Source organism: Culex pipiens, chromosome 2 (assembly GCF_016801865.2).
Source record: "Culex pipiens pallens isolate TS chromosome 2, TS_CPP_V2, whole genome shotgun sequence".
Lineage (NCBI taxonomy): Eukaryota > Metazoa > Arthropoda > Insecta > Diptera > Culicidae > Culex > Culex pipiens.
Window position 1 is genome coordinate 120,707,299 of NC_068938.1, and position 72,089 is coordinate 120,779,387.

The following is a 72,089-nucleotide window of genomic DNA, read 5'->3' on the forward strand; positions in this document are numbered from 1 at the left end:
CTATTTCCACAGCCGGCTGTCTAATATTGGATCCTAAACAAATATACGCGTCGGGATAAAATTATGAAAAAAAAATACACTAACTAAATGTAAACAGTCTCAACAGCATTGTTGGCTTGAGAATAAATTCTTAATCTGCTAAAATACTGAATTCCGCGAATTCGCTAAACGGGAATTGTCTCAACAACAGCATCCGATTGCTTGCCTTGAGAATAATAGTTTATCCGTTAACCTGATTTATGCCACTGGTCGTATCGCTTGCTTAGGGCGACTCCCAGACCTTTACCTTCCACAACTACCAACTCCACGCGACACTTACGCAGCCCTGTTGTTTAAATTCAATTAAATTTGGTCAAACGGTCAATTTGATCGAGTTCCACAATAGGGTTGGGAAAAAGAGCCTGCGGTTTCGCTACCTTTTTCTAAGTAAGTCAAGCATCAACATTTCCCTTGCTCCTAATCCTTATTCCTGCCCCGGTGAATGGTGGAGATGGGAGCGGCCGGCAATGGATGGCTTTCATGGTGCTGCCTGTCCGGTTCTGGTAGAATTGGTTTTAATTCCCTTTAATCAATTTATAAGCAACCTGGGCTGGACAATAGCCTGTCCCATTTTGAGGTCATGTCGAGGAATTTCAGGTGCTCACTTCTTAAATGATAGATTATGACGTTAGGAACAATGTTTTCTTAGACAAGAAAAAATAATAAAATACTTTCTCGCACCCCCTAGTCGATTTACTGAAAAAAGTCACTATTTTGAACAAATTTTCTAAAATCGCTTGGAATCAATACAAAAACTGTTTCGATCAGGTGTGTATTATCTTCAAACGATAGGTTTTTGTCCATAGATTAAGATGCACTATCAATATTGGACCAAAATTTAAGTTTTTGGACTCTCCCAGGCGGATTTGTGTCGAAAAAATCGCATTTTTTCGAAACTTTTTTCAGAAATGTTCATTTGATTTAGGGTAGCCTATTTTTCCCAGTGAAACCAATACATGCAACTTGTAGGAAATTTCTTGGCGAACATTTTTCCCTCTGAGAAAATGCAATTTCGACACTCCAGAGCCGAGATATTTGAGTTTTAGTGAGGAAAAAAGTGCCAATTTTCAAAATTTCTCAGAATTCAGAAGCAAGGCCTACTAATTACACGATGTAGCAAGCATATGTCTCAAAGGTCAGGGTATGCTTTTTTATAGTAATTTTGGCCGCTGAATCCGAATCTGAAATCAAATTTCGTGTAAACAGTGATGTTTTGGAGCTACACCCTTTTGGAATGTTATTTGCGTGTTTAAGAGGCAGTTTTTGTAAATATTGCTCGGTTTGTTCTAGAGGTCGTATCGAGGTGCTCCGATTTGGATGAAACTTTCAGCGTTTGTTTGTCTATACATGAGATGCCAAATATGAGCCCTCTACGACAAAGGGAGTGGGGTAAAACGGGCATTGAAGTTTGAATTTTCCGAATATTACAAAAGTGAGACTAAAACGTGCCGCTATGGATGCCTACAGGACAATAACTAACGTTGTAAAATGTTTATTATAGAAAAATCGAAAAACTATGAGAAAAACTGCGATTGGCCAAAAAGTTATTACCGTAGGCTTATAGTCCATGAAATTCCCTAACTTTTGAACTAAAAGAGTATGGGTATTGGAGGCTGTTGCAAAAAAAAATATTGAGGTTTAAAAAAAACCATTTTTAACAGTAATTTGCAAAAGCTATGAGAAAAAGTTAAACCAATCCTGGATGTCTATGGCTCATTTTGAAGTGCTTCAAAAGACCTTTCGAATGCATCTAAGAGAGTTGGAATTGATTAAGTTTTACTAAAATGCGAGCAATTTTATTTTTTTTTTTATATTTTTTTGACCTCAAACTTCAATGCCCGTTTTACCCCACTTCCCTTTGTCGTAAAGGGCTCATATTTGGCATGAGTTCATCTCATGTATAGACAAACAAACGCTGAAAGTTTCATCCAAATCGGAGCACCTCGATACGACCTCTAGAACAAACCGAGCAATATTTACAAAAACTGCCTCCTAAACACGCAAATAACATTCCAAAAGGGTGTAGCTCCAAAACATCATTGTTTACACAAAATTTGATTTCAGATTCGGATTCAACGGCCAAAATTACTATAAAAAAGCATACCCTGACCTTTGAGACATATGCTTGCTACATCGTGTAATTAGTAGGCCTTGCTTCTGAATTCTGAGAAATTTTGAAAATTGGCACTTTTTTCCTCACTAAAACTCAAATATCTCTGCTCTGGAGTGTCGAAATTGCATTTTCTCAGAGGGCAAAATGTTCGCCATGAAATTTCCTACAAGCTGCATGTATTGGTTTCACTGGGAAAAATAGGCTACCCTAAATAAAATGAACATTTCTGAAAAAAGTTTCGAAAAAATGCGATTTTTTCGACACAAATCCGCCTGGGAGAGTCCAAAAACTTAAATTTTGGTCCAATATTGATAGTGCATCTTAATCTATGGACAAAAACCTATCGTTTGAAGATAATACACACCTGATCGAAACAGTTTTTGTATTGATTCCAAGCGATTTTAGAAAATTTGTTCAAAATAGTGACTTTTTTCAGTAAATCGACTAGGGGGTGCGAGAAAGTATTTTATTATTTTTTCTTGTCTAAGAAAACATTGTTCCTAACATCATAATCTATCATTTAAGAAGTGAGCACCTGAAATTCCTCGACATGACCTCAAAATGGGACAGGCTACTGGACAATCATCACACATACATGACGAAATCCAGTCTGCAACCCGCTAAGATCACCATCTCCATGCGAATGCGAATGCGAATGCGAATTATTGTCAACTTTTCGATGCTCTCGAGCCCAACCTTTTCGGTAACATAAAATCGCAACAGGGAATCCACCAAATCGATGTGGAGGATTTTGACAAACTTACATTAGATGAAAATGATGAAGAAGAACATGAAATTAACGCGGTTCAAACTTCAAAATCTTACTACAAAAACAATCGTTACTTAATCCACCTTTAGGTGGTTGGTGCCTTCCTCACATTCATAAAGTCAATACATTCAGTAAAAATAGCAACATTCCCCCTTAACATGTTTAACAAAAACTTATTACTTTAACAACTTTATTACTCATTTCTTTTGATAGGGTTCGCAGACCTTCAATATTTCGGGCTGATCGGCAAGGTCTGATAAAAAAACCTATCCAACGATAGTTCGCATGGAAGATTCAGACAATATTTCTATCACAATATCTGAGATCCGGCCTCCAAAAAGTGTTTAAAAAACACTTAAGTGCTAATAACTTTTCATAAGGTTATCAGATCTTCGATGTTTTAGACTCATTTGAAAGGTTTTTCATTTATCTAACTAACGACGTGTTACATAAGGGACCCGGACATCATTTTTATTGAAATATCTGAGATCCGGCCTCCAAAAAGTGTATGAATAACACTTAAGTGCTAATAACTTTTGATAGGGTTGTCAGATCTTCAATGTTTTGAGCTCATTGGAAAATTCTTTTCAATACCTTTCTGAAAATGTGTAACATGATAGGTTTTCTTGCAAAAACCACCCTTTTTACAATCTTCCGGACATACGCCAAAATCGTTGTTTTAGCATAACTTTTGAAGTACTTAACTAAACTTGCTGATTTTAAATAGAGACCTATGGGACCCCAAGAGGGATCGAATGAGACTAATACGGTCAAAATCCGTTCATCCAGTCCGGAGATAATCGAGTGAAAAATTTTGTCCACCCACCTACACACATCCACACAGACATTTGCTCAGAACATGATTCTGAGTCGATATGTATACGTGAAGGTGGGTCTAAGAGGTCAAATTAATAAGTTCATTTTTCGAGTGATTTTATAGCCTTTCCTCAGTAAGGTGAGGAAGGCAAAAATTGTGGCGTATTTTCAGTGAAGGGCGAATCAAATTGGATTATTCAAAAATTGGTTCTTTTTGATTCTGAAAAAAGGATTTTTATTCAGAAAAATATATTTATATTTAAAAAGCTATACAAATTATTTGAATGCTATTTACACATATTTTGGTTGAAAACAAGATCATTTTATTATTGTAATTTGTTGTTTTATTGGTCAAGGAATATTATTAATTTTCATTTAACTGGAATCTATTGCTGGCAAAATTGTTTGCAGATATTGAAGTATGTTTGAAAAGGGCTTGTCACAATAAGGCAAATTGAAAAAAAGAGCTTGAATTAGAGATACACTCAAAATTAGAACTGAAAGTCAAGGAAGGTACTAGCCGGAAATTTACGTTTAATTTTCACATTTACATTTGATTCATCAGTAACGGGACATCGGAACACGATCAACAGCGCCAGTCGGAGGAGACTGAGACAGAGCGTCATCAGGATGGCATCGTCGACGGTCGCCATCAGGCCCAGCTGGACCTGCCTCAACACCGTGCACACCACATTCAGGTGCAGCAGCATACCCTTGATCACGTCGCACGCCCTCAGCATCAAATACTGCAGGTTCAAGACCCACGCCGACAGACAATCGCAGCCAAACTCAACCCGGATGCTGCTCAGGTGCAAAAACAGCAACACCGTTGCCTGCTGAACCGCGCCAAAGACTTCCGCTCAACTGTGCCGCATTTGCCCTTTCAGCCGGACCCAATCGTGGATGTCGTTCAGACTGACGTGCTTAAGCCGCGTGTTGGTCAACTGGCCAGAGTCGATCCGGGTGAGCCGTTCCGCGTGATGCACCGACAAAATCTCCAGCGAGGGCATCCTCCTCTTCCGCTGGTCTAACCGTAACGGTCAGGGACGTCAGATTTCGACCAAATTGGCACAGCTCATTCCGAATACCACGTTGAAACTGCGTCAGCGCATCAAACAGCCCGAGCAGCGAGTCCTGGGTGGCCACCACGGCCTGGTCCATGTCCTAAAATCGTCCGGTTCGAGCTGGTCAAAAAGCTTTAAATTGGGACAGATTGGACCTACCTGGCGATTCGCGAAGCTGGGTCAGCTAAGGTAATACAAAAGTTCTACGATGCGCACTCACGACAATCGAACCCGGGCCAACTCAGGCAGCGCCCAAATTAAGAAAAACTCCGTCGTCGGAACGATTTTTTTACGCGATAAATATAAACAAACTTTGACAAACATTTCAATGGGAAGTGATGCCAGTTCCGCAAACATAAATTGAACAGCGCAAGCACCACAAACACCGTTTCCCCGAAAATGGTGCGGAGAGTAATTATTATTCGTTTACATTTTTACTTTTATTAAGTTATCAACTTAGTTAATAAGTCTAAGTGTTAAGTGTCTTATTAGTTTTTTATTTACTTAAAAGTTCATGTAATCGAGACATGACGACGATTTGTTTCATAATCTATACAGAACTTTTCAAGAAGAGATGCAGACTCTCATTTGAAACAATGTGGCAACCGGGCGATACGCATGCTGCGCGACTCTCGCGCGTAAGAAAAAAGATCCGGCCTTTGAGGTTATGCAAAAATCACCCTTTTTTGTAGCTACAAAAAAACTTTTTCGTGTCATAACTTTAAAAGTACTTCACTAAACAGAATAAAATTTAATAGGGTCTTAGGGGACCCCAAAACGAACAGAATAAGGCGGATCCGGCCAAAATCGGTTCAGCCAGTTCTGAGATAATCGTGTGGAAAAAAATCATGTCTACACACATCCCCACAGACATTTGTAGAGAATTTGATTCTGAGTCGATAGGTATACGTGAAGGTATATCTAGGAGGTGTATTTAAGAAGTTCATTTTTCGAGTGATTTTATAGCCTTGCCTCAGTGAGATGAGGAAGGCAAAACAATCGCAACAAGAACAACTACAAATCCAAAGATCAGAACATGAAACAATACTCAAGGCAACAAAATCAGGGCCCTTCTAATGATGAGGAAAATTCAAGATTAATTTCATGCTGGAACTGCAAAGGTGATGGACATTTTGCTAAAGACTGTACGGAACCCAAATCAGCATACTGCTATGCTTGTGGGGAGCCGAATGTTAATAAGAAAAATTGTCCTAATCAACATATTTGTGAATTGCAGTCAAAAAACGAGAACTAGAAGAAAGTAAAGGAGATCTACTTTCTTCGGTTCAAAATGACTCAGATTCAGCAAATTTTCAATACTTTAATCAAATTTTCACGTTAAATCTCAACTTAGTAACATGCCCACACGTAACGGTCGAAATTTTAGGCACAGAGATCAAAGGCTTACTTGACTCCGGTGCCAGCATATCGGTTATTAGTTCGTTAGAACTAATTAACCGGTTGAATTTAAAAATCGAGAACATAAACTTGAAAATTCAAACCGCCAATGGGGAAAACTTAAGCTGTCTTGGTTTCGTGTACATACCTTTTACTTTCGACAATAAAACCAAAGTCATCCCAACTGTAGTCATTCCCGAGATCTCCAAGGAATTGATTTGTGGGTACGATTTTTGGCAAGCATTCGACATAAGACCAACGACAACAAGCGGGATTAGCATAACGGACGGCGCCTCAGGTGGACCGTCAGGGAGCGTGGCCATGATCAATGAAATCAGCGTCATTTTCAACTTAACATTAGACGAATCCATTCAAGTTCCAAACCATGATCCAGTCCGGGATGAAAGTCTTGAAATACCATCATTAGAGGAACCACTCGACGGGTTGATATCAGCAGAGGAGATTCAAACAGAACACGTGTTAGAACCTGAAGAAAAAGAACGATTATTAGAAATTGTTCATTGTTATCCGAGCATTCGTTGGAGAAGGTTGTCTGATTCAACATGACTCGTCGCGTCCCGGCGCAAAACGCCGGCAATATCGCCCTACCTGCGGCTCAAGCAGGCAAAAAAGTGGGAATTTCCAAAAGGAAGGTTGAGGCCTCAACTGATGGCCAAAAACCGGGGATTTCCAAGAGGAAGGTGCTTTTGGAAGTGACATCGAACAGCAAAAAGACGAAAAAGAGCGACGGTACTGTACCGATGGATGAGGAGGAGGAGAACTCTTCGTCGCACGAGGAGCAGCTTTTGAAGAACAACAAGTTCGCTGGACTGCCTGACGAGGACCAGGTAGCGGAAGCAAAGGAGAATGAAGTGAAACAGCGAAAGGAGAAACTGCCTCCTTTTTATGTGCGGCAATCAGCAGCAACGATCGACTTTCGAGCGGGGCTGGTTGAACTCATCAAGTCTGGGAAAGTCCAAGGCAACATTCGTCTGTGTCAGGACGGATTTAAGGTGCTGGTGCAATCCAGGCAGCACTATCAACTGGTCAAGGAATACTTGACCGAAAACGAGGCGGAGTACTTTACCCATGATGTCGCCATGGATAAGCCGTACAAAATCGTCGTCAGAGGTCTGTACGACATGCCAGTGGAGGAATTAGCTGCCGAGCTAAAAGTTTTGAAACTGGATGTGTTGGCCGTGCACAAAATGAGCCGACGCAACAAAGACATCAAGTACCGTGACCAGCTCTACCTGCTGCATTTGGCTAAGGGATCGACGACGCTTCCTGAGCTGAAGGCAATCCGAGCGGTTTTCAACATTATCGTGTCGTGGGAGCGATACCGACCAGTGCACCGTGACGTCACACAATGCTTCAACTGCCTGGGTTTCGGGCACGGAGGTAAGAACTGCCACCTAAAGCGTCGTTGCGCCAAATGTGGTACCGATGCGCACATCACATCCCAGTGCATCCAAGATTCGCTGGTTAAGTGCCTCAACTGCAACGGTGAGCACTCGTCAACCGACCGAAAGTGCCCCAAGAGAGCTGAGTTCGTGAAAATTCGGCAGCAAGCATCGACGAAGAATCAGCCTCAGCGTCGTAGAACTCCTCCAGCCCTGGTGGAGCAAAACTTTCCACCTCTTCAACCGCGACGCCAGGTCCCGAACTTGGCACCGTTGCCGTTGGATCCCAGGAAGAGAGCTGAGATGAATCAACCGCGGCCGGGTTCCAGCCAGGAGCCGAGACCGTCACCACCGGGCTTCAGCCAGGAGCCAAGACCAACCCAAGAACCAGCAGTTGAGGAAAATGGTAATGATCTTTACACCTCAACCGAACTCCTCAATATTTTCAAACAGATGTCCGCTGCACTGCGTGGATGCAAAACCAAGACCCAGCAGATTGAAGTGCTGACCTCGTTCGTCATCCAGTATGGATCGTAGGTCCCTCAAGCTGCTGAATTGGAACGCTTGCTCCATTAGGAGGAAGAACTTAGAGCTGGTGGATTTTCTTCGCGAGAAGGAGATCGACGTAGCTGCCATCACGGAAACTCATCTGAAGCCCGGTGAAAAAGTTTATCTGCAAAACTACAAGATCGCGACGCAGCTCGACAGGACCACCTCTGGAGGAGGAGGTGTGCTTGTCGCTGTTCATCGTGATCTCAAGCCACGCCGGCTGCCACACTTCAAGCTGGACATCATCGAGGCCGTTGGGGTGGAAATTCCCACTTCGGTTGGCCCAGTACTCTTCATTGCTGCATACTGCCCACGTCAGGTGAATTCCAGAGATGGTTCAGCAGCAAAACTGAAGAGCGATATCCAGAAGCTGACACGGCGGAGCGCAAAGTACATCATCGCTGGTGACCTCAACGCGAAGCATGAAGTTTGGGGCAACAGCAGGAGGAATCGGAACGGAGTGATTCTGCACAACGATCTGCAAAACGGATACTACAACGTTGTGAGTCCAGATCGTCCAACGAGGGTGGCTCGGTCTGGGAATCACTCAATCATCGACTTCTTCATCACCAATATGGCTGAGAACGTGGCTCATCCTGAGGTGTTTGAAGAGTTGAGTTCTGATCACTATCCGGTGGTTGTGGAGGTTGGAGCTTCCGTTACTCCGCAGCGGCAACCAACCCGGAAAGATTACCACAACGTTGACTGGCAGCAGTTTCAGCAAGTGGTCGACAGCAACATCGACTATGATCAACACCCGGAAACTTCTGCCGATATTGATCGTTCGCTGGAGGTGATCCAGCAGGCTATCAACCAAGCAGAGGCTGCCAACGTTCGGGAGGTTCCTGTTAATTTTAAGGTAACTGATATTGACGTAGATACTAAACACTTGATAAGACTAAGGAATGTTTATAGGAGACAATATCAACGGACTGGGGACTATGACAAAAAGATTTCAGTGAACAATTTGAACAAAATCATACAAGACCGACTTGACAATATCAGAAATCAAGAATTTTCAAAACATGTAAGCCAGCTTGGGAATTATTCAAAACCATTTTGGAAACTTTCTAAAGTTCTTAAAAACAAACCAAAGCCTATTCCTCCTCTTATTGTTGAGGATTCTCCCTTGATTACATCCGAGGAAAAGGCAAATGCACTTGGGCTTCATTTTGTTAGTTCTCATAATCTTGGCGCTTCCATGACCAGCCGTAAAGAAACATCAGTTGCCAATAGTATTTCAACAATTAATAACTCTACCTTTGAATTTCCTGCAGATTCCCATGTTTCTGGTGAGGAAGTCAAAGTTGCAGTAAAACAAATGAAAAATATGAAAGCCCCTGGCTTTGATAACATTTTTAATCTAGTGTTGAAAAAACAGAGTGATCAGTTCTTTCAACATCTAGCCAATATTTTCAATAAATGTTTGCAACTTGGTTACTTCCCCACCAATTGGAAACTGGGCAAAGTCATACCAATTTTGAAGCCTCAAAAAGATCCAACATCGCCAACAAGTTATCGTCCCATTAGTCTTTTGAGTAGTCTGTCCAAACTCTTTGAGAAGGTCATCTATTCAAGGCTTTTGGATTTTACCAACGATAATAATATAATTTTGAATGAGCAGTTTGGCTTCCGTAAGGGACATAATACTGCTCATCAGCTTACGAGAGTAACCAAAATCATCAAGCAGAACAAGCTTGAGTCTAAATCAACTGCTATGGCTTTGTTGGATGTTGAGAAGGCTTTTGACAATGTTTGGCATGATGGTTTGATACATAAACTGTATTTGTACGGTTTTCCAATGTATCTTATCAAAATTATCCAGCACTATCTTTCGGAGAGATCGTTCAGGGTTTTTCTGAATGGGATTGCTTCTGGATTATTCAACATTGATGCTGGGGTTCCCCAAGGAAGTATTCTTGGCCCACTTCTGTACAATATTTTTACATCTGATTTGCCTACTCTTCCTGGTAATGGTGTGTTGTCACTTTTTGCTGATGACACTGCCGTTATTTATAAGGGTAAAATAACCAGATATTTAGTTGGCCGTCTTCAGAAGGGTCTTGACGTTCTTTCCGAATACTTTGGCGACTGGAAAATTCGTATAAATGCAGCAAAAACTCAAACCATCATTTTTCCTCTTTCCAAATCGGCCAGATTTGTCCCAAAGGATGATGTTTTGATAAAAATGAATGATGTTTCGATACCCTGGTCAAAGGAAGTTGTCTACTTAGGTCTCATACTTGACTCGAAACTTTTGTTTCGGCAGCATGTAGACAAAATATTGAACAAGTGCAGCATTCTCATCAGGTGCTTGTACCCTTTAATTAACAGAAAATCAAAGCTTTCTTTGAAAAATAAGCTAGCAGTTTACAAACAAATAATTTACCCCGTTATTGAGTATGCAGTACCTGTTTGGGAGTGTTGCGCTAGAACTCATAAATTGAAGCTCCAGCGTGTCCAAAACAAGGTACTCAAAATGGTTTTGAATGTTCCTGGCTGGACAAGATCAAGTGAGGTTCATGAATTAGCAGAAGTAAAAATGTTGGATCAGAAGATTCAAGAAAAATGTTTGAAATTCAGGGAAAAATGTGCTATTTCTGAATACCCCTTGATTCAAGGATTGGTTTAGTTTATTGTAAGTTTAAGTTAGTTTTAGGTTAGGTTATGTTTTCTTAACATTTTTTTTCCTCATTGTACCTAGTGTTACAAAAATGATAAATCATATATTTTTAAAGTTATGGAAATGAACAGTGCTTAAATCACGAAAAGCAAATTAAAGCTGAAGAGCCACAGCTGACCACTTATTATGTAAACCAAATGTAATTATTATAAGAAAGATTCAATAAAGTATATTTAATTCAAAAAAAAAAATTAGAAATTGTGAATACATTTCCAAGATCATACAACGGGAAAATTGGAAGGACACCGTTGCTACAACATACAATTGAACTTATTCCGGGGTCTCAACCCAAGAAAATTGCTTCATACAAATACTCGCCAAAAATAGAACAAGAAGTAGATAAAGAAATCGAACGTTTGCTAAATATGGATGCCATCGAAGAATGTGTAAGCGATTTTGTGAATCCCCTTTTACCAGTTAAGAAACCTAACGGAAAGTGGAGACTTTGTCTCGATGCTAGGAGGCTTAATCAAATTACCAAACGTGACGTTTACCCATTCCCAAATATGGTCAACATTTTGGAGCGATTGGAGAAATCAAAATTCTTTTCTATAATAGACCTCAAGGACGCTTATCACCAGGTCGTCCTCGACCCCAAATGCCGAGATTTCACAGCTTTCCGCACTGGCAAAGGTCTTTTTAGATACAAAACCATGCCGTTTGGGTTGCTCAACAGCGGAGCCACCCTCTGCAGGTTGATGAACCAAGTTTTAAAATTTGATTTACAACCCCGCGTATTCGTTTACCTCGATGACATTATTGTCACTTCAAACTCGTTTGAGGAACATTTACAACTCCTTGAAATTGTAGCACATAGACTCAGAGACGCGAACTTAACGATTAGCATCGAAAAATCTATGTTCTGTAAAAAATCAGTTAAATACTTAGGGTACATACTAAGCGAACACGGTTTGTCAGTTGACAGTGCCAAAATCGAACCAATTCTCAGCTATCCAGCCCCAAAAAGCGTTAGGGAAATAAGAAGAGTTTTAGGACTTGCAGGATTTTATCAGCGATTTATCGCTAATTATAGTGAGATCGCAGCACCAATTTCCGACCTTCTTAAGAAGAATAAAGGAAAATTCAAATGGACAGAAGAGGCAGATAAGGCACTTTTAAAACTAAAATCGGCGCTGACGTCACCTCCCATTCTCGCCAACCCAAATTTTGAACTTCCTTTCTCCATAGAAACAGATAGCTCTGATCTGGCTGTGGGTGCAGTGTTAACACAACAAATTAATGGTCAACGTAGGTGCATAGCATATTTTTCCAAAAAACTTTCGACTACTCAAAGAAAATATTCAGCAACAGAAAGGGAATGTTTAGCCATGTTGATGGCAATTGAGCATTTTAGACATTTTGTCGACGCCACCAAATTCACCATAATCACCGATGCGATGTCGTTAACTTTTCTTAAATCTATGTCAATTAACAGCAAAAGTCCCCGAATTGCAAGATGGGCAATGAAAATCCAGGGTTACGACATTGAATTCGAGTACAAAAAAGGAAAGGACAACATAAGTGCCGATGCACTTTCAAGATCAATATTCGCAATTAAAACAAATTTACCAGATGTTCCTTACGATGAATTCAAACATTTAATTGTCAAATATCCCGAAAAGTATATCGACTTTAAAGTTGTTGATGAAAAGATTTACAAATTCGTTACAAATGCAGCAAAGGCCGAGGACCCAACTTTTAGGTGGAAATATTTCCCCAGAACTGTGGAAAGAACAGAAATAATAAAGAAAATTCATGAATTGGCACATTTAGGTTTTGAAAAAACATACCAAGCGGTAATTGAAAAATATTTTTGTCCTCGTATGAGTGGGGACATTTTACGATTTTGCAAAGCATGCATAATATGCAAACAATCTAAAACTGATAATATAAACCCAAACCCACCTTGCGGGAAACCAAAAATGTGTAATAGACCTTGGGAAATGATTTCCGTAGATTTTCTTGGACCGTATACAAGGTCACGATCAGGAAATACCTACGCGTTTGTCGTAACAGATATTTTTTCTAAATTTACACTGATTCAGGTAATGCGAGACGCCAAAACGTCGGCGGTGACAACCTTTTTAGAAAATAATGTTTTCCTATTGTTTGGAGTGCCAGCAGTGGTCATTTCTGACAATGGACCTCAATTTAGAGCAAAACAATTCATAAATTTTCTGAATAAGTACAACGTTCAACATTGGCCATTAGCTTCTTATCACCCAGCGCCAAATCCAACTGAACGAGCAAACAGAGTAATTGTGGCCGCAATTCGAGCTTCTCTCGCGAATAAATCTCAAAAGGACTGGGACCAAGGAATACAACACATTGCATGTGCAATTAGAAACAGCGTGCACAATTCCACAGGGTATTCACCCTACTTTGTTAATTTTGGGAAGAACATGATTAGTTCAGGTGATGAATATACGAAATTGCGCGAATCAAACTTAAATTTGGACTGTTTTGAACCTCCTAAGCTATCAGAAGACCAAATAAAACTTTACGAAGCTGTTAGAATAAACCTTAACCCACCGGAGGTCGCGTACGTGTACTTTGTACACAGTTTGTAAGGGCACTTGTAAGAAATGCGAAAACACGCGACTTCCCGAAGGTTAAAAGAGCCTACGATAAATATTCTACTAATTACAACCTAAGATCTAATAGGGACATAAGTTTTGATGGGGTGTATCCCATTTGGCATAATGCCATTTGGCATAATGCCGTTTGGCATAACGCCGTTTGGCATAATGCCGTTTGGCATAATGGACGTTTGGCATAACGGTCATTTGGCATAATGGCCATTTGGCATAATGGTCATTTGGCATAATGATGTTAAAATTTCAAAATAAAGTTAATAATGGAATTGCTTTAAGAAGACCATATTAGGTTGTGATAACTGCCGGCGAAAGCTGATTTTTTTCTTTCCTTAAGATTATTTAAAAACTGCTGGCTACACAGCAAAAAAAAAATGAATTTTGGAAGGTTGAAAATTTGGTAGGTTGAATATTCCCGCTTTTTTGAGTAATATTACATAAAAAATGTGTAAAAATGTGAACCTGATGAATATTCATCAAAAACTGATGAATATTCATCAATTCCTGATGTAATATTAGACATTTTTTTCGACACAAAATCTGTCACCATTTCCTGATGAATATTACCATCATTTTTTTCTGTGTATGGGTGCCCAGAACTTGAAACGTTTGTTCAAAACGTTGCTCCACATGCTGAATATTGTTCCCAGGGCTATTTTAAGCCATTGACCCCTAGATTGAGCCAAATATGTTCGACATTTATGAAGGTAAATACTTCCTTTAAAGAAAGGGACACTTTCTAAGCTTGCGACAACTGCACAGAATCAAAGTTGAATTTTGGAAAGTTGAAAATTTGGTTGGTTGAATATCACCTCTTTTTGAGTAATATTACCTAATTTTTTTTTAAACATGTGAACCTGATGAATATTTATCAGAAACTGATGAATATTTACCAATTTCTGATGTAAAATTAATCTTTTTTTTTTACTCAAAATCTGGCACCATTTCCTGATGAATATTACCATCATTTATTTTCTGTGTGCTAAAAAATTTTGAATTTTCCTTCTAAAACTGAATTTTCTTCATTAAACAGGGGAAAATGGGCTTCAATTGTGGTCACAACTCAAGCGAGTTTTCCCTTCTTTTCAAAAAATATTCACCCATATCAGCAGTCAAGAGAGTTTTCCCTTCTTTTAAGAAAGGAAAATTCAACTCATGTTAGTAGTTATCTCAAATCAAAGAAAGTTTTTGCTTCTTTGAAGAAATGTAAATTCAACTTGTGTCAGCAGTTATCACAAGTCAAGAAAATTTTCCCTTCTTTAATGGAGAGAAAATTCAAACATATAGGGATAATTCAACTCGTGTTAGTAGTTATCACAAGTAAAGAGAATTTTCCATTATTTAAAGAAGGAAAAAAAAAACTCACTGACTTGTGATGACTACTGACACAAGTTGAATTTTTCTTCTTTAAGAGCAACCTTACCAGCGTGAGTATTAGGCCGGTTTTAGGGTTTTGTAACGCGTGTTAGTAACTTTGCTCCCACACCGGTCGTTGCTAAATGGGTTGCTAAACTAAAACGTAACGCGTCGGTTGGGAGCGAGTTACCAAATCTAGCAACGCGCTAGCAACGCAACTAAAACTTGGAACTGTCAAAGTTCAAAACAACAATCTGCCGGTTTGCTCGGTTTCATGTGTTTAGAATGTTGTGCGGAAATTCAATTTCTTGATAAATGTTATCAGGACCGAAAAAGTGGAATACGAGGGCCTTCTTGAGAAGGAACCGATACTGTTCGAAGCTTTAGCCATATTCTTCAGCTAGTGTCGTCGGTTTTGACTACTGCATAGGCAGCGGAATCGGGAAGATGAGAACGGTGCGATGGAGGTGCTGGTGCTGTGTGGCAAAAAGTGGGTAGGAAGTGGCCGGTGAATCGGAATAGTGGCCAGTTGAGCACGGATTAGGGGGTGTGTTTGAACGTTGTTGGTAAAGGAGAGGTGTTGCTGGAAAAAATGCCACGAAGGAGGAGTTCAGTGGCGAGATCGGAGGTTTGCCAGGTTCAAAATCTTTACCAATTCCAAATGCTTCGGACGGGGAAGTAAATGTTGGCCCCGGTCTAACCTAGAGGTTAGGTCGTTAGCTCATTCCAGGTGTAGGAGTCGTCTTCCTGGGTCCTGTCTCGGTGGAGTCGCTGGTAATGCAGTTGGACTCACAATCCAAAGGTCGTCATTTCGGATCCCGGGGTGGATGAAAGCTAGAGGTTTGCAACAATCAAGCCTTCGGACACGGGACTATCCATAAACCACGTGGACACTTTTTTGGGAATCTCAACCTGTTAACTGATTACATTTATTTTATTTACTTCAAATTGTTTTACATTATTGCATTGAATAGAAAACATTTGAGCTAGTTTTGAAAGACTTTTGGGTTAAGGCCAAAATTCTAACTGTTCTTTAATTTTCCCTTGGTATTAAAAAAAATCACACATAATGTATTGTGGTCCTTTTCGACCCAAAACTTTAAAAAATCGCCAAAATCCAGTTTTTGACGAAATCCGGTTCTCTTAGTCTCAAATGAAAACTTAGGATGTCCCCTTTCCGAAACCACTGTGGCCACGTGGAATCTACTAGAGACCCTAAATTGGGAGACTGGTCTAAGCTTGCTAAATCGATCTGGCAACGTATGTTTTGAGCTTGGCAACACTGATAAGTTTTGCTGGGCGTAAAGGCAAATGCTCGTTTGGATACGTCAAACTCGCGTCTGTTTGGGTACGTCAAATTCACTTCGTCCAGTCTCCCTATTCAGGATCTCTAGAATCTACTACACTCAACTCCCGGTGATTGGTCACTTTTTCGTTTGACACTTTTTTAGTTTGTACCCCGTTGGTTGGTCAAAGTAACGGCGCTCACGCACACTATCAAAACAAACGTTTGGTAGTGTGTGTGAACTCCGTGTAAAAGGGGTGTCAAACTAAAAAGTGACTCCATTCGTTTGACAACAGTTGGACCTTTTTGAGACCCCAACTTTGACGACCTCTATCTCCGGCAAATTTCAACCAATCAGGATGCTCCGGGTTGCATTCGCCAGTTATTTACCTGTACTTTGATCACAAATTAAATATCAGGGTCAGGTGACCTACCGGCTCCGGAAATCCGGAACATCCAAAAAGTTCATGTTTTAACGATTTTCACGAATATGCGATACCATTACACTCATGATAGTTCAAATTTATCCATAAAACTTACTAAAAACACAATACACGATTGCCAGCACCACTGTGGAGTGTTACTGGCCAGTTACAGGTAACCTGGAACCGGTTACCAGAGACCCGATAAACGGCCAACTTGACTTTTCTATGAAACCCCATCGCGTTGCATATCAAACTTCATGGAATTGAATGATATGAGAATCTTTGGTTGTGCCGCTGTTCGTTGCTTCATTCTGGCCACTCTGGAACCGGTTATCAGTGGCCACTTGGGGACACTCCCGGAATATGAGAGAAACCTATCACCCGACATTTCAAGCTTCATGAAATTGAAAGATATGACAATCTATGGTCATGCCGTTGTTCGCTGACCAATTCTGGCCACTCTGGAACCGGTTACCGATGACCCCTTGGGGACACTTCCGGAATATGAGAGAAACCTTTCATCGGACATTTCAAACTTCTTGAAATTGAAAGATGGTCATGCCGATGTTCTCTGATCCATTCTGGCCAATCTGGAACCGGTTGCCAGTGGCCCCTTGGGGACACTTCCTGCACCCAAAATTCAGAGTCGAGATAATCGTTCTCTCAAAATTTATAGAGCTATCTAAGCCCGCTCTCACGCACACTAGCACACCATTTGATTTGCTGGTCGGTACAAAATTTAACCTCACTTTTTTCGTGTACGTACACGCAATACATGCGCACGTAGATAACTCTATTGAGGGCTCAGTGTCAAAATCGATAGAATAATGGTACCAACTCACACCATCATAACAAATGAGTTCATTCGTTAGTTGAATCAATAAATCTCCAACAAGTGTCATACAACGACTTCTGACTTCTCCTTGGTCACCAAGCTGTGGTGGCCGAGGCAGCTAAGTCATTGGATTGGTTTGTCAAAGGTCTCTGGTTCGATTCCCGTTGTCGACACTTTTGGTTTTTTGTTTAACTTTTTTGCAAATGAACCTCGAGAGAATAGTTCTATCGCCCATCTCGAGCTGTGTTCTCTGCGTCCGTTAATGGTACCACTATTCTCTCGACTCGAAACAATCATTATCTCGGACTAGCGCTGCCAGTTTTGGGTGTGAATATGAGAGAAACCTATCATTCGACATTTCAAACTTCATGAAATTGTAAGATATGTCAATCTATGCTCATGCCGTTGAACCTGACCCATTCTGGCCACTCTGGTTTCGATTACAGGCGGCCATTTGGGACACTTCCGGAATATGAAAATTTGATAAATGCCAGATGATAGGGTTTTTTTTTTGCATATTCCGGTAGTGTCCCCAAGGGACCACCGATAATCGGTTCAAGAGTGACCAGACTGGTTCAATGGCATGACCGTAGATTGTCATATAATTGAATTTTATGAAGTTTAATATGTCGGATGTTAGGATTTCTATCATATTCCGGAATTGTTCCCAAGGGGCCATCGGTAACCGGTTCCAGAGTGGCCAGAATGAGTTAGAGAACATCGGCATGAGCGCAGATTGACATATCTTTCAATTTCATGAAGTTTGAAATGTCGGATGATAGGTTTCTCTCATATTCCGAAAGTGTCCCCAAAGGGCCACCGGTAACCGGTTCCAGATTGGCCAGCATGGATCAGCAAACAACGGAATGACCATAGATTGTCATATCTTTTAATTTCATGAAGTTTGATGTGCAACATAACATGATGGGGTTTCATAAAAAGTCAAATTGGCCGTTCATCGGGTCTCTGGTAACCGATTCCAGGTTACGTGGAACTGGCCAGTATTATGGGCAGGTTACAGCGCAGTGGACCAAACTACCCGGCGGACAACGGAATATCCGGACGAATTAAAAGAACGTGAGCTACTTGTTAAACGTGTTTTATTCTTTGCTAGTTCTCGCACGAATGATGGTCGGAAGTGACTGCTGTCACTGCTGCAAGGATGAATTCGCGAACGACGTTACGGACGTAACATCTCGAAAAGTCCAACAAGTAACACTCCCTAGTGGTGCTGGTAATCGTGTATTGTGTTTTTAGTAAGTTTTATGGATCACTTTCAACTATCACATATACGTGAAAAACAGTAAAACATGAACTTTTCGGATGTTCCGGATTTCCGGAACCGGTAGATCATCTGGCCCTGATATTAGTATTGGTGGTTAAATACCTGGTGAATGCAACCCGGAACATCCTTTGAAGGGGGGGGGGACATAAACATTGAAAAATATTTGGAATGGCCTTATTGAAAAAAATATATATATTAAAAAAACACTTTCATCAAAGTGCCGCACAGAATAGTTCAGCAACCACCGGTAAGGTTGCCGGGTTGTAAATTGCTAACCCAATTTGGCAACGACCGGTGTGGGACTGGGTGACTAAACTAAAATAGAAGCGTTACGGGTTAATAGAATAGCAACAATTTCCGCAACGCACCGGTAATGATGCTCTAAATAATGGAAAATTATCTGTACTTGTGATAACTACTAACACGAGTTGAATTATCCCTATATGTTTGAATTTTCTCTCCAGTCAAGAAGGGAAAATTTTCTTGACTGCTGACACAAGTTGAATTTACCTTTCTTTGAGAAGTGAAAACTTTCTTTGATTTGAGATAACTACTAACATGAGTTGAACTTTCCCTTCTTTAAAGAAGGGAAAAATCTCTTGACTGCTGATACAAGTTGAATTTTCCCTTCTTTAAAGAAGGGAAAACTCCTTGACTGCTGATATAGGTGAATATTTTTAAAGGAAGGGAAAACTCGCTTGAGTTGTGACCACCGCTGAAGCGCATTATTCCCTTTTTAATGAAGAAAATTCAACTTTTATCAGCAGTTGTCACAAGTCTACAAAGTGTCCCCTTCTTTAAAGGAAATATAAACCTTGAGTCAGCAGTTGAAAGTTCAGAAAAAAATGACCCGCAGCTTTTTTGGGTTAGATCCAAAGCTGAAGACGGTGAATATGTTTCTACGTATATGACAAAGTGGAATGCTTTACATTCGTGTTTACATTTCAAATAAAAATCTCAGTTTTGTGTATATTTGAATGGAAGTAGCGCCACTTGCTGATAAAATATTCAATTAATATTTACCCTGTAATATGAATGAGTATATATTGGTAGGATGTAACAAAATGAGCGAATTTTGCGTTCATTTCAGGTCATGATTCCCTAGATGCACAAAGCCCGAATCCCAAATATGAGCTTGATTGATTGTGACAGGACCTGGCGCTTTGACTTTGAAATTTAAATGGGATTTAAACCCGTATAATCGGTGCGTTTTGGTTTTGAGTTTTTAGTCCCTTATTGATTATTGAATTTGACCTCATAGTTCGTGTTCCAGGGAGCAACCCAGGAACAACCAAGGAACCGAAGAGTGTGCCAAGATCCGTCAAATATTAAGAATGTTACAGATTTTATAACACCACCGCTGAAAACTTCAACTTTTTCTTTAAGCTCTTCGGCCAGCACTTGCTGCTACTGCAGAAAATATTGAGGCAGCCTACTCTCATGTAACCACCCACTGAGAATTTTGCTTGAGCCTCGACTCGATTCGGGCTCGATCTCGAACCAGATCGACTCATGGCTCGAGCCAAAATTCTCAGTGGGCAAGCAAGCTGCCTGAAGAACTGAAGAAGTGTTATAAATTCTATAACATTCAAAAAAGTGCATCGTTTTCTAAATGTTAAGCTTTTAAAATGTACTAAAAACTGCTGTCCTCATTCAAACTGTAGTGCCGATTGATCCCAGTCTATGGAATTGACATAATTTTGAAAATTTAATATCATTATGCCAAATGACCATTATGCCAAATGGCCATTATGCCAAATGACCGTTATGCCAAACGTCCATTATGCCAAACGGCATTATGCCAAACGGCGTTATGCCAAACGGCATTATGCCAAATGGCTTTATGCCAAATGGGATACACCCGTTTTGATGAGGGTGAAACTCTTTTAAAAAGAAATTTCTTCTTATCGGATAAAAGCAAGGAATTCACAGCAAAATTAGCTCCACGCTACAGCCCAGCAGTAGTACATAAAAAAGTGGGAACATGTTGTTACGAACTTAAAGATCCGAAAAGTGGGAAAATATTGGGCGTTTATCATTCCTCCAAGCTCAAAAAGATGTGAACATTTGAAAATTTTCCAAGCTATGTTAGTTCCACTTACAATAACGTGAACTAAACAACTAATTTTAAACAAAATACCTCCTCAAAAAAAAAAATCGAGTCGTAGGGTCAAAAACAAACAAAACCAGAACAAAGAAAGATCGATTAAGCATCTATCTCTTTCTTACTTAGGCAAACAAAACACAAAGCGAATAAAAATTGTCGTATCGTCTATATAGAACAATAGAGTAGTATCGTATCATATCGTAACGCAAAATCTGGAGCAGGCACAAACACAAAAACAAAAACAAATTCAATAGTTCGAACAACTGCAGTAAATTAAATCTCCACCAGCCACAACAAAGGCTTTCAATTTCAACAAACAATCCACATAAGAATCAAAAACTAAACGTCTGAAACCAAAACAAATGAGACAATAGCCAGATTCTCGCCAATTTTCTGAGTCGCCATATTACAATTTTCAATTCCAAAAAGGAAAACATACCAAGTTTCGATTAATTCCACATAAAATTTTATTAATCTGATAATTCCATAGATAACACCACACACTTAATATTCAAACAACGTTTAGACAGCCGAAAATCAGTAACTACCGAACAAATTCGCGTCGGAAGACCGTTGCACGTCCGCCGCAACGCCTTCGTTTCTCTCAACTATTCAATTTACACATTATTGCAGTTCAAATCACATAAGACGTTACAGAAGCAACCCTCAAAATATCATTTGCAAATTTCTTTGCTTAGCAAAACATATAACATTTCCTCTAAAGTCATAGCAATGATGAAGGAAGATTAGTTTTAAATTAGGCAAAACATGTTTGCTGGCGAATAACTTAGTATCGTATCGAATAAATAAATTAAAATATTGCATATTTTCGTGCTAATCACTGAATATTTGGTATCGTTAGAATAGTTAATCAAACCCTGTCAGGAATTTAGAGCAGACATATCTGCTAATTACAAGAATATCGTACGTTAAACTACCATTATATAAATCAAAGCAATTTTTTTGCGTGCAGAACTGGGTGTTCATTAAATTATCGTTAGAATACTGCTAAATAAGCAAACATTGGAATAATGTCAGTATTATTAAGGAAAATTATCGTCACAAATAAAATAAGAGATCAAGGTATCAAAAAAAAATTAAATAAATACATAAGCAGTCCAAACATACTGAATTAGAAGAATAAAAAAAAACAAATTAACAAATCATCGAGGTGCATAATAACACACGCATCATACTGTAATTATTGCAGTTCGCGAAAACTAGTACACATACCCAAACAAAATTCCACGTAAAGAAGTATAAGTACAGGGATCACTATGGTGCGCTGAAAATTAGACAAAGAAATCAGTTTCAAAAGAAAATCGACGCGTTCGGTCCGCGAAAATGAATTTCAAGCCGCGTGCAAAATTAGGGTTCGGAAAAATTTTGTTCCGATTGACTAAGTTCAGAAAAAAAAAGAAAAAAAATACCAATTCGCGGTGGTCGACGTAAAAAAAAAGGTTAATTGGTAAAAAAGAGGAAAAAAAATAAAAGTTCATTCGAGGAATTAGAAGTGTTATCATTAGCCCCAAGGAAAAGAATCGTTAAAGAGCTAAAGAGTGCGTGGTTTTGACCAAAGTAAAAATTTTAATTGAATTTATAAAAAGTGCCCGCATTTTGTAAAATTCTATCAAATTTTTTACCCTAACGGAGGGGGTATATGTAACATTTAATTCCGCGAGAAGAAAAACTCCGCCCAGACCCTAGCGGAGACGCAGAACACGCGAGTTCCCAACTGCTCGAATTCGCTTGATCTGGGCGGGTCGCACTGGTTTGCCTCCCAAAGATGAGACGATGATGATTAGGATGAGATAATATTTCATCAGTTCGGTGACGCAAACAGTGATTTCCGCTGATGAGCCTTCTATCCCTTTGTCCACCCACCTTTCCTCCTAGCACCCCAAACCTTAAATAGCCATAAGTCGTTCATATACGCAGCAAGCAAGTCGCAAGTTTAGTTTTACCCCCGATCACCGTCGTCGCGAGTAAGGAGTGTACGAGAAAGTACGAAGAGAAGTGTAAAGTGTTCTAATCGACAGAGGAAGACCTGGACGATTAATAATCCAAACGTAAGTTTGTACTCGCTAGGTGTTCGCGATCTAATCCGCTTCCCCACCTCAGGCCCCGAATCGTCCCTGGTTCGCCGCGTGCTACGGCACGGTCAAAAGCGTGATTAAGCCAAAACCATTGTAAGTTATGAAGCGCTAGAAAAGTCAAACCGTTGTTAAAGTTGAATTAAACCATTAAACAGGTGCGGACGTCACCATCGCACTGAACCAGAAAGTCGCCGTCGGCGACTTCGCCACTGTTAGGGCATATCCAAGCAGTAAGTTCACTTAAATGGTAGAATTGATTCTAAATTAACAGTAGCCACGACTTTAAAGGTTTCATTATTAGACGGTGATCGAAAGTGAGAAAGAGTGTGAACAGTTCTCCCCAGAATCCAACTAAGAAGAAGGTAACTTGCGACCAGGTAGAATTGCGGTTAAGTAAGTGCTAAGATAACCCTCTCATTCAAAGGTTGACGTGCGGGGCTCAAAGAGCGCGGCGCGCACGCGCACGTGGCAACGCGACAATTTCGCACCTGGGCTGACTAAGCCCGCGCACAGCACGTGCCGGCAAGTACGACTCGTGCCATCTAGCCTTCAGCTTCCAGCAACCTGACCACGTGTAGCGCCACTAACACCATCGATTAAGCCCCCCGCGAGGTCAAGGCAATAACGCGTCGTTCACGCGTGCAGCGCCGGTTCCCGTAGGAGTCCACATTGCCGACTCTGAGCCAAAGGGCTACGGCGCACGTGAGTTTTGCTCTCCGTAGGAGGCCGAGCCAAACCCTCTGAGCAAAAGGAAGCAACAACTCGCACGAACGGCAACAGCGTTACCCTTAACCACCTCGCCAAGCGACGTCAACGCGCACGATCGAGACGGCCAGACAGCCGCCGGCCAAGGCCCGCGATACGTGATCGCTTCGTGAAGGAATCGTTTCTCTGCCAACCGTACGTGAAGCACCATTGGGTCCAGCGCGTCGTCACACGTGCCTGGCGTCAGACCTGTAGGAGTCCACGCCACCGGCTCTGAGCAAAAGGGTCTCGACGCAATCGAGCACATCTCTCCGTAGGGGCCCCTGTCAACCGCCCTGAGCAACTGGAATTTGTAGCTCGCACGACGACAGCAGCGCTCGACACAATCACTTCACCCCGAGCGCAACCTTCGGTCCAGTGCCACCCTTTCGTTCCCCAAGTGTCCTGCGTTGAATCCCGTAGGAGTGCACCATTCGCACCTCCGAGCAATTGGGAGCAGCGCGCCAAGATTCTGCCACCTGTAGAGCCCACCCGCAACCGGGCCCGAGTCAGTGGGTAGCAGCGATCGACACGAACGAAGTACGTGGGTGTACAAAACGATCGACGGTTCGACTAGGCAGCAGCACAAACAACACCGCGCTCGATGAGCGCGCCAAACCAGCCCGCCACTCAGGCGTGGGCGTATCAACTAAGCCACGAACGATTCCACGAGCAGCAAACCGTCCACGCGACGGCATTCCGGACCTGCCGGCCAAGCCGGCGAAGGCAGCCCTGCAGAATACGAGGAGCAGAAGCACCGCGCAGCAGAGCGAGAATCAACGCGCGAGCAGCAGCAACCGCCGCAGACCAGCCAGGACACCGACGTAACCTAGGTTACCACCACAAGGTCAGATCTTTCCTTTATGTGTACACATAACTAACCCATTCATGCGCATTAGTATTAAGGCCTCTTGTATTTAATAAATAAGCCAGAAGAAAAGTAAGCTCTAAGTCAAGGTGTCCAATTTGTAAGCGTGGACTGAGCTGACTTATGACTATTTCCCTACCCTAATCTCTTATCCTTTCATGGCAATAAATTAGTATGGACTTAACCACTTGTTTTCGTCAGATCTGAGTTAAATTGAGTTGGATCGCTTCCAGTCAGACCCGCCCTGAGCGAGCTAGTCCGGGCAGGCTTCATCTCGCGACTTCGTACGCGTTCCTGCTAGGGTCGCGTTGGCGCTTAAGCGAAGTGCGTTTCATTCTTACAGTTCGATAAGGGTCGCGGTCAAGCCGACCTTGTAGCATAATTGTTCCATTCAGTTTCGTATCGTTGGTTTCGTTAGTTTCGATTATCTGGGACAAATCTTGTTACAACCTGAACTCAAAAAATCGTATGAAAAGTGGGATATTGAACTCAGAAAATCATTATTTTTGGTAAATGTGTAAGCCCAATGCACTGTTTACAAAAAATAGCCAGAAGAAGTTTTTTTTTATGTCAAAACTGTCATCTGAAAACATGAAAGAACTATGAAAACAAGTGATATATTGGTGTTAGTTGAAAATGGTTATATTTAGAAAAATGTAGTTGAATTTAGGTAAATGTAGTAGAATACAGGTAAATGTAAGTACATTTATTAAAATGTTATTACATTTGGTAGAATTCAGTTGAATTTAATGTAATTTGGTAGAATTTAGTTAAATTTAAAGTTATTTGGTAAAATTCAGTTAAATTGAAATTAATTAAGTAAAGTTAACTTTAATTAAGTTAAAATAAGTTTAATTGAGTTAAATTAGGTTAAACTAAGTTAAATTGAGTTAAAATGGGTATATTTCTCCTATGTTTAGTTTCAAGATAAACAAAAATATTATTAAGTAGACACAACAGAGAAAAAAAACTATTCGGTAAAAACTATCGTTTGTCTGGTTAAAAGATCGCGTAAGTGAATATTAATAGAACGTTCAAAATTTTTAATATAAAAGTTGAAAAATGTTGATACTACCATGCATTTACAGAACAAAATCGTTAAATCGGTAATTTTTTTTAAGAAAGCTTTTGTGGCAAGAATAAACAACATTTGATTTTATTTTTTTTATAAAAAAATGTATTTTGTGCAGCAAAGCACATTTTGAGCATTAATTGAATCATTTATATTATTTTTGCAATTTGCTTCATTTATTGAGACTGCTTTTCAAGAAATCATTTTAAACTGAAATATGGACTATTTTTTATTTTATAAAAGTGTACCGGTACTGATGAAAACAAATTCTTCGAAAATATTACGGATTTTGCATTTTAGTAATTTTTGCCATGATTTATTAACAGTTATTAACTGTCACGCCCGTGTGGATCAATCGGACCGCGCACTGGACTCACAATCCAGAGGTCACCGGTTCGAATCCCGCGGCGGGCGCTCTAAAATTCTTTGTGTAAATATGGGTATTCGGCGCCGTCGCTCCGTGCCATACTTTCATACACTTAGGAGCCCAGGGCGGCGAAGTCCTTGTAGATAAAAAGGAAGACACTAGTGGTTGGTACTAGCAATGGTGGCCGACAGCTATAAAGTCAACTTCGTTTTTATTAACAGTTTCAAAATTAGTTAAAATGCGGTAATTTTTGATACAATGTTAAGCGGTATACGCACTTCGGAAGGAATCGGTCAAGAAAAAAATCAAATGGGCAGCAGCGGCAGCGCAAGCAAGTCAGAGAGGGTGAAGAAAAGCCCCAAGAAATCGCTCCCTCTCCTTTGTTCTGCTGTTCGTAAAGCTGTTTCTTGACCCCTTTCCTTCCAATCAGCATACTAGCCTTTAAGCGGTGTATGCACATCGGAAGGAACCGGTCAAGAAAAAATTCAAATGAGCAGCAGTAGAAGCGAAAGCAAGCCAGATAGGGTGAAGAAAAGCCCTAAGAGAACGCTCCCTCTCCTTTGTTCTGCTGTTCGTGAAGCTGTTTCTTGACCCCTTTCCTTCCGATCTCCATACTAGCCTTTATTTAAAAAAAAATGTTTGTTTTAGCTGTACAGCTTGGTCTGGAATAAATTACAGAAAAGTACAGATAAAATATTGAAAATGAGGAAGGAATAAGCTTGCTTGTAGATCCATTTTGGGTGTTTTGGGTATTAATTACAAACATATACTTTTCGTCACGTCTGCATTTAATATTAAAATCAGTTTATGTTTACCTTCAAGTCCCGTCTGGTGGATCAATCGGACGTGGCACTGGGCTTGGGCTCATAATCCATAGATCGGTTTGAACTCTGTGGCGGGCGCACATAAATTCAAAGTGTAAATTTGAGTAAAAACAATATTTGTGCCTGTCATAGTTTTTGTTTCAGATTTTTTTTAAATAAGTTAAATAAATTACCACATTGTATATATTTTAAGAAATGTTTTTTTTTTTTTTTTTTTTTTTTATGGTACACATAAATTTAAAACTTCAAAAACGCCAGGATTATGCTTCATTTGTTATTTAAGTCAGCAACATGTTAGATATTCAAAATGATAATAAATAAAAATAATTTGATTCCATTTAATTCGAAATGTTTAAAAAAATAAAAATTGCTTTTGAATTTGAATATTTTTTTTTAAATCGTGTTGTGTTGTTTCAGCAATGTTTGTAAAATTTGCTTTTTAATTTTAAATTACATAAAATTTAAAGAAAATCAGGTAAACAATCACTAATCTCGTATTGCATAAAACAATGATAAACCTGCGTTTATTTGAGAAATATTTGCGGTTTTTGTTTTTCTCCTCGTTTTTTCTTTTTCTTATATTTTCAGGTGTTTTAAATTTTCAACCTCATCAGCGCATTACATTTTCTACAACTCCTGCGATCGGATGTCAGTCTCTTGGACAACTTAGATGAAACATGTAACATTTCATGTGTCACATACTGTAAAACGATATAAAAATAATGCGCCTGCAAGTAGACTGCAAACAACTGAACCCTTTTGATTTGATTGTGTGCACATACACATGTAGTATACCACTGCTTTGATCTACTTTTGATATCACGACGAGATTGAAATGATATCTACAATTGAAATTAAAACCGTGTTCGTGTGTTTTAATTTCCTGCGTCGCAAAAGATTCTGATTGGTTGATTCAAGGTCAACTAGGTACAATTATCACGGCTCGAGGAACTCTATAAAGCTGAGTCGAAAAACCGACGCTTCACTTTAGTTGGAGTGCTTTTACGAAACGGTTTTGCTTTTTTTCGAACAGTATAATTTCGGTGAAAAGTTTAAAGTGGAATTAGTTCTGGTGATTGTGATACTCTTTCTGGAAAAGCAGTAAGTGCACAGGGCAACGATTTTGTAAAGCTTCGCAAATTACAAAAGCACTTACTTTCTAGCAATCAAAGCTTTGAAGAATAGTTTCCCCCAGAACAAGCAAAGGTTATGCGAACCCTTTGCACGTGTCAGGTAAGATCTAACTACAGATCGTGAGATTAGGCAGAAATGCAACTTTTGGCCACGTTATAGGTTGCCCATTAACGTGGGTGCAAGTCTCGGGGCAGAAAAGCCGTACATTTCGTCGTTCGACGCTGGGAAAGCTTCGTTGGTCAGACTGGTGGATGAAAACCACGACGGGGTCGTGACGAACCGTTTCAACCGCCTTAGTCAACTCCAACGACTCGGAGACGCATCTACTCCGCCCACCCAGTTGACCCCACACGTCCTTTTCGAAGCAATCCCAGAGCTTGGAGGAAGTTCCGAGCTTTCGAGCACGCCAAAAGCTCGCCGGCTGCCCAGCCGATTCTAACCTCGCTTGCCCGACCGAAGGAAGTGCGAGGAACGAGACAAAAGCCTGACAGTAGCAGTACCATCCGTCTCCACGGATTCAAAACAACGTTGGACCGAGCGTCCCCATCAAGAACGTCGCCGTGCGACGGCCACGTGTAAACGTTGGTTCCGCTAGACGCCGCTTGGGGGCTGGAAGCCCAAAGCGCGGCGAAGAACGTGTCGACGCCGATCGCTGTGCCACGTGTCCACGGCGGAGTACTGCTAGCCGCCGCTAGAGTGCGGTAGGGTTGCGCGAACGCACCGGAGCTGTTTGATCGCTGATCGTCGCAGTAGGTCCGGACCTAGGAGAATCTTCACGCCGTTCAAGAACACCTGCAAGCAGTTGCTGGTACCAGATTAGTAGGGTAAAGTACAGTGCACGACAATAGGGAATAGTTTTTGCTAGATTTAAGATCTAAACCCCCCTTAGTATTAATTTGAGCTCATTTACAACCACAAATAAAAAACCCAGGGTCTTTTTCGGATTTTGCGTTGCAAAAACGAGGATTAATTCTGCACGCGTTTAACTTAAATATACCTTCTTTCGTTTCGTAATGAACTTTGTTTTTCTTAATAAATTTTGGATTAGAATGCACTCTAACTAATGCGTTCGTTTGTTTTAAAGACTGAGATGAAAGAGTTCGTAAATGTTGTTGACCTTGAGTAAATTTTTGGGATCTTTTGGTTCGACTTTTCGGTTTAGATTACACTAAAACTCGCCTTGAGATCAAGAGCTTCAGGTCGGGCTTCCCTGATTAAAATCCACAAACAACCTCCAACTTTTGGAGTGGCGCTAAAGTTGTTTGCAGGCTAAGCATAAAAAGGTGTTTCAAATCAATTGGATCGTCCAGGGATTGCGCAATGTAACGCTCCTGGTACGTTGTGAAAAGGTTACGCGTTACATTTTGGCGCCCAACGTCTTGGGTCACTTAAGTTAGTATTTTATCTCAGTTGTGCGTACGTAAGATCGAAAATAAGTTTGTGTAGGTGCGAAAGAGTGAATGAATGAGTGAGTTCGATATTAGTACGAAAAATCCGTTAAGTTAAGTTCGTTCGAAAAATTACATTAGAAAATAAGGAAAGAGTGAATGAGGATTGAGTGAATGAGACATTTTTTGTGGTGAACATTTTAGAATAATCAGTAAAAATGAGTACGATAATTAAGTTCAAGATTGATGATCTGGATGAAGATGAGATCGACTACGAACTCAGAATCAGAGACGCAGGAGGTGAAGGTTCAATCGAGACCAAGAAGAGGGAACTTAGGGCTTTAATGCGAAATGAAAACACACAAAATTACGAAATACAAAGCAATTTAACGTTGAAGCAAGAGTACAGCTTGATCGCACCAAAACTGAAGATGATTGAAACCAATCTCGAAGGAAATTTACAACCAATGTATGAGTCAAAGTTGTACCACTACATGCGAAGAATTTTCAATGCAGTAGTAGAAGATCAGGTAGACGAAACTAACAAGACAACGCTTTTATCATTGATTGCTCAAATTGTTGAGGAAAACTTCGGTCGAAAAATTAACATCGAAAACCTAACATTCGTAACAACCACGGAATCTAACCCTGACCCTCTCGTACCAAGTACTTCTGCATCAGGAACAAATACTAAACAAAAAGAAGAGGAAGCCGCGACCAGTCATAACATACTGGTGAAAAAGCTAACAGAACTAGTTGAACAAAGAAAGGCAAAACAACAAACAGTACCTCCTCAAGGTTACGTTCACATATCAGAGATCGAGAATGTGGTAAAAGCTTGCTTACAAAGTCTGGATGAACAAAACTTGAACCAGCCAGGACCGTCAGGACAAGGTAGAAGTTTTCTGAATCGGCCAAGTGATACATTTCAAAGCCAATATCAGTCGCCAGAGCACACCACATCCAGATCGGTGATTCCAAACATAATCAAAGTTCCTCAATCAGTTAGGAGAGGTTGTTGCGTTTAGAATTTTTGTATCCAAATTTGAGTCAAACTAAATCTAAGCAAAGACGAGCGCGCTCCAAGCAATCATTGTTTTGGCCAAAACGCCGAAGTGCGTCCAAACGTGCAAAAGAAACTCACCACTTCGCTCTTGCTCGCGCTGTCAAGCTGCCCGCCAAGCGCGTCGCTTGTGAAGAGAGGGAGAGAGAGAAAAAGGAAAAATCTATTCCGCTCGGGGGTCGAGGCATCGTGCACAACCACGGCTCGGCCATTGCTCTCTCGCCTGGTCCGGCGGACGGATCGTCCCGTGACGGCCGGCAGGAAAAGTCCGTAACCTTGAAATCAAAACCGCGTGTGTGACCAGCGGCTGTCGCGGAACAACTCGGCGTCTACGATCCGCAGCCAAGCCCGCGGGGCAACGAAACCGGCAGCCAACAACACCGGATTGGACGTCGCGCAAAATAACGGGACTGCGGACCGGAGGAGGAAACACCCCCAGCACGAACGGGGTAAGCTGCAAGATCTTTAATCCGTGGAATCGAAAATCACAACGCCATTCCACAGGGTGTTTTTGACGAGGGCGAACTCATCCCAGTCGGTTTGGATATCGGGCCGCTTGCGGAAGCCCGACAATGGTCCGACATCGGGTCGTCACGTGGAGTTTGGAGGCGGAAAGTTCGGGGAACGATTCGGGCTGGCCCGTGCGGACCGGTCAGAGACAGCGAAAGCTGCTGGAGTCGGCGTGTGGCCGCGCGGCACGATCGGGGACCACGGAAACCTGGTGGTCGCCGGCGGAGAATGCGGAAGAGGACGCGGAAGCAGCCACAGAGCGGCGCACGTGGAGGATGCTGTAGCGGGCGAGCGTGAGTAGCGAGGGTGAGAGGAGGAGGAGCGCGAAGAGGAGCGCGAAGAGGAGCGCTAAGGAGGAGCGCGAAGAAGAGCGCTAAGAAGAGCGTGAAGAAGAGCGCAAAAAGAAGAAGAAGAGTTGTGGGTAGAAATTTTGGGTTGAATAGATGTTCTTGCTCAAAATAACGCATTTTTTATTCGCCTTCAGCGATCTAAGTTGGAAAGAAAGACTTCTTTTGTTACAAGGAATTACCGAAGATCATCTAACAGAAGCAATTCGAAGACTGAGCATTGATCAGAATCAAACGACAAACACAGGACGAAGTGCGAATGCGAATAATTTTAGTCATTTTTTCGATGCTCTGTTGAACCCAACACCAGATCCTCAACCATGTTTACCTTCAAGTCCCGTCTGGTGGATCAATCGGACGTGGCACTGGGCTTGGGCTCATAATCCATAGATCGGTTTGAACTCTGTGGCGGGCGCACATAAATTCAAAGTGTAAATTTGAGTAAAAACAATATTTGTGCCTGTCATAGTTTTTGTTTCAGATTTTTTTTTAAATAAGTTAAATAAATTACCACATTGTATATATTTTAAGAAATGTTTTTTTTTTTTTTTTTTTTTTTTTATGGTACACATAAATTTAAAACTTCAAAAACGCCAGGATTATGCTTCATTTGTTATTTAAGTCAGCAACATGTTAGATATTCAAAATGATAATAAATAAAAATAATTTGATTCCATTTAATTCGAAATGTTTAAAAAAATAAAAATTGCTTTTGAATTTGAATAATTTTTTTTTAAATCGTGTTGTGTTGTTTCAGCAATGTTTGTAAAATTTGCTTTTTAATTTTAAATTACTTAAAATTTAAAGAAAATCAGGTAAACAATCACTAATCTCGTATTGCATAAAACAATGATAAACCTGCGTTTATTTGAGAAATATTTGCGGTTTTTGTTTTTCTCCTCGTTTTTTCTTTTTCTTATATTTTCAGGTGTTTTAAATTTTCAACCTCATCAGCGCATTACATTTTCTACAACTCCTGCGATCGGATGGACAACTTAGATGAAACATGTAACATTTCATGTGTCACATACTGTAAAACGATATAAAAATAATGCGCCTGCAAGTAGACTGCAAACAACTGAACCCTTTTGATTTGATTGTGTGCACATACACATGTAGTATACCACTGCTTTGATCTACTTTTGATATCACGACGAGATTGAAATGATATCTACAATTGAAATTAAAACCGTGTTCGTGTGTTTTAATTTCCTGCGTCGCAAAAGATTCTGATTGGTTGATTCAAGGTCAACTAGGTACAATTATCACGGCTCGAGGAACTCTATAAAGCTGAGTCGAAAAACCGACGCTTCACTTTAGTTGGAGTGCTTTTACGAAACGGTTTTGCTTTTTTTCGAACAGTATAATTTCGGTGAAAAGTTTAAAGTGGAATTAGTTCTGGTGATTGTGATACTCTTTCTGGAAAAGCAGTAAGTGCACAGGGCAACGATTTTGTAAAGCTTCGCAAATTACAAAAGCACTTACTTTCTAGCAATCAAAGCTTTGAAGAATAGTTTCCCCCAGAACAAGCAAAGGTTATGCGAACCCTTTGCACGTGTCAGGTAAGATCTAACTACAGATCGTGAGATTAGGCAGAAATGCAACTTTTGGCCACGTTATAGGTTGCCCATTAACGTGGGTGCAAGTCTCGGGGCAGAAAAGCCGTACATTTCGTCGTTCGACGCTGGGAAAGCTTCGTTGGTCACACTGGTGGATGAAAACCACGACGGGGTCGTGACGAACCGTTTCAACCGCCTTAGTCAACTCCAACTACTCGGAGACGCATCTACTCCGCCCACCCAGTTGACCCCACACGTCCTTTTCGAAGCAATCCCAGAGCTTGGAGGAAGTTCCGAGCTTTCGAGCACGCCAAAAGCTCGCCGGCTGCCCAGCCGATTCTAACCTCGCTTGCCCGACCGAAGGAAGTGCGAGGAACGAGACAAAAGCCTGACAGTAGCAGTACCATCCGTCTCCACGGATTCGAAACAACGTTGGACCGAGCGTCCCCATCAAGAACGTCGCCGTGCGACGGCCACGTGTAAACGTTGGTTCCGCTAGACGCCGCTTGGGGGCTGGAAGCCCAAAGCGCGGCGAAGAACGTGTCGACGCCGATCGCTGTGCCACGTGTCCACGGCGGAGTACTGCTAGCCGCCGCTAGAGTGCGGTAGGGTTGCGCGAACGCACCGGAGCTGTTTGATCGCTGATCGTCGCAGTAGGTCCGGACCTAGGAGAATCTTCACGCCGTTCAAGAACACCTGCAAGCAGTTGCTGGTACCAGATTAGTAGGGTAAAGTACAGTGCACGACAATAGGGAATAGTTTTTGCTAGATTTAAGATCTAAACCCCCCTTAGTATTAATTTGAGCTCATTTACAACCACAAATAAAAAACCCCGGGTCTTTTTCGGATTTTGCGTTGCAAAAACGAGGATTAATTCTGCACGCGTTTAACTTAAATATACCTTCTTTCGTTTCGTAATGAACTTTGTTTTTCTTAATAAATTTTGGATTAGAATGCACTCTAACTAATGCGTTCGTTTGTTTTAAAGACTGAGATGAAAGAGTTCGTAAATGTTGTTGACCTTGAGTAAATTTTTGGGATCTTTTGGTTCGACTTTTCGGTTTAGATTACACTAAAACTCGCCTTGAGATCAAGAGCTTCAGGTCGGGCTTCCCTGATTAAAATCCACAAACAACCTCCAACTTTTGGAGTGGCGCTAAAGTTGTTTGCAGGCTAAGCATAAAAAGGTGTTTCAAATCAATTGGATCGTCCAGGGATTGCGCAATGTAACGCTCCTGGTACGTTGTGAAAAGGCAACACCAGATCCTCAACCACCCCCTCGTCCTACACCCACACCACCACCCACTCCTCAAATAGAACATAACAGTCAATCTAATCGACAAAACTCCTACTATCCCCGAAGACTCCCGCATCATGTGTGCAACATCATGGAAAAATGGCAAAAATTTCACGGGGACAATAATGCAGTACCATTATCTGAATTTTTGAGAAACGTGGCAGTAATGAGCGACTCTTACAGTATCGGGCCAGAAGAACTGATCATGCATGCCCATTTGTTATTCGCAGGGGAGGCAAATAGGTGGTACATGACTTACGTAGAAAAACTTGTTGACTGGGAAGCATTAGTATACTATTTGACACTTCGATATGATAATCCAAACAGGGATCGATCCATCAAAGACGAAATGAAGGCCAGGAAACAAAGACAAAATGAATTATTCTGCGCGTTCGTACAAGATATACAATCAATGGCACAAAGACTCATTCACAAAATGACGGAAATGGAAAAACTTGAAATTATCATTGAGAACATGAAAATGTCTTACAAGAGAAGATTAGTAGGAAGCGGATTTAAGTCGATTGCTGAGCTCGAGAACATATGTTATCAATTTGATGCGCTCGAAAACTCGCTACACACACCCAAAACTAGATCAGCAGAAATGCATATGATTGAAGAAAACGAAGAGGAAGACTCAGAGTCAGAAGAAGTGTGTGCGATAGGACGACAAAGACAGGAAAAACCACAACACAAATCTGGAGTAAACTAAAGCGGAGATGTTCAAGGAAAACAATCGGAACTATTTTGTTGGAATTGTCGCGAAGGGGGCCATTTTTGGAAGCAGTGTAATCAAAGATTAACTATTTTTTGCCACGTGTGTGGAGAAATAGGAAAAACTAACACAACCTGCCCCAAAAAGCACCCACCGTACAAACCAAAAATGGATGAATCAAAAAACAGGCAGAGGGACGGAGTTTAAGGAATCGCCCTCCAGTACCTAACGATAGTCAGATTCCAAAGCAAGATTCTTTTTCGTATTTCAACCGTATATTTAACATTAACATTATTCCATCCCGTTGCCCTCATTTACAAATTAAAATATTAGATTCAGAAATAGAAGCATTAGTAGACACAGGAGCCGAACTTTCGGTTATTAGTTCAGTATTGTACGATCAGTACCTAGCTGGACTCGGTCACTGGAAACGACCGGCGACTCAGTGACCGACGAAATAGGCGGCGGGTAAGATGCGGGCATAAAAATGTCAAAATCTCTTCCCCCCTCACTTCGTCTCACCATCCAGCTGCAGCTTTGTTGACAAACAAACGGAGCACGCGGTCGCATGATGGCGGCATCGAGCCAGAATTAGGGGTGATCATGTGATTAAAAGTGAAAGTTTTTTCAAGAAAAATAATATTTTTCCGACCGAATAAAAAATTGCGAGCATGTTCAAACATTTTTTCCTGATGTCGGAGAAGTGATAAAAAAGCAAAATTTTAATCCATAATTTTCTATAAATTGAATTTTTTCACTCCAACTGGGAACCCCTAGGTCTATCCACGACCGTTTCCAATGACCGTGAGAAGAAGCCAGAAAATCCAGCTACGAGCTAAATCCACAATATCACTGATTGAAAAACTTTCATTGAAAATTCAACCAATTAATCTTAAGATAGCAACAGCTGACAAAACTTTTTATAAATGCCTAGGTTATGTAAATATTCCTTATACAATAGATTCAACCACTAAAGTGATACCTACAGTAGTAGTGCCAGAAATTTCAAAACCTTTAATCTTAGGGGTAGATTTTCTTCACGCTTTTGGATATAAATTATCTAGAGGTGAAATAACCCAAAAGGATGGTTCTGTGAAAGTATCAGAATTTCAAATCAATAGCATAGACTTTTGTTTCATTGATACCTATTTTGACGATAAAAACTTATTTTCAGTCACAATTTCTCCTAAACAAAATACACACCAGGAAGAAATACAGATAATCGAAGAAGATGAAAGCTTGAACATCCCTACTTTAGAAATACCTGACAAGAGATTAGAAACTCCAGAAGATTTAATTACCGAACATGACTTAACATTAGAACAAAGACACCTACTGTTTAATACGATAATGTTGTTCCCAATTACAGAAGATAATAAACTTGGTAGAACACACGTGTTAGAGCATAAAATTGAATTACTACCTGACTCGCGTCCAAAAAAAAGTTCCAATCTATCGTCAATCTTTGAAAAAAGAAGAAGGAATTGAGCAGGACATTCAACGTATGCTTAAGTTAGGTGTAATTGAAGAATGCGTAGGACCAGCTGATTTTTTGAATCCAATTCTGGCCATCAAGAAACCGAATAATAAGTGGAGAATTTGTCTAGATAGCAGAAGGCTTAATGCGTGTACAAAAAAAGACGATTTTCCATTTCCAGATATGGTAGGAATTTTACAAAGAATCCAAAAATCAAGATATTTTTCAATTATTGATCTTTCAGAATCGTATTATCAAGTGCCACTAGAAGAAGAATCTAAAAATAAAACAGCTTTTAGAACGAGTCGTGGTTTATATAGATTTACGGTAATGCCCTTCGGGTTATCAAACGCACCGGCCACTATGACTCGGTTAATGACTAAGGTATTAGGACATGATCTTGAACCATTCGTTCATGTATATTTAGATGATATAGTTATCGTTTCTAACTCTTTTGATGAACACCTACGATTAATTTCAATAGTTGCAAACAGATTAAGAAATGCAAATCTTACTATAAATATTCTTAAGTCAAAGTTTTGTCAAAAACGCATAAAATATTTAGGATACATCTTATCAGAAGACGGTTTGTCTGTAGATAGTTCTAAAATACAACCAGTATTAGATTATCCTGAACCGAAGAACATTAAAGCAACCCTCTGGCACCACTGTAAATGGCTAGAACGTTTGACAGTCACCAAAACCTCGAAGAGCCCACATAGTAGTATTAGTGAAGAGCCCACGTTGTTTATCGTGGGCTCTTCACTAATACTACTGCGTGGGCTCTGTGAGTATAGCAGTATTGGTGTTGTCTGTTTGTTTACACCAAATCTTCAAGAAACATCACTTTTTGTGTGTGCAAATCTGTTACGAAAAAAGGTGATAACTGTTGCTTCCGATTGACCGGGAAGATTTGCCGGGAAGTACTGGGCCGGGGACTGGCCAAGTCCCGCTGTTGATCCTTCCAAACAACTCGCTGCAATCTCCGGTAGGGAGTAACCGACCAAGTGCAGAAACATCCGTAATTCCGGTGATTGTGGCGGAGCTGGTCTTTCCGAGCATCCTTCGATAACCTTCTCCGAGGACTGGCCCACTACCGCTGTCGACTCGCTTGTGTTTGGAAATCCGTCCCGTGTCGTTATTTTTTCATGGAAATCATTTCAACATTATGAAATTATGCTTTTTTTAACACGCGGTTTGTTTATTTTCAAATTTTGACAGCAAATGCGTTCTTCATCTTCTTTGTTGTCTTCATGTTCGCGTCGAACATTTAGGTTTCAGAAACATGGCCGTCGTGACAGAGGGCTGCATTAAAGACATTAGACGACTACTCGGACTAGCAGGATTTTATAGAAGATTTATTCCTAATTATTCAGATAAAACAGCAAAAATTTCAGACCTATTGAAAAAAGGTAAACAAAATCTCAAATGGACTAAAGAAGCTAATGACTCATTTTTAGAATTAAAATCTGCATTAGTATCAGCCCCTATCTTAGCCAATCCCGATTTTTCTCTTCCATTCACAATCGAAACTGACAGTTCAGATCAAGCCATAGGCGCGGTGTTAATTCAGAATCAAAATAATGAACGAAAAGTGATAGCTTATTACTCAAAGAAACTTTCTAGTACACAACGCAAATATAGTGCAACAGAACGTGAGTGTTTAGGCGTATTGCTTAGCATAGAAAATTTTAGACATTTTGTTGAAGGCACACAATTTGTCATTATGACAGATGCCATGAGCATAACATTTCTTAAAACTATGTCAATCGAATCTAAATCACCTAGAATTGCCAGATGGGCGCTGAAGTTAGCACAATATGAAATTGATTTACAATATAAAAAAGGTTCTGAAAACATAACGGCAGATGCGCTCTCTAGGACAATTAATTCAATTAAAACGCAGTTAGTAGACGAATATACAGACAGCTTGAGAGAACAAGTGACTAAGTACCCCGAAAAGTACAAAGACTTTCGATTAGTAGACGGAAAATTATTTAAATTTATATCAAACACGTCGTCTTTCGAAGATCCATCATTTAAATGGAAATATGTTGTTCCATTGATAGAAAGAATTCCGATTATCAAACAAATTCATAATGAAGCTCACTTAGGATTTATAAAAACGTTGGCAAAAATTAGAGAGAAGAATTATTGGCCAAAAATGTCTACAGATATCAAAAGTTTTTGCAATTCGTGTCAAGTATGTAAAGAATCAAAAGTAGATAATGTCAATCCAACTCCTCTCTGCGGAAAACCTAAAGAATGTTCAAGACCATGGGAAATGATTTCAATTGATTTTCTTGGGCCTTACCCTCGGTCGAAAAACGGAAACATTTGGGCCTTGGTAGTTTCAGATTTTTTCTCTAAATTTGTTATGATTCAGTGCATGCGTAGTGCCACAGCAGGGCCGGTCTGTTCTTTCTTAGAAAATAACATTTTTTTACTTTTTGGAGCACCTCATATTTGCATTAGTGATAACGCAACTGTATTTAAGTCACGCGAATTCAAAAAGTTGTTAGACAAATATGAAATTTGCCATTGGAATCTCGCGGTGTATCACCCTGGACCAAATCCAACAGAAAGAGTTAATCGAATCATTGTCACATCTATTCGTTGCGCGTTGAATGAAGCTACTTCACATCGTGAATGGGATAGGGATATTCAAATAATTGCAAAAGCTATTCGAACCGCAGTACACGATAGTACAGGTTTTAGTCCGTATTTCATGAATTTCGGCAAAAACATGATAAGTTTAGGCAGTGAATACGATCAATTGCGTGAATTCTCTAACGAAGACGAATACACACCACCCAAACTAGACGAAAGAACTACAAAATTGTGCGAAATTGCTAGAAAGAACATGAAGAAAGCGTACGAAAGGTACTCGAAGAATTACAACTTGAGAGCTAATTCCAAACGAGATTTTGCAGAAGGTCAAACGGTGTTCAAAAAGAACATTAATCTCTCATCAAAGGATAAAAACTGGGTAGGAAAGTTCGCTAGCAAGTACACACAGGTCAGGATTAAGAAAAAAGTCGGATCGAACACGTACGTTCTAGAGGATATGAATGGAAAACTCATTCCCGGGACGTATCACGGTTCATTCTTGAAAAAGGCTTAAACAATTTAATAGCTATGATTACAATCTACACCGAAGATGTAAAGACTAGTACGTAAACCTAACAAAAACACTCAGTTCGAGGTGCTACGGTTTCGCCGCGTCGATTCATGTCGAGTCAGTCCATTGATCGTCGTTGGTCTCGGTCCAAGTTGACCTTAAACAGGCAGGAATTAGTCATTGATAAATTTCGTCTCCAATTCTCTTACAATGTCGCGATGTCACCTCGAGTGTTCCCCTTCATTGATAAGCAGTCTAGAATGAAAACAGTGATTCAGTTCTTGCGGTTTGTTGAGCTATGTAAGTTAGAAAACAAATGTTCTGAGATGATTTTCCTCAGCAAAACAAGATAAACACCTCTCGCGGGTTCAAGGCGAAAGAAATTTCTTAGAAATTTCTCAATCTAGGAACATTTGAACAAATTTTAGGCCATTTGAATCAATTTTAGGAACATTTGAACAAATTTAGGATATATAAATTGAAGATTCATTTTTTTTGAGGTTCGGTTAACAATGCGATTAAACACACCTTCGACTTGGTCCATAATTTGACAATAAATTCACATAAAACAATTAGATTACATCCTTCACGTGCAATAGTATCAATTTACAATAGTTTCAGGAACAATAAATACGTAAAAACAGGCCAATTTCATTAATTTTTAAAGTTAAAGTGCTGAACAGCCATCAGCATTCACTTGAAAAACATAAACAACATTCAGACAGTGACAGTTCTCGAGAAGATCCGTCAAACAGAAGAACCCTGTCGGAAAGTGTGTGATCGTCAGAATTGTTTAGAAAAAGCTCGTAGTAGGAAAAAGCTCGTAGTAGGAAAAAGCTTATCGTTCGCCCAAATTATGTTGTACGTATGCGTGTGAATGTGTGTATGCATGATGAATGAATGTAAGTTAAGTAGGATAAAATCAGTTACGAAAAGTACTGAATGATTCTTTTTCAGATGTATCTGAAGTAATGGTATACGTTCGTTCGTAAAACAAAACTCTTTTCCGTAAGTTTACGGAGTAATCACAGAACATTGAGTCTGTATTCGTTAGGGAATGAAAGGCTTCCATTGAGAAGCATAAGTTAGTGTATGTTCGTTGAGTTGATGCGTATGTAAACAAATACAACGCTAGGTATGAATGAGAAAAAACATAAGCTGATCTTACTGCGTCACGGTTACGAAGAAGTGGAGTTAGAAGATTGATAAAGTTTTTTAATTTTTCGAATACATTTTTGATTAATATTTAGTGAATAACAACAATGAATTGTGTTTATGAATTGGAAAGGTGTCGTATCTGACCCTAATAAAAATTTTGAAATTTTATTTCAAAATTTTTATTAAATTAGCATAGTCGAATGTAACATTTCATGTGTCACATCCCTGTTTGAAAAATGTCGCACGTCGTACGAGTTGTCGCACGGTTTTGATTTTACCGTTTCGATATCGATTGGTCGAAAGGACGACAAACGTACGACAAACACTCGACCTGCCCGACATTGTTTTTTCCATCGATTTACCTTCAATTCGACGTCGATTATCGTCGACGCAAACAGTTTGACAGTTCTCTTCAGTTGATCTTGTTCGGATTTGATTGCAACCGAGTCGAACCGAGTTGTTGGTTTTAGGCTTTGGGAGGATTTTGGACAGTTTAAAGGTAAGTTGTGTTCTAGGTTGAATTACTTTTTCTGCCGGAAAGTTCCGGCCGGAGTGGGCGACCGACCGAATCAAATTGTCTTGTATTCCAGATTTCGGTCTTCGTAGCGGAGGGCGGGCCATTCCAGAAGACGGGACGGGAAGGAACCAGTTTGCGACCGAGGAAGCGGTTGGTGAGTCATGTTTTAGAAACGATGGAGGAGGTGTGCTGGAAGTGCGATTGGACGATCGAAATTAAAAATAGGATGAATGGAACATCACAAATTCTTAACTTTTCAATTCAATAATTTCAAACAGAAAAATCAAAAAATCTAAAATACTTAAGCTTAAAAAAAACTTCAACGCTGATTTGATTTGATAATTGTAAAATTAAATTAGAAACTTTTTCTTCCTTATTTAAAATTCTAGCATTCCAGAACATAAGAATCCAAGAATTTTAAAATTCTAAATTTATTAAATTTCTTGATATTGTTCAAATTGTTAATATTTTTATTTTTTTTGAATTTATTAATTCTTAAATCATCGTTTTTTCGATTTTTTTTCGCCGTAGTTTACCGTGATTAGCCGCGAGTTTGCTCCACCAGCATGCCAAGGGCCGGCCGTGGCCGTGGCAGTTCGAGTGCGGCCTCGAAAAACCCGCGAAGTTCGTCTACCGGCCGTGTGCAAAAAGGTAAACAAACCAACGCCGTGTCGACCGCCATCGCGCAGGGGAGAGTGAGCGCAGAAGGAATCGACAAAAAGTTACTACATCCCGGATATGTTCCAAGATCACCAGTGCGAACCCGTTCCGGTACTTCCGGTGCCACAACCAGTGGCACATCAACATCCGCCAACATCCCCATCAGGAACGAGTTCCAGATGCTGAGCGATGACGAAGAAAATAACAACAACAACACCGACGGTAGCAGCACTACCGACGACGACGAATACGATGGACGTGCACGGAAGAAAGTGTCGACGTCAAAAAAGAACAATTCTCCAACGGAACGAAGACCACCTCCAATTTTTGTTTTGGACACGTTGGCGGACGATGTTGACGAGGTGCTGGAAGGCCTCGGATATTGTCTGAAAATCGGTAAGTCGGCAGTGCAAGTGATCACACTGAACAGAAAAGATTTCGACCTGGTGCTTGAAGAACTGAAGCGTAGCAACTTCAACTTCTACACATACGACCCAGAGAAGCCCCCTGTTAAGGTCGTCTTGCAGGGTTATCAAGACCGTCCGATCGCCGACCTGAAGCGACACCTCTCGAACGCCGGAATAAAGCCACGGGAGATAAAAGTGCTCTCGCGAAAGACAACAGTTACGGGTACGCATACCTTGTACCTGTTGTACTTCGACCGCGGCACCGTCAAGATCCAAGATCTGCGGCGGACTAAGACGTTGGACGGTTTTTGGGTAAACTGGCGGTTTTACACCAAGAACCCGACGGACGTAGCGCAATGCCACCGTTGCCAGAAATTTGGCCACGGCTCGCGGAACTGCAACCTCCGGCCCCGCTGCGTGAAGTGCGGTGAGTCACACCTCTCGGAGGCGTGCGCACTGCCACGAAAGGCGGACTTGGGGGAAAACGCAGAACAAACCAAGCCGCGCGTAAAGTGCGCGAACTGTGACGGCAACCATACCGGCAATTACCGCGGATGCGTCGCGCGCAAGGCCTACCTCGAGGAGCAGGAAAAGAGGAAGAAGAAAGCAACAGCATCTCACTCTCCTCAGCGAAGTACGAACGCAGCCGTTCCTGCAGCTGGACAGCGTACGGTTCCAGCGGACAACCCAGCGATCCCTCCTGGATGGGGGCGTTCGTTTGCCAGCGTGGTCGCTGCCGGTAGCGGCGATGCGGCCCAGCAAGGAGTCACCGGGGAAGATCTCTTTTCCCTGCCGGAGTTCTTTGCTCTCGCGGGGGAGATGATGACGCGGTTTCGGAGCTGCCGTAACAAGGCGGAGCAATTTCTGGCCCTCGGGGAGCTGATGATCAAGCACATCTATAATTGATTATTTTTGTCTGTGATCTAGTTTTAAGCTTTCTCTCTATCTATCCTTTTCCCATTGCACTTTCTGTAAGTTTTTTGAAAACTTTTTCTTACTCTTGTCTATTCCATAGTTATAAGTAATAATTTTTCGATTGAATAACGATTTAAACACAGCTGAAAGGAACACCAAAACTCTGTTATGCACCTAAATGAACTCATTGTAACTTGATTATTCACAAATAAAACCGAATTGAATTGAATTGAATTAATTCTTAAAATTCTCAAAGTCTTCAAATATTTAAAAAACAAATTAAAATTCTAAAATATGAAATTTTAAAATTGACAAAAAAATTAAATAAATTCTCTAATTCTTAAAGGCTAGTATGGAGATCGGAAGGAAAGGGGTCAAGAAACAGCTTTACGAACAGCAGAAAAAAGGAGAGGGAGCGTTTTCTTGGGGCTTTTCTTCACCCTCTCTGGCTTGCTTTCGCTGCCGCTGCTGCCCATTTGAAATTTTTCTTGACCGATTCCTTCCGAAGTGCATACACCGCTTAGGGGCAGGGGGGGGCAGAATGGCCCGCCTAAGGGAAATGCACCAAAAACCATAGAAAAACATAAAAATTTATGAATCCAGTGTAGTAGGCTTATGCTTTGGAATGTTCCCTTCAATGTTGTATACTTGGTTGATGAAATTTTTTTACTTAAAACAATTTTTGAGCCACTTAAAAAAAAAGTTTTTTCGGCTAACTTTCCAGGGTGCAGGGCAGAATGGACCACCCTGCGGGGCAAAATGGGCCACCTTAGAAAACAAGCCATTTCTTCTAATACAACGTTGAAGGGTGATAAGAAATTACTTGAGGGACCTTTCCATTATAGTTTCCATGAAATTTGATCACTTTTATAAAAATAGTAACTTAAAAAAACAAAGATTTCTGAAAATAGTGTAAATATGTCGAAAAAAGACACTATTTTTACAACTAAGCTTGGAAACAACTAAAAAATCAACTTTTGTTGCATTAAACGTGATTTGTGAAGCTACCAGGAGTGAAATAATCTATTTAGCTCAAATTTTTTAACTTTTGATTGTTTTTATAAGGCAGGAAAAGGGTGGTCCATTCTGCCCCCAAGTGGATTTTAATTTAACACTTCCACCACCAAGCCTCTAAATGATTTTAAGGTTCCGTTGTTGTTTGTATACCTTGGTAGTAGCATCTAGTAACGTTATAAGCATTGAGCAAACTTTTTCAAACAATCCAACTTTTCAGAAAGCTTATTTAAGAACCTCGAAATAAACAAAATTTGCGTGGTTTTTCAATAAATTTACATTTTTGCTCATAATTCGAAAAATACAATGAATTCAAACGTCGTTTTCGGTATGGTGATGCTATTTGACGTCCTTTATAAGACCCTTGCCTTCCAGTTGGTCTAAATCCATTCTAAAGCTCAAAACCAAGGGTGGCCCGTTCTGCCCCCATGGTCCATTCTGCCCCCCCTGCCCCTAAATACTAAAATTCTTCAATTCATAAATACGCACGAATTCGAAAATTCTAAAAATTATCAGTTATATAATTCCAAAATTGTAAATTCTAAAAATGCTAAAATTCAAATTATTCATATTTTTAAATAAAAAAATATAAATTCTAAAAATTACAAAAAATTGAAAAATGAAAAAAGTACAAAGTACAAAAATTATACAAAATTAAAAAAAATACATAATATTTTTTTTAAGTTTTAAAAATGTTAAAGTTTTTAATTTCTTTTAAATATTTTAAACTTTTAGAAATTCTTTAAAAAAAATCTAAAAATTCTTAAATTTTAAATTTTAAATTGGAAAAAATCTACAATCTATCATTTTTGAAAATTTTCAAGGATTTTACAAAGTAAAAATTAAAAAAAAATGGTCTAATAAAAAACAGAAGTTATAAAAATATCACGAATTGAATTAAAGATTTTGGTATTAAGGTACTCTAAAATTTTAAAATTAGCATTTTAAAATTTTGGAATTTAAGAATTTTAGGATTTAAAAAATTTATAATTTTAGAATTTTAGAATTTTAGAATTTTAGAATTTTAGAATTTTAGAATTTTAGAATTTTAGAATTTTAGAATTTTAGAATTTTATAATTTTAGAATTTTAGAATTTTATAATTTTAGAATTTTAGAATTTTAGAATTTTAGAATTTTAGAATTTTAGAATTTTAGAATTTTAGAATTTTAGAATTTTAGAATTTTAGAATTTGATGATGAGATGATGATTTGATTGATGAGATTGAGTCTTACAAAAATGCTGATATTTGTAAACGTTTGATCATTAATTGTTTTATCCATTCTCAAATTTGGTACATTTTTTGAATAACTATACTGCCCATGTTCGCATAAATGTCCCATATGCAAAAACAGCAAGCTGAGAAAAACGCAAGGTAAGTTTGTCCCACACATAAGGCTACGTGTTAAGTTTTCACGAAAAAAATGAATTTCCTCCTGATTTCTAGAACAAAATACTGGATGTTATAGGCTCTTTTGAAAGAGCACACGATTTTGAACCAAACTGCATCACTAACTCAAAAGTGACGAAAATGCATATGGGACATTTATGCGATCATGGGCAGTATAATAGTTTCAGATTTTAAAACTATTTGCAATGATTTGAGATTCATACGTTTTTAAATTAAATTATTTTAGATGTCTTCATTTATAATTGTTTTAAAATGATTAAATTTTGATAATTCTAGATTACTTTTTCAAAACAATCAATGCGCCATGGGTTTCCTATGTACATAGGACCTTTTGTAAAAGTAAGCAAGAATTCAAAGATTTAGTTTTTCTTTTACAGTTCAAAAATACATATTTGAAATTTTATTGTCTTGAAATTTTATTATTAAAATTATTGAAATCAGAATTTAATTTAGAAATTCTTGCCAATTGTTGACTGATGATATATTTTTTCAGGCAACTAACTTATTCCAATCTGATCCTGCCGGAAACCATGCGTCCCCGTGTGGTCCCGCGTGGCTTTCGTAGAACCCACGGAAGCAGCCACGTTTTCTCGTACTCCGGTAAACATCAATCCGTCGGAGATCCAATATTGGCGTCGCATCCGGGTTTCGATCAGCTCGTCGAGGAGAAAAAGTCCAACACGACCAGGATGCTGACACGGCCGCCTCAGAAGAATACCAATATCCAAGCCGGAAGCTGCGGTCAAGGCAAATCTCGAAGGAAGCCAAGTTGGAGAAGAATCGGTGATCCGCAAGTGAAATTAGGTGAACAAGTGAATATTTTTGTAAAATTTTGACAGATTGAATAAAAAAAAACAATAAAAATAAAACAACGGTTTTTTCAACTGCAACATAACCTAAAAATCCAAAATGACAGCACACGACAATAGCACGACATTCTAAATAACAAAACCGTGCGACGTCGGTCGAATGTCGTACGACAATGTCGTACAATTTCGATCATCGATCGCACGACAAATACGACATTTTGGTGCAAAAACGTATGACATTCGTGCGAAAGTCGCACGACATTGTCGTGCGACGTCGTACAATTGCACGGACGACAAACGACGGACGTCTGACGGACTTTTCAGTCAGGGATACTGTAAAACGATATAAAAATAATGCGCCTGCAAGTAGACTGCAAACAACTGAACCCTTTTGATTTGATTGTGTGCACATACACATGTAGTATACCACTGCTTTGATCTACTTTTGATATCACGACGAGATTGAAATGATATCTACAATTGAAATTAAAACCGTGTTCGTGTGTTTTAATTTCCTGCGTCGCAAAAGATTCTGATTGGTTGATTCAAGGTCAACTAGGTACAATTATCACGGCTCGAGGAACTCTATAAAGCTGAGTCGAAAAACCGACGCTTCACTTTAGTTGGAGTGCTTTTACGAAACGGTTTTGCTTTTTTTCGAACAGTATAATTTCGGTGAAAAGTTTAAAGTGGAATTAGTTCTGGTGATTGTGATACTCTTTCTGGAAAAGCAGTAAGTGCACAGGGCAACGATTTTGTAAAGCTTCGCAAATTACAAAAGCACTTACTTTCTAGCAATCAAAGCTTTGAAGAATAGTTTCCCCCAGAACAAGCAAAGGTTATGCGAACCCTTTGCACGTGTCAGGTAAGATCTAACTACAGATCGTGAGATTAGGCAGAAATGCAACTTTTGGCCACGTTATAGGTTGCCCATTAACGTGGGTGCAAGTCTCGGGGCAGAAAAGCCGTACATTTCGTCGTTCGACGCTGGGAAAGCTTCGTTGGTCAGACTGGTGGATGAAAACCACGACGGGGTCGTGACGAACCGTTTCAACCGCCTTAGTCAACTCCAACGACTCGGAGACGCATCTACTCCGCCCACCCAGTTGACCCCACACGTCCTTTTCGAAGCAATCCCAGAGCTTGGAGGAAGTTCCGAGCTTTCGAGCACGCCAAAAGCTCGCCGGCTGCCCAGCCGATTCTAACCTCGCTTGCCCGACCGAAGGAAGTGCGAGGAACGAGACAAAAGCCTGACAGTAGCAGTACCATCCGTCTTCCACGGATTCGAAACAACGTTGGACCGAGCGTCCCCATCAAGAACGTCGCCGTGCGACGGCCACGTGTAAACGTTGGTTCCGCTAGACGCCGCTTGGGGGCTGGAAGCCCAAAGCGCGGCGAAGAACGTGTCGACGCCGATCGCTGTGCCACGTGTCCACGGCGGAGTACTGCTAGCCGCCGCTAGAGTGCGGTAGGGTTGCGCGAACGCACCGGAGCTGTTTGATCGCTGATCGTCGCAGTAGGTCCGGACCTAGGAGAATCTTCACGCCGTTCAAGAACACCTGCAAGCAGTTGCTGGTACCAGATTAGTAGGGTAAAGTACAGTGCACGACAATAGGGAATAGTTTTTGCTAGATTTAAGATCTAAACCCCCCTTAGTATTAATTTGAGCTCATTTACAACCACAAATAAAAAACCCCGGGTCTTTTTCGGATTTTGCGTTGCAAAAACGAGGATTAATTCTGCACGCGTTTAACTTAAATATACCTTCTTTCGTTTCGTAATGAACTTTGTTTTTCTTAATAAATTTTGGATTAGAATGCACTCTAACTAATGCGTTCGTTTGTTTTAAAGACTGAGATGAAAGAGTTCGTAAATGTTGTTGACCTTGAGTAAATTTTTGGGATCTTTTGGTTCGACTTTTCGGTTTAGATTACACTAAAACTCGCCTTGAGATCAAGAGCTTCAGGTCGGGCTTCCCTGATTAAAATCCCCAAACAACCTCCAACTTTTGGAGTGGCGCTAAAGTTGTTTGCAGGCTAAGCATAAAAAGGTGTTTCAAATCAATTGGATCGTCCAGGGATTGCGCAATGTAACGCTCCTGGTACGTTGTGAAAAGGTTACGCGTTACAAACATTTCGAAGACTGCGCTTTCGTATTTAGATCAGCATGAAAACAAAGTCGAGGAACCCGACGAAAATCTTTTAGGAAATTAAAAAAAAACATTGATTGATTTAGCATTCATGCAATTTTTCTGTTAGGAATTATGATTGATATTCGTCATCTTGAGAGTAGAAAAGAGGGAGAATGTAGGGATGATGGGTTGCAGGATTGAATATGTAATAAATTATTAAATGAGTATTTATTATAAGATTGATATAATTCATAAATAAGAGTTAAGAGCGCAACAAAAAGTGCGCACCTTCATGAATATTGCCTTGTTAGCTAATTGTGGATTGAGTGCAAGAGCGCGAGAACAACGAGCGAGAAAACAACGAGATGCGCGCGGCCGGCGAAAGAGAGAATGAAGATTGTCAAATCAGTTTTGTGGTTAATTTCTGTGGAATAAGACGGGTTTGTTTGTTAATTGCATAATATCTGTGTTTTTATTATAAAAGAAAGTCCCCGATCACGACATTAATATAGAGGGGATTTAAAATTTCCTTATACAGTCCCGCGGTTACTTGGGTAATACTCAAACAGAAAAAAGACCCGTGGAAGTGGATGGGAATTTTAGTCCGATACTTGAGTGATGAAGACCACTAAATCGGCTGCGTCTTCGACAAAGTATCACGTGTGATTTGAGGGGTTAGTAAGATGGGTGTGAAGCCAGGATTCACCGGGGAATTGATGTGGCCGGTCAAAGTTATTTTAGTCCATATGTTCTTAGATTCATCTTGAAAGCTTGGAATGGTTCGGTTCACCAAGCTTTTTGTGGTGAGTTCTGTTCGTGTTGAAAGTTCAATATTCGCCTAACGAGTATGTAACCGAGTAAGTTCTTGAATTCAATTTTGCATTCAATATTGCATTGTCCTGTTCTTAGGTTCTCAGATTCCAATCAAGTTTTTTGGATTCTTATAGCATTCTTAATCCTTCTAGTCAACTAAGCCTCGAGCTGACCCAAAGGACGGGGGATCGAACCCCGCCGCGAGCTATTGAATTTTTCGTTCATATTCAAGTGTTTAGAATTCCTTCTTTCCATAATTTCTCGATATGAGCAGATGGGAATCGAACCCGGAACCTTCCGCTTACAAAGCGAACAGCGTAACCATTAAGCCACGCCTACCCCTTAGAGAACATTTATCTTTTTATTATTGAAAAACAAAGCCAAATCTGCATTTAATGTGAGATTAATTTAGAAAATATTAGCTTGTTTGGGCATATCTGTTCTAGAAGAGAACAGGATGTTTACCCCCTTAAGGGAAACAAACTGGCTTAACTATAATCTCTTCGAGTTTAAGGCGCAATGAATAAAAGTGGTACAATTCAAGATTTTGAGTTCGTAGAAAATAGTTGAAAATTATTTCTGCTAAGTCACTATAAGCTTTAGGTTGCATTGTGTCTAAGTACAGTGTAAATATTAAATGTAGTTGATCAGGGCAGTGTAACACAATAAAAATGCACTGTTTTTTCATTAGCATATTTCTGATTAATGTCGCTTATGTGCTATGTGCTCTATCAGGTTTTTATGTCGACGATGGTGTTGGTCAAACTGTGATTGAAAGATTGATGACAAATGATGATCAACAGGTTATTGAACATGAAATATTGGATCTTCTAGGTCTGTCTAAAAGACCTCGGAAACGTCATTCACATTCATCGATGAGGTAAACTTTGTAGTATTACGCGAATCGAAGCAAAGTGAGGTTTTAACTTGTACCGTCCGGAAAATCTAATGACGCTTAGATCGGGCATAAATAACACGAAAACAGCATGATTCGAAAAAAGTTCTCCGATCGGGTTCAAAAATTTTCTGGGGGTTCCTTGGCCAAAATAATTAGTCCCGTTTTTTTTGTTTGGCTGTTAGGGTGGCCTACGCCGTGTTAGGGTGGTCCGAAAAATGGCAATTTTCGTCGATTTTCGCAAAAACCACTTTTTTCAAAAAATCATATTTCCGCGCCATTCAATCCAATTTTTGCTGTCTTAGACGCAAAAGAAAGGTGATTAGTTTGGCTATTTGGGAAAAATAGTAAGAAGTTTCAAAAATCTAGCTTAACATTTGAAAAGGTCGTATGAAAACTTAAAAGCTGTTTTGAAGGCCTCGGGACCATGTCTGCCTATGTCTGAAAATATGTTTTCATCCTCGGGAAATTTTACACGAGATATCAAAAAATGGTGAAGTTATGTTTTCAATACTCTCAGAAACGATTTTTTGAAAATAAAAACTGAGGTTTTCGAAGCGCAACGCAAAAAAATGGGAAAATGACGTAAACGGGAAAAATCGACTTTTATCACTTAAACTGCGATAACTTGAACATTTTAGCGATGACCTGTACATGTTAGGGTACCAAAAGTCAAACACGGTCACGCTCGCTCTGAACCGTTCCCTGTTATATCCGGTGTTCCACAGGGAAGCCATCTTGGCCCATTGCTTTTCAACCTGTTCATCAACGATATCTGCGAAATCATCAGGTCTGAAAAGGTGATGTTCACAGACGACCTCAAGTTTTACCGTGTTATCCACAACACTGTAATGTCCGAGCATACTCTGAAAAGTCAGTCTCCTCCAACTGGCTACGATGGATGTCATCTATGTAGAATAGGGTGGTCCAAATCCGGACTTTTTTGGGGCTACCCCCTGAAATCAAAGATTGTCCCATCACTAGGCTAAATTCCAAATTTGAGCTCATTCTGACCACGGGAACCCCTCCCTCCAATCGCTTAAAGTTTGTATGGGAAAAATCGTCAAAATGTATGGAGAAAAGCAACTGTTTTACTTTTTGACCTGTGGAAAGCGCAAACTCGTGAGAGAGTTTGAACCTGAGAGAGAGCACGTGCGTGTACGAATTGGAAATAAACATCGTTGTTAGGTAGCCCCTTACAGCTGGCCGCGCAAAAATGGTCAGTTTTGGGCGCTAATAACTTCGCAGGAAAAAATCTTAAAAATATGGTGTCTTCGGAAAACTTGTTCTAAATTTAATGAAGGTTCTACATTTGAGATATGGTAAGAATCGGATAATTATGGCGCTTTTCACAGGTCAAAAAGTAAAACAGTTGCTTTTCTCCATACATTTTGACGATTTTTCCCATACAAACTTTAAGCGATTGGAGGGAGGGGTTCCCGTGGTCAGAATGAGCTCAAATTTGGAATTTAGCCTAGTGATGGGACAATCTTTGATTTCAGGGGGTAGCCCCAAAAAAGTCCGGATTTGGACCACCCTAATGTAGAACATTAAGCATACTCTGGCGAACTCCGGTTTAAGACTAAAACTTTATTTTCTACTCAAGTAGACGCAGGCCCTCACAGCCGAGGGCCTACGTGACCTAAAATACTTGGTCAGCAGAATGGGTGCGATCCGATCGTCGGTCATTGGATCGCAGCATTCTGCTGACGCGTTCTCAGAACGAACAGTTGCAACATTGTAGCAACTGTCGTTCTTACTAGGGCGGTATCCACCACACGTTTAAAAAAAATATATCTTAAGTTTATATTTTTTGTTTTGTTCAATGTTTTGATTTTTTCCTTCTGGTTGAATATAATTTCTTCTCTTTTTATTTTAATTTTTTTTTACATATTTGGGTTCTTCTCCTTCTCTCTCCCTTTTTTAAATTTTTTTTTTAGAAGTATTTTCTTACTCTGTCCTTATGGACAGTATCTATTTTATTCTTGATCTGCACTTTCAAATTGGAACCCAGATCTTCGAGGACTTGGTATGGTCCCTCGAATTTTGGTTCCAGTTTGGAAGTGCTTTCGTTTTTGATTAAAATTAAATCGTTTATTTTATAAAGATTCGTGTCAATGTTGTTTTTAATCCGTTTTTGTTTGGATTTTAACAAACTGTCGCGCGCTTGGGATTGTGACGTTTGTAATTTAAATTTCAGAATAGCGGAATAGTCGTCTATGTTATAGACCGGACTTATTTCCGTTTCTCCTTGCAACTCAGATGGAATGTTGCATAATTTCCCATACATTAACTCGTACGGTGTTTTATTGGTTGCACTGTGCACAGTTGTATTATAAGCGAACTTATAATACGGCACCCATGCAGACCAATAACCATATGAATTATTGGTTTGGATGCGTAGAAAATTTCCCAGAGCTTTATGGGAATTCTCTAGCGCTCCAATTGTCTCGTGATGATATGCTGTTGAATTGAGTTTATCAATTTTCAGTATATCACACAATTTTGTAAATACGGAGGACATGAATTCTGTGCATCTCACAGCAAAAAATAATGTAAAAATGGAAGGTTGAAAACATAATGTTGAAAAAAAAAATGATGAATTTTACCTCTATAATTGTTGAATAACGAAATTATTTTTTGTCAAACAGGTTTTACACAAAAAAATGTGTAATATTACCTAATTTTTGATGAATATTCACCATTATTTTTGTTACTCGTATACTTGAGTAATATTCATCAAATTTAGGTACAATATTCAATCATCTTTTGACCCAGGGACTTTGACAACTGTCAAACGCAACGTTTTGAAAAGTGGTTGACAGAAGCCTGTCGGATCGTGATTCAACCGTCGCGTGTCCGGGAGTTTTGGTCGCTCGTGTGTCAAACAATCGTTGCAGATTCTGTGCCGTCGTCGTTGTGTGTTTTGGTGAGTTTGTGTTGGTGCTTCTTCCGGATCGGTCTGGAGGAAGGTGCCGGGTGTTTACGTCCAGGAATCGTCGCCGATTCCGTGCCACCGTCGTCGTTTGTTTTGGTGAGTTTGTGTTGGTGCTTCTTCCGGATCGGTCTGGAGGAAGGTGCCGGGTGTTTACGTCCAGGAATCGTCGCCGAAAAAACATCAGTTTGTTCCTAAAATAATGTCCCTATCTAAACGTCTTCATTGAAATTTTGAAATTCGAAAGTCGGTTTTTAATAATTATTGATATACCCCCTACAAAAATCGTTCCGGCACTTAGAAAATTTACGGGATCCGTATCACGACAAGATTTTTGGTAGAATTTATTAGATTTTTTGGACTTAGCAAAATTGTGGCTTTCGACAAGTAAAATATTTTTAACACTTAAAATTTTTCGAGAACAGGAAACTGAAAAAAAAAATGGGACTTAGAAATTTTTTGGGAGTTTAGAAACATGATAAATTATGTTGATGTTTATTTTTGCTTTGAATCAAAATTTCGGAAAAATCGTCGAAGTTACAGGAAATTTTCGTCCGATTTTTACAAAAACATCAGTTTGTTCCTAAAATAATGTCCCTAACAAAACGTCTTCATTGAAATTTTGAAATTCGAAAGTTGGTTTTTAATAATTATTGATATACCCCCTACAAAAATCGTTCCGGCACTTAGAAAATTTACGGGATCCGTATCACGACAAGATTTTTGGTAGAATTTATTAGATTTTCAGGACTTTGCTCTCAGCCAGTTGAATATTTTTCAACATTTTGATAAGAAACATTACCAGGCTTTTTGAAATTTTACTGTGGATTTTTAGACTTATGCAATTTTAGGAATATTTTCATAAACTTTTTATTTTTAATTTAAAAAAAAATGGAATATAGAGACTTTGGATTTTTCGTGATTTGGAAAATTATTGAGACATTTTGGCAATTCAACGCTTTCTCCACAATAATGAGTTTTTAAAGTAAAATAATTTTTCAACTTTGAAAAATCTTGTTTTGATGTGAGTGCGTATATTCCTGCAATATTACTCATATTTGTGAAGAGGAAGAAGGGGGGGGGGGGGTCTGAATTGTGGCGGGGTGCATTAAAAACCAATAAAATTATTTTTGGGATCAAAATCTACTTTATGAACTTGATATGATTTTTGGAAGATTTCAGTTGTTTGCTACTATAAACTCAACTTGATGTGGCATTGTTGGTCAAATAAACTCAACAAGATTTTTCGCAGATACGCCTCGAACAACTTATGTTCGTGGCCATGTTCGGTTACCCGGGCGGAAAGTGAGTTGGTGGATATAACTTCGAACTATCTTGGCTTGTTTATTCGCATCTTGCTGTAAACTCCTCGAGTTATGACGACTTTTGAAACCGACTGCGTATCATGGAAAGTATATTCCATGATCATACTGCATTATCTACAGTTGATATTGAGGTTTTAGTGGTAGTTTTTTTAGACTTAGCAAAAATTTCGAAAATTTTATTTTTTGAGGGAAGATTCTACCGGGGATACATTTATCGAACCATACGACTTAAGGCAATATGGGTATCAAAATTCATGGTTTTGCCTTTCTTACTAAAGAAAGGTATCGAGAAATTAAAAGTGAGAATGTGTGCGTGCAACATGGAGTTAAACTTTTCAAAGTGTCATGGTAACCTTCACAGCAACTTCATAGAAAGTTTAACTCCATGTTGCACACACTCTCACTTTTAATTTCTCGATAGGTTTTACTTTAAGCCAGGACGTCATTTCCAGCTTCGTAAATATGTCGATTCAGCATGAATTTTAATCCGAAAAATCGCGAAAAAATCACACTGCATCGATTTTCGACGCTCTATCGATCCACCTTGACAGAACTCGTCTATCTCCAACCCTCGAATTTTGAGAAAATAAATTCCGTGGAGGTCGAGTGATGTTCGTATGTGGTAAAATTTTGCTAAATTTTGTGTCGCGCCGTTCTCAGCTCCCATATGTCCGATTTCGATTCTTCTAAATGCAGATGAAAGCTAGTGTGCTGAACCTGGGCGAGTTGCCGCGCAAATTTCGAAATATCCATCTGTTTTTGATACTGGTGATGAAAATGGCCATTTTGACAGGATTGGCCACACCCGGAGTGGCCATGGCCCTGAGGGAAGGTTCTACCGGGGGACATTTATCGAACCATACGACTTTGGGCAATATGGGTATCAAAATTCATGGTTTTTGATACTGGTGATGAAAATGGCCATTTTGACAGGATTGGCCACACTCGGACTGGCCATGGCCCTGAGGGAAGGTTCTTCCGGGGGGACATTTATCGAACCATACGACTTAAGGCAATATGGGTATCAAAATTCATGGTTTTTGATACTGGTGATTTAAATGGCCATTTTGACAGGATAGGCCACACCCGGAGTGGCCATGGCCCTGAGGGAAGGTTTTACCGGGGGGACATTTATCGAACCATACGACATGGGGCAATATGGGTATCAAAATTCATGGTTTTTGATACTGGTGATGAAAATGGCCATTTTGACAGGATTGGCCACACTCGGACTGGCCATGGCCCTGAGGGAAGGTTCTTCCGGGGGGACATTTATCGAACCATACGACTTAAGGCAATATGGGTATCAAAATTCATGGTTTTTGATACTGGTGATGAAAATGGTCATTTTGACAGGATTGGCCACACCCGGAGTGGCCATGGCCCTGAGGGAAGGTTCTACCGGGGGACATTTATCGAACCATACGACTTTGGGCAATATGGGTATCAAAATTCATGGTTTTTGATACTGGTGATGAAAATGGCAATTTTGACAGGATTAGCCACACCCGGAGTGGCCATGGCCCTGAGGGAAGATTCTACCGGGGATACATTTATCGAACCATACGACTTAAGGCAATATGGGTATCAAAATTCATGGTTTTTGATACTGGTGATGAAAATGGCCATTTTGACAGGATTGGCCACACCCGGAGTGGCCATGGCCCTGAGGGAAGGTTCTACCGGGGGACATTTATCGAACCATACGACTTTGGGCAATATGGGTATCAAAATTCATGGTTTTTGATACTGGTGATGAAAATGGCCATTTTGACAGGATTGGCCACACTCGGACTGGCCATGGCCCTGAGGGAAGGTTCTTCCGGGGGGACATTTATCGAACCATACGACTTAAGGCAATATGGGTATCAAAATTCATGGTTTTTGATACTGGTGATTAAAATGGCCATTTTGACAGGATAGGCCACACCCGGAGTGGCCATGGCCCTGAGGGAAGGTTTTACCGGGGGGACATTTATCGAACCATACGACATGGGGCAATATGGGTATCAAAATTCATGGTTTTTGATACTGGTGATGAAAATAGCCATTTTGACAGGATTGGCCACACCCGGAGTGGCCATGGCCCTGAGGGAAGGTTCTACCGGGGGGACATTTATCGAACCATACGACTTAAGGCAATATGGGTATCAAAATTCATGGTTTTTGATACTGGTGATGAAAATGGCCATTTTGACAGGATTGGCCACACCCGGAGTGGCCATTGCCTTGAGGGGAGGTTCTACCGGTGCCATTGATTGAATAAATTTAATTAGAATTAATTATTCAGGATTAAATAAATAGGCAAAGAATTAAAAAATATAAATAAAAATAGCATGATTTTTAGAGTTTTGTACAAAGTTCTTTGTCATATTGGTCATGTAGAACATAACCACCTGCACCTTTTTTCATATGGTAATTGAACTTTAAACTATATTGTTACTACCATTTCCAAAAATGTTTGACTACTATTTTAAAAATGGTATTTATATGGTTGGCATAAATTTTTACTATCTCACAAATGGTTTAACCATCTGGCATAAGGGTGGTTAGCAATGGTAACTTTAAAAAACTCAGTACTATTTTCGTCAAAAAACTGTTTGTTGTATGGTAAATAAATGGTTTAAGTACTATTTGGCAAAAAGTAACCATAAATCAAACAGTTCACAAATAGTTTAATATAGTTAAATTTTAATTTTGGGAAATTGAAAAACGATTTCACAAATAGTTACCATTTCTCAAAGTGTCATTGTATGATCCAATATGGTAATCAAATGGTAATTTTTTATCCGGGTACACAGTAGGGTGGTACCCCCTGAAATCAAAGATTGAACCATCCTTAGGCTAAATTCCAAATTAGAGCTCATTCTGACCACGGGAACCCCTCCCTCCAATCGCTTAAAGATGGGAAAAATCGTGTATGGAGAAAAGCAACTGTTTACTTTTTACCTGTAGAAAGCGCCATAGTTATCCGATTCTTACCATTTCTCAAATGTAGAACCTTCATTAAATTTAGAGCAACTTTCCCGAAGACACCATATTTTTAGGATTTTTTTCCCGCGAAGTTATTAGCGCCCAAAACTGACCATTTTTGCGCAGCCAGCTGTAAGGGGCTACCTAACAACGATGTTTAATTCCAATTCGTACACGCACCTGCTCTCTCAGGTTCAAACTCTCTCACTAGCTTGCTCGCCTGCCTGCCTGCCTGTTTAGCTACAAGCGCGCGCTGTTCCTCTGCTTGGACTTTTGTCGTCGTCGTCGTTTTCGTTTGCTATCCGCTGCGCTGTGGGCCTGGCATGTTTATTATAATTTTCAAGATATATTTCGATATTTATTTCGAGATATAAAATTAAATGTAATATGTGATATCATATTATCAGAGCGTGTGTAAGAGAATACAAATTTCGATAAATTAGTTCCATCATCTGTTATTATTGAGTAAATTTTTAAATAGGGATATTGTAATTGATATTGTAATTGGTTAGCGAATGACTGGACATGGCGTACCATAGGTACTCCGAGTACCGCAGGAATAAAATATACCCACCAAGCGGTCCATTAGCCTCTTGTCCAGTAACTCCGATACCCTGGCCTCCCCACATCATTACGATTTTCCGGCAGAACGAGACGCGAAAGTTCTACGAGAAGGTTAACCGGTCCCGCAGAGGCTATGCGCCGCAAGCCAACACTTGTCGGGACGCCGAGAAAAACCTTCTTATGGACAAAGGCGAGGTGTTGAACAGGTGGCAGCAGTTCTTCAACGAGCACCTCAACGGCGATGTAGCGCATGGAGACTGACCAACAGTTCCCGGCACCTGATCTGGAGACGGTGAAGAAGGAGATCAGGCAGCTGAAGAACAACAGGGCCGCCGGTAAAGATCGGTTACCCGGTGAGCTCTTCAAATATGGAGGAGAGCAGTTGGTGAGGGCGATCCACTTGGTGATTTCTAAGATCTGGAGGGAGGAGAAACTACCAGAAGAATGGATGGATGGTGTCGTGTGTCCCATCTACAAAAAGGGCGATAAGCTGGACTGCGGCAACTACCGCGGCATCACGCTTATCAACGCGGCCTATAAAATCCTCTCCCAGATCCTCTGCCGTCTGCTTACACCGTACGCACGGAGGTTCGTGGGCCCTTATCAAGTGGGCCACCACGGACCAAATTTTCTCGCTCCAGCAGATCCTCGAGAAATGCCGTGAGTACAACGTGCCCACACATCACATCTTCATCGATTTCAAGGCAGCGTACGATACAGTCGACCGCGAACAGCTATGGCAGATCATGCACGAGAACGGATTTCCGGACAAACTGACTCGGCTGATCAAGGCTACCTTGGATCGTGTGATGTGTCACGTGCGAGTGGCAGGGGAGCTAGCGGACCCCTTCCAATCGCACTAAGGGTTACGACACGGTGACGGCTTATCCAATGCGCTGTTTAACATCGGACTTGAGGGAGTTGTGCGAAGAGCGGGTATAGACACGAGAGGCACGATTTGCAACATGACAGTTCAACTTCTTGCTTATGCGGACGACATTGACATTATAGCGAGGGACCTAGAGACGGTGAAAAGGGTTTACACCGCCTTAAAGACGCAAGCAAGACGAATTGAATTGGCCATGATACGACGAAAACAAAGTACATGAAAGGGAGGGGCTCAAAGGACGTTGACCCCCCAAGACTCAACCCTTTAGCTGTGGATGGTGATGTGTTGGAGGAGGTGAGCGAATTCGTGTACTTGGGATCGCTGGTAACGGCCGACAACGACACCAGCTTAGAGATCCGGACTCGTATCCACTCCGCGAATCGCGCCTACTTTGGATTACGGAAAACCTTGACATCTGATCGAGTGCAACGCGCCACGAAGCTGACCCTGTACAAGACACTGATAAGACCGGTTGCCCTCTATAGCCATGAGACCTGGACGCTGCGGCAAGAGGACGAACGAGCCCTTGGAGTTTTCGAACGGAAGGTGCTGCGAACGATCTACGGTGGAGTACGTACAGCTCAGAACGAGTGGCGAAGGCGCATGAACCACGAACTGCACGCGCTGCTGGGAGAACCGACAATCGTCACCCTGGCGAGAATCGGGAGGCTCAGGTGGGCCGGCCATGTCGCGAGGATGGACGAAGACCATCCTGTCAGGATGCTCTTTGACCGCGCGCGACCGGATGGCGGCACAGGCCGACGAGCAGGAGCACAGCGCACGATGGGGAAGTCTGATCGAGGCTGACCTAAGTAAGATCTGCAACCTAGGAGACTGGCGAGCTGCAGCCCAGAACCGAGCAACATGGAAAAACCTTCTTGATACAGCACGGGCACCGCGTATGGTGTTCTAAGCTGATTGGTATGGTATGTATGTATTGTAATTGAAAATTATTTATAGTTTTTTTTAAATGGTATCATACCAAACTCAAGACTGGGATTTTAACTATTCAAAAAAAATATAACACTTTTTGCCTTTCTTACTAAAGAAAGTTTGCTTTTGGCTCCGACTCCAAATCAAGCTTAGTTCTCAAATCGTTTTTTTAACTTAGTCAAGTATAGATTTCAGGAAGAACAATACACTTAGACAATTCATCGATTATGGGAACTGCTTTTTCCACTTTTGTATATTATCAAACAAGCTTAAAAAGAAATCATTTGAATTTTTTTTAGCCCTATGATCACGATTATTTTTTATTCCATACAAAATATTTTAATCTGCCGAAAATATAACAAACTTCCTTACAACAAATTGCGGTATATTTTGCCTTTAACGAATATTAGAAGTTTTTGTCAGATTCCGACCCGCATAAACGAGAACCTTAAAAAAACTTTGTGTTAAATGGTTTTCTCACCATTTCAGAGATCGTAACCACTATTTGAAGAATGGTAGGAAAACCTCTAAAATACCATATCGGAAATGGTACCCTACCATTTTTCATAAAGTTCGACTATCTGAGATGAGGGTGGTTAGCAACGGTAACCTTAAAAATCCCCGAACAACGTTTCGTCAGATTACCATTTGTTTAATGGTAAAAATAAAGTAAATTTTCGCGAAATAGCGACCTTTTTCTCTTGGTTTTACTGTTTAAGAAATGGGTTTTAAATAGTATTTTAAGGTTTTTCTTACAATTTTTAACCTTGCGTCTACTATTTTAGAAAGGGTTTGTTAATGGTATTTTAGGGTTTTTCTTGCTATTTTTACCTAGCGCTACTATTTTAGAAATAGTTTTTATATGGTTATTTAAGGTTAATTCTTTTTGATAAATGGTAAATTAAAGTAAACTTACAAATTTACTACTGTTTGATAAATAGTTTTGAAATGGTTTTTGAAGGTTTTTCTTACTTTTTTTACCTACCTAATTTTCACACAACTATTGTTCACTTTTCGACTAATGGTTCACAACAATAATATTTTTACTTTACCGGCTTAAATTCTAGTTGAATGCCAATTCTGTTAAGTTGATCATACTGCCAAATCGTCCAAACCTGAAAAAAGAAGAAGAAAAAATCACAAAGTATCTAGTACATTGTACTCAAATATCATTTACTTATCTGATGATTCAGATTGATGGATGCCACTCGTTCGCTCGCTTGGTCGCATCCTCGGCGGAACAAATTTTGTACGTTCGATTTTGTTTTGTCGGTCGGCTGCCGCCAAGATCTCTTTTGATTGCCGATCGAATCATCCTGTACCAGCTGTTCTCTACTGCGCTGAAATTATAAACAAAAAAATATAAACAAAGTATCTGGTAAATCAATGATTTGAAAATTATACCTGCGCACAAAACGTAAACAACAACCAGCCGCACAAACGTATCACTTCAGACTTTTTATTATTATTATTTATCTTTGTTAATGAGCTAACAGCCGGAGGCTGGTTCAGCACAGTGCCTATATTATTATAATAGCACCTAGATTATTTACAGCTTCTAAAAATGGTGTACAAATTAAATCAAGTGATAAATAGACTAAAAGAAAGTGAGCAAAACAGTATCTTTTGAATGTTTGGCAAAATAAGTTGTTGGAATAGGTTCAATTCAGCAAATCGGATTGAAATAGGACCAAATTCTTCACATGCCAAACATACGAGAATTTCCTATATGTGCTGAAATATCTGTACGTATGGCATCGCTGGTAGTGGCTAGGCTCTCTAGTAGTGGCCACAGACAAAAGGGTGGTATGAGATACAAAATCGCACTTTACCAGCCACGAAACAAGTCGCGAATACCAGCGAAACTGTCAAAAATCAGGGAATTTTCGATCCAAAACTTTCCGTCCAAAAAAGCTCGCTGGGCTTCCAAACCGTGCTTAGTAATCTTCCGAAAGCAAACCGCCTCTTTACAAATGCAAGCTAGACTGTCAAAATCTGCTTCGCTTTACTCATACCTTCTTCCTTCGCAACTCTTACAAACGCCGTTGGTTCCAAAAGATACTCCGTAAACACCTTCGCTGATCCGTTCGGGCGACATATTTTCCGCTGGCCAGCAGTGCCGACGTCATGAAAACTGCCAACAAGACATAAAACTGACTGCGATGAAAATTTGATCAGTGTACGCCAAATCCTAGAAATTTCAAATCCATCGAGAGTTAGTTGCGAAATTACAGACATTGAAGTTTAATTTTGCTTATCAAGAACAGCTTCAGCTGCGGGCAAATGGTTCCGTCGTCCAGACGCGGTTGCAAGCTGCTAACCGGTGTCCAGCGTTGGATTGCGTCCTCCGACCTCTTCCGGTGCAACGAAAAGGCTCTGGTATTTGCCAATTTCTTTTTAATTCACGCTGCTGTTATAATTTTCCCCGTTTTTTTTATCCTCTTTCGCCGCCGCTGGAAGCCTTCCCTGAATCGTAACTGGTGATCTTTCTGTACGATCGATTCCGGCCAAAATGTCTTCAATTTCAAACTACCACAGCCAAATTTCCCCACACACAAAACCTGGAAGGACAAACAAAACCAAACTGCTCCCCTCTTTCTCCCGTTATTCCTCATACATACCATACCAATCAGCTTAGAACACCATACGCGGTGCCCGTGCTGTATCAAGAAGGTTGTTCCATGTTGCTCGGTTCTGGGCTGCAGCTCGCCAGTCTCCTAGGTTGCAGATCTTTCTTAGGTCCGCCTCGATCTGATTTCCCCATCGTGCACGCTGTGCTCCTGCTCGTCGGCCTGTGCCGCCATCCGGTCGCGCGCGGTCAAAGAGCATCCTGACAGGATGGTCTTCGTCCATCCTCGCGACATGGCCGGCCCACCTGATTCTCGCCAGTGTGACGATGGTCGGTTCTCCCAGCAGCGCGTGCAGTTCGTGGTTCATGCGCCTTCGCCACTCGTTCTGAGCTGTACGTACTCCACCGTAGATCGTTCGCAGCACCTTCCGTTCGAAAACTCCAAGGGCTCGTTCGTCCTCTTGCCGCAGCATCCAGGTCTCATGGTAATAGAGGGCAACCGGTCTAATCAGTGTCTTGTACAGGGTCAGCTTCGTGGCGCGTTGCACTCGATCAGATGTCAAGGTTTTCCGTAATCCAAAGTAGGCGCGATTCGCGGAGTGGATACGAGTCCGGATCTCTAAGCTGGTGTCGTTGTCGGCCGTTACCAGCGATCCCAAGTACACGAATTCGCTCACCTCCTCCAGCACATCGCCATCCACAGCTAAAGGGGTGAGTCTTGGGGGGTCAACGTCCTTTGAGCCCCTCCCTTTCATGTACTTTGTTTTCGTCGTATTCATGGCCAATCCAATTCGTCTTGCTTGCGTCTTTAAGGCGGTGTAAACCCTTTTCACCGTCTCTAGGTCTCTTGCTATGATGTCAATGTCGTCCGCATAAGCAAGAAGTTGGACTGTCCTGTTGCAATGCCTCTCGTGTCTATACCCGCTCTTCGCACAACTCCCTCAAGTCCGATGTTAAACAGCGCATTGGATAAGCCGTCACCTTGTCGTAACCCTTGGTGCGATTGGAAGGGGTCCGCTAGCTCCCCTGCCACTCGCACGTGACACATCACACGATCCAAGGTAGCCTTGATCAGCCGAGTCAGTTTGTCCGGAAATACGTTCTCGTGCATGATCTGCCATAGCTGTTCGCGGTCGACTGTATCGTACGCTGCCTTGAAATCGATGAAGATGTGATGTGTGGGCACGTTGTACTCACGGCATTTCTCGAGGATCTGCCGGAGCGAGAAAATTTGGTCCGTGGTGGTCCGAGCGCCAGTAAACCCCGCTTGATAGGGGCCCACGAACCTCCGTGCGTACGGTGTCAGCAGACGGCAGAGGATCTGGGAGAGGATTTTATAGGCCGCGTTGATAAGCGTGATGCCGCGGTAGTTGCCGCAGTCCAGCATATCGCCCTTTTTGTAGATGGGACACACGACACCATCCATCCATTCTTCTGGTAGTTTCTCCTCCCCCCAGATCTTAGAAATCACCAAGTGGATCGCCCTCGCCAACTGCTCTCCTCCATATTTGAAGAGCTCACCGGGTAACCGATCTTTACCGGCGGCCCTGTTGTTCTTCAGCTGCCTAATCTCCTTCTTCACCGTCTCCAGATCAGGTGCCGGGAACTGTTGGTCAGCAGCGGGCGGTCCAAGTTGGGCTTCAAAGCCGTCTCCATGCGCTACATCGCCGTTGAGGTGCTCGTTGAAGAACTGCTGCCACCTGTTCAACACCTCGCCTTTGTCCATAAGAAGGTTTCCCTCGGCGTCCCGACAAGTGTTGGCTTGCGGCGCATAGCCTTTGCGGGACCGGTTCACCTTCTCGTAGAACTTTCGCGTCTCGTTCTGCCGGAACAACTGCTCCATTTCGGCGCGATCGCGATCTTCCAGCTGGCGCTTCTTGAGCTTGAAGACCGTTCTCTGCTGTTTCAGCGCTTGTTTGTATCTGGCCACGTTCTCATCAGTTGCGGCTCTCAGCTTCACCGCATAAGCTGCTTTCTTCTCGTCAAGAAGCCGCTGGCACTCCTCGTCGAACCAGCGCTGCTTTCCAACTCGGACCGTACTACCTAGCGCGGCTTCAGCGGCACTGCCGATGGCCGAGCAAATTCTGCTCCATCCATCGTTGAGCGAGGCAGCGCCGAGTTCCCTGCTCCGTTGGCAGGCTCGCTTCCAGCTGCTGCACGTAGTGCTGAGCCGCAGCCGTGTCCTGCAGCCGCTCGGTGTTGAACGGCGGTGGGAGCCGGCTCCGTCGTCGGTGGTACGTCGTCGACAGTTTTGAGTGCATGCTTGCACCCACCAGGTAGTGGTCCGAGTGGATGTCCGCACCGCGGTACGTGCGGATGTTCCGTATGTCCGAGAAGAATCGGCCGTCGATTTGTGTTTTTGTTCGTTGGTTAGGCGATGTCCAGGTGACTTTGTGGATGTCTTTCCGGGGGAAGAATGTGCTCCGTACCACCATACCGCGGGAGGCTGCGAAGTTGATGCACCGCTGGCCGTTGTCGTTGGTGACGGTGTGCAGGCTGTTCGGCCCGATCACCGGCTTGTACATCTCCTCCCTTCCTATGCGGGCGTTCATATCTCCGATGACGATCTTGACGTCCCTCTGCGGGCAGCTGTCGAACTTCTGCTCCAGCTTCGCATAGAACGCTTCCTTCTCGGCATCGGATGATTCCTCGTGTGGGCAATGTACGTTGAAGATGTGATAGTTGAAGAAACGGCCTTTAAACCTCAACCTACACATCCGGTCGTCGATCGGCTCCCAATCTATCACACGACTCCGCATCTTGCCCAACACTATGAAGCCGGTTCCCAGCTTGTTTTCGGCCCCGCCGCTCTGGTACATGGTGAGCTCCAAGGCATCATCCTCCCACATCTTCGCTCCCTTCCAGCACATCTCCTGCAGTGCTACAACATCGAAGTTGCGGGGTTTGAGCTCGTTCAACAGAGCGTACTCATACCCATCGAAACGTAGCGATCTGCAGTTCCATGTTCCGAGTTTCCAATCGGTGTCCTTTTCGTGCCTAGGTCTATGCCGTTTGTTCCGGATCCTTATTCCTTCTTGATTGTTCGTAATACTTGAATTTTCGGTATGCAGCCGGATTGGGGCTGCGATACCTAGTCTCGGGGTGGGGCTGCCACCTTGAAGCTACCGAGACCCAGCTCCGGTTTTCTCTCGACACCGTAACGGGGGCCTTTCTCACGAGGCCTAACGGCATAGCTACACCCTCCGAAGAGGATGGAGCCCCCCTTCCCTGTCAGCATACTACCAGAGTTCCCACCGGGGTTGGTTACCCGATCTCTCCAATGGTTACGTTATTCCTCATACAAGTTTTAACTCACACATAAACGCACAAATTCTACTGGTGCTGAAGGTTGACCCTCAGTTTTGTACATTTTCTCCTCCACACTCGCGGTGGTTTTCCCCCGGAATCGACTGGTGGGCTGGAAGCCCGGAACGGCCCCGCAAACGGTACGAGACATGCAGCCTGCACAGTAAAAAATAATGTAAATTTGGAAGCTGTAATTTTGGAAGGTTGAATATTACTTCTTTTATGATGGAATTTTACCTCAATTTAGACTGAAAAAGTGACATTACACCAGAAAAGTGATAAAATTACACATTTCTAGAGGTAAAATTACACCTTTTTCTGACATAAAAGATGAACCCATTCCCAGATGTAATATTACCATGATTTTTTTTTTCTGTGTGGAATCGGACTGGAAGTGGCGCTAAAACGGTGCACTTTCTTCGAGGAGTGAAAAAACAAGCTAAAGACAGTAAGCAACAACAAAAAAAACAATACACGTTGCGAAGGGTTTACGTGACATAATACAAAACGAAAAAAAATGTTCACGCTTACCAGGTGATCTCAATTTTGAGAAGAGTTTCGCAAACTGGTGAAGTGAAACCCACCCAACTTTGAGATGAGCAAATCGATTTTAATGTTGAGAAGCTTCTACCTAGTTAACTCAATCGGAATTCTGAAACGGAATTCAATTCGAATCGTTTACGTATTCCGTTTCAAACGCAACAACCGATTCCGTGTACGTACTGGTTGTTGCGTTTGAAACGGAATACGTAAACGATTTGATTTGGATTCTGTTTCAGAATTCCGATTGAGTTGAATGGGTACCGGGAAAATCTACGAAAAAGCAGGACATCGGTTCTGGAACTTTTCACAATCAAATTAGCAAAATAATTTATAAAATAATCTTATAACAAAGTTTTTCTTCATTCAAAGCTTTGCTGAAATTATTTCTGTTCAGATTTTGCCAATTATATTTCTAAAAGCGAAAAGTAGAAAAAAGTGGAAATTGTCCGGGCTAATGGGAAGAAATTAGGAACGAATTCACCTGCTGGTCCACCGTTTCAACACCGCCGTATTCACGTTAAACTTGATTTCAATCGAGCAGCTTCTTTTTTTCCCGAATCGGTTCCCGACCGGTGTAGCTGAAGAGGAAAAAAAAACATTCTTAAAAAAACAATAGTAGTTTTGCAAATAGAGAACCGGGTCAACTCAATCGGAATTCTCAAACGGAATTAAATTCGAATTGAATTCCGTTTCAGAATTCTGATTGAGTTAACTGGGGACTTACGAAGACTAGTTTTTTTGATAGGTGGAACCGCGTCTTTCATTTTGTATTCCACCTTTTTTTGTTTGAAAAATAGAAGTAAAAAGAGGAAATGGCGGATAAGGAAATCTACTAGAATGTCGGCAGATCACCCTTCTAAGAACCACAATATTATTTAGACTATCCGATCTATATTCTAACAGCATTTAGCATAAATGTTCCACCGTTCTAGCAGAATTCTGGCAGAACTGGCAAAACCAGCTCTGCAAAACTTAAGCCCCGATCCAATTTTATCAAAAATCCGGGTAATCGTTTTGAGCGTGTAAAACTTTTACGTTTTGAACGTCATCCAAGTCGCCAAAGAAAATTTGTTTATTTGTTGTCGAATCTAGCTTTGAAGTTGTTTCGTGGCCAATCTTAAGAAACCCCGGCTGGTCTGAAAATTCGCGCCGTAGTCGAACAACCCGCTGCGGCCGGAGTCGAAGGAACAGCTGCAAGTTGCAACTGAACCGGCCTGCGAACGCCCCACCGTCCAGCTGCAGGAATCGGCGCTGCGTCTCGTCGGTGGTAAAATATCTGAACCCATCGTCCTGAGATGCGCTTTAGGTGTTTTTTGCCGTCGAAGTGTTCATTCTGTTGCAAAACAAGGACGTCCAGCGTCTGTTTGGTGATTTGTTGCGACAGGCGTTTATGATTTGTGATACAAACATGGTGATGATTGTCGGAAAATGTAACGGCGATGGTGCGCAAGCAGCGGAAAAGTATTTGGCCTCGTTGGTTGGTGCTACAAATGATGACCGACCTGGATGACGACGAGGAGAAGTCCGTACACGCAGAAAAATCAATCTTATTTGAATCAAAAAAATATTTTGTTGTTTTTATTTGACGATTTTTTGTTGAAAGAACCCTCAAAACCAATTGAATCAACACTAAATTTAGCGTTGACTTAACTCGCTGTAGTTTGTCAAGCCCTTTTGAAAATAACAACAAAATTTATGCGTTGATTCTACCCGAAGCAATTTTGAATCAAACATACAGTTCATTTTGATTTAAACTCAAATTAATTGTTGTTTACACGTGTCCGCTATCTGTCAAAAGCCAATTTTAGTCAGGCGGCTTAACTTTTGCATCCATCCAGATTTTCTGTTCCGTGATTGTTCCTATGAAATGTTTACTCCGTAACCTAGGTATGAGCAAAATCCAAGCCGCTTCTAAATCGGCACACTCGTTCCGCCTTGTGTTGCTTCCAAGACGGATAATCATCCCGGATTTGCTGATTTCCCACAGTCTCGGGGCAAGACAGTGAAAAAACCAGAGCAAACGAGAGTTGCTCTGGGAGCAAACGGGAGGAAATGAGAGCAATTCTGAGAAACGAGAGAAACCCCGCTCTTCTCTTCAAAAATGTCACTTTTGACATTGATGACGTTTCTAATCTGATGTTTTGTTTTCATCGTTTTAATTTAGCCAGATTTAACCTGTTGAAGAGGCACTTTTGTTACTTGTGCTAAAGTTCGTTTTTTTAAGCATCAAAATAATGTTAAATGGTGTATTATCACTACCCAAGTAACCAAACAGCACTAAAACAAGTCAGTGTTCAGCACTACAAGCGCTTTACCAGCTGCGGATTATTTCTAACAAGTTTAGACATCTGCACTAAAAGCGCTTTTACAGCTGATTTGCGATCGGTTTTGGACTTTATATTTCTGATTTCCAGCTAGCCTCTACTGTTGTTGATCCAACCCTGCACAAAACGTCAAAAAAATTGAGAGAAGCAAAAATGTGGCTCTCTCTATTTCCCCTCCCCCTCTTCTGATCTATTTTTGGTTTGTTTACTACCACGTTACCGACTCAGCTGTCCGTGTGGGGAAGAGCCGATTTTTTTTGCGTGAAAGGTAGATGTTGGAGATGTGATGCCTTGATGCTTGAGTTTGCCGCCGATGTGTTGAATTTTCTGCGCCTTTATCCATTCGCCCAATTTGAAGTTGGCTTACCGCAGCTGTTTTTAAACCTACCAATGCTTGTACTTTGCATGATACCTAAAATAACTCTGTGATATATGCTCCGTCAGACTCTGCTGGGGCAGGTTCGTTCATTATGACCAGTACCCCAGTACCCACGGCGAATTCTGAAGATTCTTTAAGCACCGAAGAGGCCCGAAAAATGACAACCTTTAGGCCAACCTACATTTTTCAAAAGAAGCGATTCTCTTTCATAATAATCGCAACTTGATCGCAACATTAGTCCTCATTTTGTTTATTCAGCTCTTACGAAAAATTTCGATAAGGACTGAAAAAAACGACAGCACCTGCTAAAGCATGAAATCACGGTGAATCTCAGCCACCAACTGACAGCGGAAATTTTCTCCGCAGGTTTGTGATGGTTGTTCTAGTTGAAGGGATGAGCGAGTAAGAAATGTGTTTATTTTCGTTTGCTTCATTCTCTCTCTTTCACACCTCTACTGTGTTGCCAGTTAATGGGAAAAAAAATCCAGCAGTGTTGCTAGGAGCAGCATTAATTCAGCTGCATTTCAGCAAAGCCTAAAGCAATTGTTTTAGAGCTGATTTGTTTTGATCTTAGCTGTTTTATGACTAACTAGCTGGTGAATGCTGATGAACTGCTAATTTATGATTTATATTAATGCTGGATGGTTACTTGGGTAATTTTGCCCCTCCACAACCAGCTGCAAGTAAGTACCAGGCTCTAGTGAGCATTTATTGGAAATTTTCAACTAAAGCCTCGGAAAGGAAACTGTCGCACTGCCCAACTCCAGAATGACCAATGTTTTTTTTGTCTTTCTCCTCTACCAGACCATGTCAAACAACGTGCCTGGGAATCTGTTCCCATGCGGTGCCATCACCAGCTGTTCCGGAAGAAGCTCAAGGTTTAAGCAAAAGTCCTCCGCCCGCCGACGGATCTGCAGAATTTCCAGATAGCCTATTGGACAATATCTTTCGGTCATGGACCGGTGCGCGTCCAATGCCAAAAGCGACGGTTTCCGGTGGAAACCAGGAAAAAAACGACATGACCAAGAACTAGTGCACCATCGATCGTGGACGATTGCACGGAAGGCGGAAAAGGTTATCACGGCATCGTGTCTTTGTCACCATATGCTGTCTGGTTTATTTTAGTATATATTGTGAGATTGTAATTATTTATTGTATTGATTGATAATTGTGTTGATTAATAAACTTCAATTACCAAGGGGAGGGAGGGAGGGGGGGGGGTTGGTTCGTCGTTCTCGGAAATTTGCAAGATGTAGGACTGTGGTTCCACGTCATGGAGGTCAGTCTCGTCGAAGGCGCAATTACGACATCCTTGATCAAGGTGTATTGAACGGCTCAGCCAGAACCTTCTTGCGGGAATCCAACTGAAACGGGTTTGTCAACGCCGTTATGTCCCCGTGGTAATAATCCATTTTCGCTTGCACGTCATCCGCGAATATGGCCAATCCGTACAAACACTGTTTGGCACGTTCATTAGGGCAAAGGCCATCATGTTCCGGAACCGTGTATGCCGGTTCCGCAACGTCAAAAATTGCCGTGTGTTTCAGGCTATCGTCGCGGCCCTGTGAAACGTTCAGGTTGAAGTCAAAATCGGTCTAGGCTCTTCAGCAACGATGTCCAGTTTCCGGTTAGACAAGTCTACCGTTAGAAACGAGCCCAGAACTGCCCGTGCAGCACACCCAGAAAGAAGAGATCGAACAGACCATCGACGTCTTGGATATTTCGCTGCCTCGTATGCGTGGTGCAGTGTGCCATCTGTGCCGTGGTTGGCCAACATCTAGTCGGTGCACTAACTGTACGTTTCCGGCATACACGGTCCACGCTCATTTCTATGCCTGTTTCTAAAGTTACTTTGGTCGCAAGGTCAGGCAAGGCTCTGGAGGAAATTCTGCCTCCTTCCAAACCCGACAACGAGAAAAAATTGGCCGCGGTCGTCGTCCCCACCATCGGATTACTCTTAGACAATGCCGCTTGAAGCACCGCGCAGGGTTAGAATTCTTAATCGTTTCTGGAACCCCGTACGTTTTGTTATTTACTTAGCTACCTTTTCTGGTCATAGTGGATTGCGCCCAGTATAATTTGGCCTAACTTGCCAGGAATCCAGGCCAGGGGCTGCAAAGAATGAATCGGTATAGATTAGAAACAAAATTTGATAAAATTCCTTCGTGCGGATCTCTGGTCAATGTAAACAAACAACAAAACGTCATAGATTCGTTTCGCTTTTCTCTCATTTTGTTTGCTCTTTTCAAAGAGATTTCTCTTTAATCAACCGGAGCAATCCGGAGCAAACGGGAGAAATCGGGAGGAATCGAGAGAAATGTAGAGCAACCGAGAAGAATGAGTTGAAAACAATCAACCGGAAAATTTCAGAGCAAACGGGAGCAAAACAGAGAAAACTGGAGGAACTTGGAGTAATAAGAGTAACTCCCTTGCTCACTGTCTTGCCCCGAGCCCACAGTTCAACACCAAGATGGCATCCGACGGAACACCATTGATATCGTTGGTTTCATCATCGGATGGTGGTGACAGAATGGTTCCCTGCTGCGGACGACTCCCGAAAACAGTCTTTTAGGTTTATCGGAAGTCTCATCGAAATACCAGGTGCGGTGCGGTAGCGAATCTGCGCACGGATTGTTGGTGCTGATGGTCTTGATGGAGCAGACTCAAGTTTTTGGTGCTTTTGATGCAATTTATTAAAAAAAAAACAAGCAAACAAAATGAATAAAACAAATTCAATTCAATTCAATTCGGTTTATTTGTGAATAATCAAGTTACAATGAGTTCATTTAGGTACATAACAGAGTTTTGGAGTTCCTTTCAGCTGTGTGTTACATCGTAATTCAAACGAAAGTATTATTACTTATAAATATTAAATAGAAGGCAAGAGTAAGAAAAAGTTTTCAAAAAACTTACAGAAAAAAAATAAATAAAACAAATAAAAGCTATTTTTAATTCAATTTAATATTTTGTTGATTCGAGTTAAAAAGCAAGCCTTACAATGAAAAATATTCTGGGTTATTTCAACAAAATATCGACGTTGATTCAACAAAAATATGATTTGAACGCACTTTCTGTCAAATATTGATCAACAAAAACATGGGTACATTCAACAAAAAGTCAGCTTTGATTTAACAAAATGTCACGATTTAAAACAAAAAAAGTCAAGAGTTGATTCAACGCAAACATTTTGTTGATTATATTCAACAAAATATTTTGTTGAATCAACCCTCGTACAGGCTGATTCTACAAAATATTTTTCTGCGTGTATCGGATCAGACACGAGTGACAACAACGTGTTTGCTGAGTCGGCGTTGGAT

At 41.0% G+C, this 72,089-nt stretch overlaps 1 protein-coding gene across 1 annotated transcript; it reads left to right on the forward strand.

The window, feature by feature from the left end:
• Positions 1 to 27,284: 27,284 nt before the first annotated feature.
• Positions 27,285 to 31,672, forward strand: LOC120427848 (uncharacterized). Its single transcript, XM_039592768.2, has 4 exons — positions 27,285 to 27,793; positions 27,856 to 27,925; positions 27,986 to 30,228; positions 31,310 to 31,672. The coding sequence occupies exons 3-4, from the start codon at positions 29,433 to 29,435 to the stop codon at positions 31,522 to 31,524; spliced, it is 1,011 nt and encodes a 336-aa protein (XP_039448702.1). The 5' UTR covers positions 27,285 to 27,793; positions 27,856 to 27,925; positions 27,986 to 29,432; the 3' UTR covers positions 31,525 to 31,672.
• Positions 31,673 to 72,089: the final 40,417 nt, after the last annotated feature.

What these genes read in the sequence shown, in the direction of transcription:
- LOC120427848 (XM_039592768.2), top strand. Translation starts at nt 29,433, where the DNA reads ATGAGTACGATAATTAAGTTCAAGATTGATGATCTGGATGAAGATGAG. An exon ending in TCCTCAATCAGTTAGGAGAG is followed by an intron (nt 30,229 to 31,309) that starts GTTGTTGCGTTT and finishes TTTTGTTACAAG; the next exon opens with GAATTACCGAAGATCATCTA.